Source organism: Anabrus simplex, chromosome 1, assembly GCF_040414725.1.
Source record: "Anabrus simplex isolate iqAnaSimp1 chromosome 1, ASM4041472v1, whole genome shotgun sequence".
Taxonomy (NCBI): domain Eukaryota; kingdom Metazoa; phylum Arthropoda; class Insecta; order Orthoptera; family Tettigoniidae; genus Anabrus; species Anabrus simplex.
Genome location: NC_090265.1, coordinates 77,183,531 through 77,255,619, shown reverse-complemented (window position 1 = coordinate 77,255,619; position 72,089 = coordinate 77,183,531). Strand labels below are relative to the sequence as shown.

Sequence of the window (72,089 nt, the reverse complement as noted above, 5' to 3'; positions counted from 1 at the left end):
TTATTGATTTCATTCAGGTATACTCTTATTTTTGCTTGTGGTTAGGTAGCCCTTGACAGTGGTATGGGAGAATAGTGATAGCGTTGAGACCAGAAAGCCGTAAATCTAACCTAAGCTCAACTGTCTCCTGGCCACAATTAATGGAAGGAAGGAACAAAGGTCATTACGTCGATAGACGTTTCAAGAGAAAATCCCTCATGAACCTGTGACTGTAGGGGATCTGGTGCTAGGTGTCTGGCCTATTGTATTATATTAAGAGATCTATCCGTTTCACTAGTTTGAGTGTAATGTACTGTAGTTAAATATTTACAGTACCTGCGGATATCCATTTGCGGAAGCGGATAACTATTCGCGGATGTGGATGCGGGTGCGGATGAAGGTGGTGCGGATGCGGAACTGATGCGGATATCACTTCGTATATCCGCGCAGGGCTCTATGTATAAGATCATTTATTTATTAGATACAGTCCATGGTGAGCCATTATACACTAACAATAGGGCCTATAACATTATACAGATAAGTATTAATAGCGTGACAATCAAACTAAACAACAGTATTATGTATCAACAGTACAGCTAACAGTCACAGAAATTTAGAGAACAGAAATTAAATGTACTTTTAGCCTTTGTTGGAAACGAATCACATCTACAGCTTGATTGTTCAGTTTCTGAACTGTTTCATTGGGAGGTTTGACACTCACACTTCTACTTATAAAATATTTAACTCTTCCATATGCACTCTATTTTATAACTTAACTGGGCAAGCAACATTGCAATGAACGTGAGGCTTCTTAAGGAAGGCATGCAGGCTCCTCGGTCTAGGGGTAGCAATGTTGCCTCTTACAGGGAAGATCCGGTTTCCATTTCTGGCCAGTTCAGGCGTTTTTGAATGGATCTGTGGGATGGTTCGAGGACCATTCAGTCTACTTGAGAAGAACCGAGGAGTCATTTGACGGCAAGATAGTGGTCGCGCACTAGAGCCAAGAATAACGGCCGAGAGGATTCTCCGATTTAACCAAGCCTTTCCCCATAATCTGTAGGCTTCCGGGGTGAGCAGTCGTTGCTTATTAGACCATAGGTTCCCTGGGGCCGATAGTGCCCGGGAGAAGTACTTCTTACATGCAGGCATGGGTATAAATTTTTTGCACCATTTCTACCAATTCATTGATAGTTGATACGTGAAATTTGGCAGAGAATGTGATCAATCAATCAATCAATCAATCAATCAATCAATCAATCAATCAATCAATCAATCAATCAATCAATCAATCAATCAATCAATCAATCAATCAATCAATCAATCAAACAATCAATCAATCAATCAATCAATCAATCAATCAATCAATCAATCAATCAATCAATCAATCAATCTTATTATTATTATTATTATTATTATTATTATTATTATTATTATTATTATTTCAGGAAAATCTCTTCAGCGCTTTTAATTCTTTACATATCTCAAAATAATAATAATAATAATAATAATAATAATAATAATAATAACAATAATAATAATAATAATAATAATAATAATAATAATAATAATACAATTATTGTTTTTACGTCCCACTAACTACTTTTACGGTTTTCGAAGACGCCGTGGTACCTGAATTTATTCCTGCAGGAGTTCTTTATGTGCCAGTAAATCTACCGACACAAGGCTGACGTATTTGAGCACCTTCAAATACCATCGGACTGAGCTATGATCGAACTTGCCAAGTTGGGGTCAGAAGGCCAGCGCCTCAACCGTCTTAGCTACTCAGCCCAGCTGTTTAGATATATGTATTCAGTTAGTATGTTCACATTTTCTATAATTGCATTTATAAATGATTGTTCTTTCTGACCTTTTCCAAGTTTATTGGATGTACATTTCGCCAGATTTTACGGACGTATTCACTTCCCAACGCCAATTTACATTGAGGGATGTATTCAGTATCGTGTGTTTCTGTAATACTACTGAGGTGTGTGGAACGTAAGTTATGAGAAGTTTATTTTGACGAACATGAAATGTCTGAGCAAGAGGAATTAACCATACGCAGTTCAAGACCTCGGCTCAGCCGATATTCATACCAGGGGCCCTGGACTACAATCAGGAGACATTGTAATAATGCATGGTTTGTACTGTTATCACTTATCAGTAATGGGATCGTAGATTTTCTTAGTAAATTATTCTGGTAAATGTCACAATTGAAGAAGGAATATTGGATTTATTTTATTATTCAATTTTTTTGTTGCATTCGAATAAAAAATTATTCCGTCCAGTTCCTAATGTTCAGCATACAGCATAGACCATAACCGCCACATGGAGAATAAAAATTTAAAGTTCTGAAATTAAATTCTTCTCGATTAATGATTCCGTAAGTTAAAAAATTTAATCTTTCCCTAAAATTTCATGCCCCCCCCCCCTATTTTATCAAACCTAGGAGGATATTGAGTCTCAATTACAGGAACACAGGACTCTCTGTTGATGTGGAATACGTTTATAGTTTTGGAGCCGTGCTTAGGATGGTGAGCGTTAGAAAGCATGAAAGTTTTAAAATAAGAATAATTTGTAGACGGCTCGTGTGACGGTATTGTTCAATATATCGTTGTAAAGAGGAAAGAGAATTTTGCCCCCTAACATTATGAGTTTCCCGGTATAAAGTCATTTGGTTGTCAATAGAACCACAATAGAGGTACTAAGGTCGACGTGCTGAGTGGTAAAAGTTAGTGTAGTTCCGGTCTCCGTCTTGCTAGCGCGTTATGTCATTGATTTGCCTCAGTGAAAATGCTGAAAAAAAAGTCCAATAGTGAGCATTCGAGAAAATTGTGCTGTTCGCAAAATGTCACGACGTATGGAAAATACATGGCTTCAAAATTGTCGAAAACGTATTCAAGAGGATGAGCGGCTTGAGAATCTCTAATGCCAAGCGTCAAATGGCTTATCGAGAGCGTCTCAAATTTAAGGAGGACGAGCGTCGTTACTGGAGCTCAGCAGAGCATTTATCTTGCCCCAAAGATGGGAATATTTAAAACCCGTCATCATCATACACTAGAGGCTAGGTCTTGCCGCTGCAACCATTCTTCTCTCAATCCTGCTGTTCTCTTCACTTCCTTCTAGTCTTTATGTCGTAAAGAAATAATATTGTCAAATCTTTCAAATATTTAGGGGTGACTCTACAAGTCACTGGCTTCATTTTCTCAAGGCACATTGAAGATAGGACAGAGGCTGGAATAACGGCTGCAATGGAGATTCGCAATCTCAAATCCCTTTCACTACGACAGCAATGTCATTATTCAGGCTGAAAGTTGCACAGGTACAATCGTATGCAATTTACCTTTCATACAGAAATCTGAAATCTTTGGACAGAACTAAAGCCAGATACATAAAAATAGCACTTTGGGTCTCAAAACATCTTCCGTCATAGCAGATTCGATGACAACACCAACCCCAGCTACCAAAAGGCTCTTGGACAAACGACTCCAGAAAACTGCAGAAATAGACCAAGAATTCTTTAATACTCCCACCACGAACAATGATGAATGGAAATCAGTTAATTTTGAGCTACGCCACCTTTATACGAGCGGAGTAATTCACGGCTTTCATCACCGTATTTGTAATAAGAAAGGAGTTCACTAGGTATCCGATGACTGTGTTTATGAAATCTGCGGGTCACATTGTTTACTATACCACCTGTTTGACTGCACACAAAGAACCCTCCCTTTCTCATTATTCTAAAGATTAAACCTTGTATTGACGGTGAATTTCTCTATTTTTAAAATCATATGTACACATTGTGTTTAATACTAAATACTATTATATCGCATCAAGTTTAACCCATCCTTGAAGTGTGTATTCCTTGGTCTTTCTCTTCTTTTCTTTCCTAGTGTTTTTCCTTCAAAGATGTTTATTAGGAATTCGTTACGTCTCAGGATATGACCTGCAAGTTTTAACTTCTTTCCTTCCATATCCTTTATCAGTCTCCGTTGCTCATTGATTTCCTTTAGAACATCTCGAATGGTCTATTATTGAGTCCAGCATGTCCTCGTAATTTTCCTGCGAAACCACATTTCAGTTTCTTCCAATGAATCTCTTTCCTTTCTTCCAATAGTCCAGCTCTCATAACCATAAAGTAGTACATTCCAGACAAAGGATTTTACAAAAACCTTTTGCAACGCGGCAGTTAATGACTGTCGTTATTTTTTATGAGTGTCACTCGTTCAATCAGTCGTCGCTCCCTGGCTAATCTAGCACTTTCTGTTAATTCGATTAGCGTTTCCTACTACTGTATCGGCCTTGATTCCGGCTAATAATTATTAGTAGAATGTAGTCGGCATCTCACTACGTCTAAGCGATTATCATTAGTTTTACTCATCCTTTAACTATTATTCATGTGAGCCGCCACTGAGTTTAACATTCTGCATCCCCTTAATATGTGAATACTGGAATTACAAGCACTTACAGTATATTCGCACACCACATTCGTTATTTTACAGCATAAGGTCTGATTGTTATACGTGCATTGGTCTCACACGGAACAGACTTCTGTCTAACATTTAAAAATGAAGAACACTCAATATTTTTCAGTAGCACTGAATAAAAATAACTGAGCACAGTGGATCACACTGACCGACGAAGTCTCACAACGAACAAGTAAAAACTGCGGTAGAATATATCAGACTGGATACTAGGGCTATTTTGAGGGTTTATTTTATAGTGAAACGGGCCTGCCAGCTGGAGAGGTGGCAGGCTCCGCCCACCAGTGAGAAATCGCTGCGCTAATAATGATTTCTCATAGTCGTGTGAATAGTCATTTTGTAGCTCCTGAATTTAACTTTACACTGATCTAATTTCATGCAGATCCGATCGCTGAATTTCTAGTAATCTCATAAGCTTCCTTTCATAAACTTGCGTGCCAGTTATAATACAAGGGGAACTCCCTCGCTCCCATCAGGCTACGGGCGCCCAACATCTGTTTCCTATTACGCACATCTGTATAAGGTGCATCATTACCAATATATTCATTAAGTGAGACATCTTCTAACATCAATGAATAGCAGAAATTACGCAGATTCCAACGAGTCCTTACTCGTAAATTTCACAAATTTGTATAAAAAATATCATTATCATTATTAACAAGTGAACATTATGAGTTGGTATCCATGAATATACAGGGAAATAGCTGACAATTTCCCATTCTTGGGTTAAAACACTGTAAATAGAGTCCGCCTTCTGAGCTAAATGTTCTCTGCGCTTGGCGTGGCTGTTTCTTTCTCTCTCGGCAAATAGAAAGCGTGATTTCAAGGTTCCGCTGTACTGAGCTGCCTTTCTTTCTGCACGCGTAACTAGACCTTCACCCTCTGATTTGGCGCAGCGCCGCTCGTATCCCGGACTGGGCAAAAGATGCCCATTACAACCAAATATATCGTAGAATGACGCGGAAAACGGCATATACGGTATGATTTGTTGGGCTCGTGACATGCGTATTAGCATGGTGGTGAACGGTTCCTCGTTTCTAAACTTATATGGGTATTTCTTAGAATGTCCGGCTCCATGGCTAAATGGTTAGCGTGCTGACCTTCTGTGCAGAGAGACCCGGCTTCGATTCCCTGCCGTTCGGGGATTTTACCCTTAATTGGCTTGGGGGCTGGGTGTGTATGCCGTGTTCAGCCCCGTTGTCAAAGACGCGCAGGTCGCCTATACGGCGTCAAATTTTAAAACCTGCACCAGGCCTTCCCGGAGGCCACAAGCCATTAAAATTAATTTGTTAAAATATTTCTTTCATTTTGAATGGCCTGATTAGAAAGGGCTATTCTTCTTTTAATATCCTTGGTATATCTGTAGTCTTCACTTATAATGCTTCCTAAGTAACAGAAATGTTGCACTTGTTCTACTTTACAGTTTCCTATTCTTATGTTTGTATTAGCTCCCCTGCCAGCTTTGCTCACATTTATCCTTATTCTTCTTATTCTTCAAAGTACCATATCAGGACACCCTGACGTTGATGATCACTGTGGAGGATGGTGTGCAATGTATTGGTAGATGGAAGAAAAATCTTTCAACACTGCGAATTCCAGTTCATTCTTTGATGTTTCCAAGCCATGATTTTTGCCTGCTTCCGACACCTCTTCAACCCTGTACTTTATATTCTAAACTCAGTTGTAAGTTTAGGAAAAGATAATTTCTGAGGATGTTGTCAAGGTAAGAAATCTTACGGCGCCTTATTTTTTGAATGAGTTCCAGACTTCTGAGTACTTTTTGGTTGGTAAGCTAGGGCAACCCACGAAATCTTGAGCATCCTCCGGTGGTTCCACATTACAAAGGATTCCAAGCGTTTCACTGATATTTTTTGAACGCCTATACTTCCATACCATGTAGCAAGAGTGACCATATATAATAACTGACCATCTTTCTTATAATTTTTAAATTTATGTACTCATTAAAAGAGAAAGATTCGATTTTTCTAAATATTCTTCGTGACATTGCTGTCTTCTGTTTCACTTCTTTCTCAGGATCAACTCGTACAGGCACCCAGATATTTGATAGTGGTTACTTTCTCAATCTGTCGACCTGTCGGTTGTTTAGTTGTAAGACTGCATCAACGTTGGTGTATTTGCTGAAGATCATGAACTTGATCTTTTTAAAAATTATTTTCAGCTCCATTTCCTCACTTCCTGTACTGATATAATTGACTAGGAGGTGGAAACCTTCAAAACTGACACACAGGATGACCGTACCATCACCATTACTTATGTTGTTAATTACGCCACAATTTACTTTTACTCCATCTTGGTGAATTTCTAAACCTCTTTTGAAACTTTTGCGTGAGTACGGGTTAAATAACAATGGAGATAAAACATAACCATGTCTAACGCCTTTGGATGGCTATCTCATTTGTAGTTTGATTTTCGATACGGACAACGTCCTTTTGTCTCCCGTAAAGATTTTCGATAATTCGGGTATACAATATAGGCCTATGTTGTCAACTCCCGTATACTTTAGGACTTCTACGTACTATCCAGATACTTTATTTCGACAATAAATACCGCATAGTACGTTTTTATGTCAAAAATTGCGGTCGTAACTCGAACACACATGAACACCGGTATTCGAACCACGTCCAGCTTGGTGAGAACGATATTACTCCCAGTTGTTAGAGAGTATATTTGAAGTTAAATCATAATAAAAATAGGTAGTCTACTGCGGGGTCTCGTACGTTAATTTAGGTTGCATAGAAAGTGTATCCTGTGCGTGCATCATGTCAGCTGATATATCGCTAGCAGTGCAAGACAAATGGCTGCGGATTGGTAGGCTTGGGCGTGCAGACCGCGGCTACGCGTCTGGTTAAAGTGAGAGTGGTGTGTGTGCAAGTCGGTGGTGGAGGAGATGGATAGCGGCCGTGGGAAGCAGGGAACATGCTGGGAAGTGGACTGGATGAAAACATGAGATGAAATATGTGGAAAATAAAAGCGGGATGCTGAGAAAAACAATAAAAGTAGGATGTATGAGAACATGAAGGCTTCCTCACACTTGTTTTCTCCGGAGAACGTCGTCGTGAAGTTCAGAATCATACCTATTGTATTCTTCTTACATTTCTTCTAAATCTGACTACAATTACAGATGATCACAAGGCCGCATAATAATACTACAGGTTGAGACATTAATAGCCTACAGTGATTATTACATTAATTATGAATAAATTATTCCAAATACAAATATAGGAAGTATTTATGATTTGCAGCATAGTGAGTGCCTTAGGATGAGGGTGAAAGTAAATAATGTCTCGAACCTTTGATCATTATTGTACTGTGAGGACAACGATATGATAGACATTTTTGTTGGGACATACCAAAGGTGTAGATTGTATTTAACTTGAACTACGGACATTTGGTAAATGAAGTACGATATGCGAGATGTTCTTGAGTTTATGGCATATATTAGTTTAATCCTGAGTGTATGTTCCTCATTCGAGTCCCGGTGTTACGTTATACGTATTTAGACACGTACATACGCCCCTAATGGGATGAGTTATCCCATATACCGCGTTCATGTCCCACGTAATAAAGGCCTTGAACACCTATATTCCATAATTCTGGACACGTTGAATAACATGTTGATGGAACCGAGGTCGTGAATTATCATGTATAAGCCACAAACAACCCAACTATAGGGTCATTTACCTGTGAGTATGTCGTGCGCCATTATGCCTGCAACACGTAAACGTCGTTTGGTTGCGAATAATGAGTTATAAAAGTGAAAAAAAACTTTAAGTGTTGAAATATAGTAATATTTATTTATATCGTGTCAGAAGCATACATAAGTTTAAAATTAAAGATAAGGAAAAAAATAAAACATAATATAAATACTCCAATGGCGAAGAGCCACATTAAACAATGTGAGCCACCGAGCTCGATAGCTGCAGTCGCTTAAGTGCGGCCAGTATCCAGTATTCGGGAGATAGTAGGTTCGAACCCCACTGTCGGCAGCCCTGAAAATGGTTTTCCGTGGTTTCCCATTTTCACACCAGGCTGTACCTTAATTAAGGCCACGGCCGCTTCCTTCCCACTCCTAGCCTTTTCCTGTCCCATCGTCGCCGTAAGACCTATCTGTGTCGGTGTGACGTAAAACAACTAGCAAAAAAAAAGAAAAAAAACAACAAAAAAAAAAAACAATGTGAGCCCAAAACCTTGCAATATCAAGTGCATTTGGCTTCGCTTTAACCAGGTCTTCTGTTGTGCAGCTGAATGGGCATGAACTGCATTGCAGCAAATGGGCTGTGGTCTGCTCTTCTCCACATACACACAAGGTACTGTCCACTTCGAAACCCCATTTCTTCTGGTTTACCCTGCACCGCGTAACACCAGAGCGCAGTCTGTTCAGTGCTCTAATATAGTAATTAACCAGGACCAAATCGTCCTTCGGATGAAGATTTCGTGATAGTGGGGCGATCAACAAAGAAAATTGATGAAGATGATCGACCTTTAAATACTTCAAATGATATCAAAGGTGCAGAAGAACAACCAAAACGACTGGATTGCAAAAACGAGAATTACATCGTATAAATAGTATATGGATACAAATTTCTTCTCGGTCAATTTATATGAATTCTTTCATGTGTGTGAACGTAAATGGTGGACGAATCAACTCCTAAAAGTGAGTCCTAGTAGTGTCGAGTGAAATTACCTGCCTAAAGTGGGTTATGACCTCCGAGTGTTGAATTTCAAAGTATGTACGACATGTGTGCACGAACTTCACGTTAAACGGACTTCTTATATGTCGACAGTGAACGGTTTCGTTTATCCTCAGGAGGTTTCGGAATTTTCAGTGTTCACTTGGTTGTCCAAAGGACTAGAAGTGTGTTTTTTTTTTCTGCTTGTTTAACGTCACACTAAAACTTCGAGAGTTTTCGGTGGCGAAGGGATGGGGAAGGGTTAGGACTAGGAAGGTAGCTGCCTTGACCTTAATTAAGGCACAGCCCCAGCATTTTCCTAGTGTTAAAACTGCACGGCCAACTCACTCGGTGCATATTCCTCTTTGTATACCAGGTCCCTCCTCCCTGCCTTGATCTCATCCATGAATTCCTGCCTTGGTCTTCCTCTCGTATTATGACCTTCCATTTTTCCCTCCACCAACCTATAATATCACAGTAGTAGACCAACCTTAAAATTTCTACATATATTAAGCAGCAACAAAATAAGTGTCGCAGGATGGCCGCCGTGCTGATTCCAAGGCGGAAGGAGCGAGATCGTTTGACTCCTCCTGCGAGTGATCCACATTACAACTGGGCTACTGGCCACTGCTTGCACGTTCACTTTGCGGTGGGATGTGCTGGTCTCTCTCTGACATTACAAGGAGGCCGTGGATCACTAGCCCAGAAGGCTCGCGACTGAGAGTGTTCTGGGTGGATCCACTCGCTAGAGTACTTTAGAGATTCTTCCCGGGAAACATTTCGAGGAGCCAGTTTGCCTATATAAGGCGGATTGGCAGTCAGTCATGGTGTTAAGCCGAGTTCAGTTCAGTCTTTCAGAGTCACTGGCAGAGTACCCAGAGACTGTCCCTGTGCAGTACTGAGTGCTGTAAGAGTACTGCCTTGGAGTACCGATTATTTTGTGTGTGTGTGTGTGTGTGTGTGTGTGTGTGTGTGTGTGTGTGAACCGGTCAAGTTCAGTTGTAGTAGTGTTCCACTTGAGTGTCTAACGTGAAGTTTTTCAGTCTATGTCTGCAGTCTGTGAGCGCAGTGACTGCGTAGGGGACCTGCGTGTGCAATCGAACCACAATATTGTTGAATGTACGCCCGAGAACGAGTACTGAGGCTCGTGGATGACAGCCAGTGCCAGGCGAGCATGACTGAAACTGTGTAGTCGGGCTGAGTGGCTCAGACGGCTGAGGCGCTGGCCTTCTGACGCCTACTTGACAGGTTCGATACCGGCTCAGTCCGATAGTATTTGAAGGTGCTCAAATAAGTCAGTCTCGTGTCGGTAGATTTACTGGCACGTAAAAAAACTCCTGCGGAACTAAATTCCGGCCCCTCGGCGTCTCCGAAAACCGTAAAAGTAGTTAGTGGGACGTAAAGCCAAAAAGATTATTATTCATTTGAAACTGTGTAGTGTGTAACTGTGTACTGGTGAAACTCTGTAAATGTGTAGTACTGGGGAGTGTCAAGTGAGAAACTCGTGTGACTGTTAGTGTGAGTAGAGAGTGCAAATTGTGGAACTAGTGTTGCCACGTGCACCGCTGTATAAGTAGGCTACAAGAGGAATAGTCAGTATTGTATGTTAGTGTAAACGTAATGTCAGTTAAACCAGTCTCTGAATAAAACGCTACCAGTTCTTTTATTTATTATTCCGTCAGCTCGTCACTTTGCAATAATAACAACGATCACCACCATTACCTTACATTCCACCAGGAGTAGACATTGCTTTGTGCTTCACAGTAGCGCTGAAAGTATAAAACGCAGTGGATTTTAAGAAAATGTTCAACTATAACTACAAATTATTCGAGGAATTCAATGTGTTAAATAATAACATTAACAAACAGGGAAGCATGTACAGGAATCATTTCATAAGTAATTGCAACTGTGTTATATCGTCCGATAACGCTTCAGCATGGGAAAATAGGATTTAGGTTGGAAGGCCAAGATAATAATGGCATTTTAATATTATCATGCAATGGAGTCCACTTAGAGGAGCGAACAGAAGATTGGCAATGGAAAGACATGGCCATAGGAGGCAGAATTGTAGAAATAGTCCTCAAGGGCATCAGCACAGTGTTGCTAACAACAGGAAAAGTGTTGATACCATCGATGGTGTTCGTTGCGTTGATGTGTACTGCCTATCGCCGATATACAATTACTATCGCCACATTATCCGCAAAGTGCCTGCCATGCAATAGTTTATTCAATTTAGCAATGCGATCAAAGTCGTGTAACCTGAGATATGGTGAACAGATAAGGTGTTCCAAGACTTCCCATGTGGATCGCTGTATAAGTACAAAAAGAGGAATGGTCACTTTCGTCAGTAGTGGCAGAGTGAGGCAGCTGTATGACAGTAGCGAGGAGATAGCGTGGCCCAATCTAAGAACCGCATTCACCAATGCGAGTAAAATCTTAGTTTAATGCTACGTAAACCGAGATAACAGTTAAGTTTGTTTTCACCAAGAACATTATCTCGGATAAAGGTTACTATCTCGGCTTAAAATTTTACCGGAGAAAGCTTAGGTGGTAAAATGGGAAATCTAAGATGGCTGCTCGTAGGCGGCTGGAGTAATTGCTACAGAAAATCACAGCGACGAGTAATATGATCAAGGTTATGCAATTAATAAACGACCAGGGTGGATAAAAGTACATGCGACATATTTCAAGGACTACGACGATATTGATTTCCAGACACATTTTGGGTTATCTAAAGCTTCGACTCTGCCAGTGTTATCCAACACATAGTAAGCCTAAGATGAATTATCGATTATAGCTTATATCTTGCACGGTACACGACTGGGTGACTTTTAAATGAAGAATTGAGGAATACTGCAATGTATTTTAGTGAAATATACAATGTGTAAGCTATAATCTCTTTTCTTACTTTTCTATGTTGTTAATGTTTTCTGCCACCAAATTCAATAACAATTCACTCTCGGGGAAATTCATGTTAGGCACCGTTCTTCGTTCCTGGTCCATAGCGGACATAATTTATGATAAATTATTTACAAATCCTAGTCATTTGTTTTCCGTGCGTTATAATGACAAAATTAGGGTTCAAAATTGAAACGAAAACTTAGTTCTGGTAAACGGAGATGATAAATCCTGTGGTGAATACAGAAGCGAGCGTTATCCGAGATAATGATATTATCCGAGCTTTGGAAATCGAAGATAACGGCAAAGGTAACAGTCGTTAGTGGATACGTGCCTAAGGCAGCGAGGCCAAGAAAGCTGTTGTCAGCGTCAATAAATATCCTTGAACAGAATATCCCAACGGACTAATTTCAGGCTGCTCTATCGAATGGGCACATAACATTACACTTTAAACAAATTTAGCTTGCAGTGAAAACCTAGATTACGTTTTTAATTGACAGTGGATCTCCTGTTGAGCAGTATTTGTATGGGATGACGCTACCTATGTATTACATAAACGAAACTGAAAATATATTCTGTAAACACTAGAGAAAAGGAATCTGACAACTCTTAAGTGAGGCAGCTGGTATATAATGCGCAATAAACCAAAATATGAGAAATAACGTATTTTACCTCTCCGAAGCCCTTGAGGCAATTGAAGGTATCAGTATGAAAGACTTGATTCTAGTACAATCTCTTCCCTACGGGTTATTATTTAAATTACATAGTGCTGAACTTCGTCTTTCAACTAAGCAATGAGTTTCACGTACCGTTAAGTACACGCGAGACGCCTATCGGTAGTGATGCAGTGTATTGCTGTTTGTTACAGTCCTGAAGATATGCTGGTGGCCGTCTGGTTCTGGATGACAATCGAGGGAAGGTAGACTATACGATATTGGGTTATGAGTTTCAAAGTTGGTCTTAACGTTCTCAGAGTATGTAACACTTTGTCCTGGAGGCTCTATCGCCCTATCTTCCCACTTTGGAAAAAGCTGTCTGGCTTACTACTAGTTGTGTTTTAGCAGCAAATTACGCCACTCGCTAACCTAGTAAGCCTACCAGTGGACGATAGTGAATATCTCAGAGGTGGAAAAGAAATAATTGGGGTACGTTCAGAACTTCATGTAAGTCTATATGTAATATGTCAGAAAATTTACATAAAACTATATTTTTTAAAGGAATTTAAAAGCTTTATGGAGCATTGTGCTGCAGTTTTCACCATGCAAATGAGCATCGACTTGTGGTAACGAATTCTGGTATGAATTGGTTAACACATTGCTTAAGTGCATGATAAATGGCATATTCATCGACAAATTTTGAATTTGCAATTAATTACTGACCATTCTACACAATCTCATTTTATACTCCCTTGTACATCGGATGAAGTGAAGACATTTTATTGAACAACAGGGATACATTTATTTCAGTCTAGTATCGTACAATACTACTTCCAAATATTCATATGGTTTACTACGAGCTTGGACGTAACAGGACGTCGAATTCGCAGATGAAGGGTAGATTGTCGCTGCAGGCTCTATCGCCCAATCCAACATTGCCCGCCCAAGTTGAAAGATGTATACAGTTTCTTGATGGTCCACCTACAGGAGAATGCCATTTTGCATATCCAGTGCTAGAAAGTGATTGACCTGAAATCAAGGAGTAGTTCCTCGTATCACAAAGTTCAAATTCACTTCAATCCTATTTATGAACGAAAGCTCTTGGTCGAAAATATAAAATATTGTGATGGTGTGCACCAGCTCACAGCAGGCCAGAAATGTAATGCGCTGGAAAAAAATTACAAAACCCAACATTATCTTGTTTCCATTTCTTCCTTCCCAAACTATAGAAAAATAACCAGGGATAATGAATTTCAAACCTGGTGACGACATATAGACAGATATGGCTAGAAATAACACTCCCTATCTCCCCTTTTTGGAGAAAGCTGTCTGGCTTACTACTACTTGTGTTTTAGCAGCAAATTACGCCGGTCGCTCCTAGTAAGTCTACCAGTGGACGATAGTGAATATCTCAAAGGTGGGAAAGAAAGCTACAAGTGTGCAAAATATTAATTTTATTGAAACTTACCTGTTTTCATCCCAAAGTCTTACATTTTTTAATGTGAAAAGCACGTGAAATTATAACTTTACAATATTTACATAGAGTTGTAAAAATATATCCAGCCATTCCTGCCTGCGTTTGGTCCGGTAATACAGAACTGTTCATATATTAAGGCTAATGTCTCAATACGCTTTCTTCACTCTTCGTAGAAAAATAACTCTATTTTGGTGCTCCACCGCGACCCGTAATAACACACCGTCAGCTGGGTGAAGTGTTGTGCTAAAGAAACATATTGGAAACGAGCTAGTTGATTGTGTATTATCAAAGAAGAACATTCCGGAATGCTGTTCCGATGTTTTACAGTATTTTAAATTGAGAGTGAGTGTTTTCAAATACCATTTCAAGAGCGATAGGAACGAAGTTATAGTACAAGAGGCAGGTGTTCAAGAAAAAGTATGATAATGCTTGTTGTGTAAAGGGGATTAATATCTGAGGTCATTGGCCCATAATGGCACGAGATGGACGACATGTGATGATAATTAAAATATTAAAATGTATCCACTGACTAGAGTTTAAAGTAAATGGTGATGAAAAATGAAAGAAGAAGTATAATTGGCTAGTGAATGATTTACTTATTTCTGAAGAAGCGCATACATCTGCTCTATTCAATCTTCACACGAAGATACGATTGTCAGAGTGCATTTCACACGTTGCATACAGGAGTGATAAGCTAAAGTGGCAAGCAAGAAAAACTGAAGGAAAACAATGGTTGGAGAGAAAAGCGCATAATACAACTGAGATTTCGATCCGAAATGGAGATGATCTTCAGAGTTGGAAGGTCTAGAAATATCTTCGAAGAAAGCGGATTGAGAACTAAAGGGAGAATTATGACCAAGGTGGAAGGCAAAATATGTAATATTTTGACAGCCGCTTCTTCGCCGGTTTGCAACATATGCGGCAGTACTCTAATAACAATGAATCATTAATGTCACGGACTGCAGTAGCTTTGAAACTATGAATGTTTTTTTTTTACTTTACCTTTTCGCATGCCTGGATTCGATTGTCAGAGTGCATTTCACACATTGCATACAGGAGTGATAACCGAAAGTAGCAAGCAAGGAAAACTGAAGGAAAACAATGGTTGGAGAGGAAAAGCGCATAGTAAAACTGAGATCTCGATCCGAAATGGAGATAATAACTGATGAACCAAGAGCAGGAGGCGTTGGGGCTTTTGAAGAAAGGACGTTTTTAATCTCTCACTATTAAGTTCTAATACTAACAGTGTAACTGCGCACAAAGGTGCAAGTACAGAGTTTAACATTAATACTGACACATTGATTTCACATTTCATTTGATGGAGATCGTTCTTTGCTGGTACAAAGTCATGTTGCACCTTTCACACACACAGTGGCACAGGCTGCACACACAAGTGTCGTCTGGCTCATGGAAGTGAGTCTCTGTACAAATCTGGTGGTGGTTACCGTGTAGACTGCTCACCTGGTCAGTACGTGATGGTCTTGTCTAGGTTCCGTAGCAAAAACTTCTGACGATATTTCTCGCCTTTTCTTCTCTCTCTCTCTCTCTCTCTCTCTCTCCCCTCCTTTACTTTCCTGGTCGCATCGGTGTATTCTAACTCCCAGTGTATGCTTAAGTCCTCTATAAAGAAAGTCCCTCTAGTCAGCTAATAGAAAAATCTTGAGAGGGTGAATATCGTGTATTGCTTTTACGTACATTTTTACCATACATTCCATAATTTATGTACTTCATATATTATTTTTAACTAGAGTATGGTTCCAGTGTATGGGACCCTCACCAGGATTACTTGATTCAAGAACTGGAAAAAAATCCAAAGTTAAGCAACTCGATTTGTTCTGGGCGATTTCCGACAAAAGAGTAGCGTTACAAAAATGTTGCAAATTTCGGGCTGGGAAGAACTGAGAGAAAGAAGACGAGCTGCTCGACTAAGTGGTATGTTCCGAGTTGTCAGCGGAGAGATGGCGTGGAATGACACTAGTAGACGAATAAGTTTGTGTGGCCTTTAAAAGTAGGAAAGATCACAATATCAGGATAAAGTTGGAATTCAAGAGGAAAAATTGGGGGAAATATTCATTTATAGGTAGGGGAGTTAGGGATTGGAATAACTTACCAAAGGAGATGTTCAATAAATTTCCAATTTCTTTGAAATCATTTAAGAAAAGGCCAGGAAAACAACAGAGAGGGAATCTGCCCCTGGGCGACTGCCCTAAATGCAGATCAGTACTAATTGATTGATTGATTTGCCTAGATTACCTATAGTAGCTTAAGGTGGATCTGCTGAGGATACAATCAGCCTTTCGGCTGAAGTCCTTATAAAACTTCACCTGGCTGAGTGGCTCAGACGGCTTTTTGAGCCCAAGTTGTCAGGTGTTTTTTTTTTTCCAGTTCAGTCCGGTGGTACTGGAATGTGCACAAATGAACCAGCGTCGTGCCGTTACATCTACCGTAATATTAAAGAATTCCTCGAGAAAAAATTCCAGTACCTCGTTGTCTCTATAAAATAAGTTTGTGGGACCTAAAACTAATATACTATGTAATATTGCAGTGAAATTGATCACAAATAACACTGACCATTGTTTGTTGTGTTTTTATTTGTCACTTATACTGCCACTCATTTCCGATAGATGGGATTACTGCTGCGAACCGAGTATAACAGCCTGCCTGAATATTGGCGGGAAACCTGGCGAGTTAGGTAACTTTCTTCTTTAGCATGCCATTTCTCTGGTTCATCTATTCTCTGATAATGCTGGTAGGTAACACAGTGGTTCGTCATAGTATTCCGGCTATTCGATCCTTACTCTGACGTGCTGATTGAAATGATCAGTGTGCACACTTAACGGAATAATGGCAGAGGCTCATTTATGACCTGGTCCAGAATTACTGCTTCTGCCTATTCCGAATTACAGCCACACAATTCAGTAATAACTCAAAATTCAACCCTGAAAAGAGCCGTTTCTTAAGAAAAGCTTCAGTTTCATTCAGTTCTGCAACCATTTTATTTCAAACTAGCAAATGTACCCGTGCTTCGCTACGGTATTCTGCATTGTATACGAATATTGAAGTAAATACTGTACATGCAGTAAATAAGATTGTTTTAAAATAGCATGTCTCTTAGCGTTATCCGAGATACAGCATGGAGAGGTCCCCATACGTTGTTTCCAATGTAAAGTGCTTGTTACGGATTTGGGATGATAACGACAGTCTCACTTGCCTACTGCCATTCACAATCAAGTTGGGAAGTTTACATTATGATTGCAGCCCCCATTGCCTACTGCACGGTCACAATCGATTTGGAGAGTTTCCGCTACAATGGCAGCCCCTCTTTTCTACTTCCAGACATATTACAAATTGAGGAGTTTTTACTATAATGGCAGGAAACTTCCCTACAACCAGTCAAATTTGAGTTGTGCAGTTATAATTATAATGACAGGCCCCGTTTCCAACTGACAGCCAGCTTACTGCCAGTCACACCAAGATGGTGAGTTTCCATCAAAATAGCAGGCCAGTATGCCTAATGCCAGTCACATTTTAGATGGGTACATCTGTTTATAACTACGGGAACGCTTGCCTACAGCCAAAGACAATCGGGTAAGGGGAGTTTTGAACAAAACTGAATGCTCCCTTGCCTTCTGCAAGTCAAACCGAGAAGTGAATTACTCATTACAATGGTAGGCCTGCCTTATTAATGCCAGTTACACAGGAATTGGAGAAGGACCCCATTCCTACTGCCAGTCAAAGTCAGTATGGGGAGTACTGATTACAATAGCAGACACACACACATACGAAAGGATGTGCTTGTTTACAATATTGCAGACCTTCATTTACAGATTAACTGCTGCTAAACGGTACATCATATCGAGAAAGGATTGTACAATTAGACTCCGGATTTAGCGGCCTAAACTGCTGGTCTTATGATATCTCATCTATTCATGGGTCAGATTGAGTTAGAAACGTGGGATAAGGTAAAATTTGTGTAAGATTATCTCACATTGCATTGCTTTTCGGATAATTAAGTGACAGCTACATACATAGCATTTGGCTCATATATGGCTACTGGGTGGACCAATTTTCGTGTAGAGTTTGATGATTCTATCTTTCCTATAAGTGATGGAAGATATGAATTATGCATGTGAAAATTCCAAATTGACTTAACATCGATTAATAGAGAAAAATCAAACGTAAAAGGGATATAAATACGACAAAAAGTCGTAAGACCAAGGTTGTAGATCACTCCAAATTGAAAGGGGATTGTGCCATCCGTTATGTGATAATACTTCCAGAACGTGTGCACCATCATTAAAATTGCCTGCATATTTCGATATTCTTCGGGATAAAAAGGAAAAAAAATTAAAGATCTTGGATGTTTTCCGTCCGTTACAGGCTAAAACGTATAATTTTGCCAAATTTCAATATCCTTCTTCGACTGGCAGATTATGCCGCAATCTGGGTTTTCGGTGAGGAGTGTAAAAATTAGGACATTCAAGAAACTAAACCAAGAAATATGCAGATAGTCATTATTACCCCTTCAACGTGTAGCTGTACGAAAATTTCGCCAAAATAGTCAATGTACAAGCACACAGTCGTTACGATTTTATTTACATATATAGATAAGGAACCTGCTCCACGTACAATACCTTTTGGGCTGTATGCGCTGGACTTAACCTGAAAAACGGACCGTTTATGATATCCCCCTTATTAATCCTCCTGTCGAAAAAATGCAAATGAAAAAAAGTTTTAGAGATGGAATTCCATCACGTTTGGTCGATTTCCAGTCAGGTTGGTCTTGTACTGTACTGTATATATTGTGTAAGAGTAAAACCACCATTTCGGCTCCCTATAAACCGCCAGTCCATTCCGGGAACATGAAATGTTATTGACGATTAACACCTACCGTTGGACAGGTGGATGTTAATGTAAAGTTTGACTCAAATATCTTCAGTAGTTTTCAAGTTGTAAAAAATACGCTTTACACGCACCCGCTCTTGAGTTAAGTCCGGTGGGACTTTTACCGGAAAACGGTCCGTTAATGATATCTCCCTTATTAATCCTCGTATTGAAATGATGCACATGAGGAAAAAGGCTTAGAAATTAATTTCCATTAAGGCAGGTTGTGTATATTTTGTGGGAATGCAAAATCACGGTATCGGTTTCGTATAATCCCCCAGTCAATTCAGGGATTTAGAAACAATATTTGCCGTAAATCCTACCAAAGGACAGGTGGATTCTAAATATCAAGTTTGGTGGAAATATACACGGTAGTTTCCAAGTTATAGACAAAAAGACAAACAAACAAACAAACAAACAAACAGACAGGCACCAAAACTGAATATATGCAGATGGTCATTATTACACCTGAAACGGATAACTGTACGGAAATTTAGCCAAAATTGTCAATGTACAGACACAATCTACAAGTGCAGACCTTTATGTTGTTAGTTACTGCTTTGAAACTGTATGACGTATCTACAAACAGACTTCACCATCAGACGCTCCTTTCAGTGCTCTACATGGTTGGTACTATGACATCTTCTCGTATCTTCTATATTTATCGGTTAGATTGAGTTATAGACATTGCATGGGGTGAAATTTTGTACAGTTTTCACATACTACTTCATATTTTCGATACTCATGTGACAGCTAGAATCATAAAATTTGGCTATAACATGGCCAATGATCATGTCAATGTGCATGCCGAATGTCATGATTCTACCTTTCCTATAAGTGTGCCAAATGATAACATATACGTGTAAAAGTACAAAATCAACTTGAAATCGAGAAATAAAGCTCTATTTAACGTATTAGGGATAGAAATACGATGAAAATTCATAGGACAAAAGTTGTAGATCTCTCCAAAATGAAACGCCATTTGCTTTCTGAGTTGTGATACGACTTAGTGATTAGCCACCAACTACCCCGAAACGAAGGTCTGCCCCGTCGTTAAAATTGCATCCATATTTCGGAATTTTCCTGGGCCAAAAGTTATACATTTGCATAGCTTAGAATGTTTCCTCAAAGAAAAGAGTGTCCAACATTCTAGATTAGCACTCGCATACATACGTGGTAATTTAGGAAGAAAATAATACAGTTTAGTAAGTTGAAATTAACAGAAAATGGATTATAACTGAGGACATCCGGATGACGACAAATATGTAAATACCAAGTGATTGTATTGGAAAATCAAATGCTCTTCAATAAATTATGCCGGTGTGAGTTATGGATATAAGAAAGCGGTAATCGGAGAGACATTTAGGCGCAGGGATTCTTAGGTAATCAGATAAGAAGATGAATATTTGTGTTATTACTTAAGCTATTCGAGAACGGTTATAACCTCCAATGATATTCCGCCAATATCCCGCAGAATGGCCGATTGACGATTCTCTTGCTTTCTACCCAAGGAACAACCACGAATTTAAAGGAATGATGAGGAAAATGGCAATACGTTACTTCCCTGGTGGCAAGCAGTCAGAGACGTTGCCGTGGTAACCCATATATTCGTTGTCGGTCTGTCGGTCACTCAATGCACAGCATGGTATCGACAAAAAGTAGTAAATTTCTCCGTCATTTGAAGAGTAAGGTATATTATGTGAACCATATTGGTCATTGCCCAAGAGTCATGATTTTAGCCGGAGAGATCGAGTACATTCGAGACCACCTGGATGATACTTGTTTACTAATTTATTGCCTGGGAGAGGTTGAGTGTGTGCAGTTCTCGTGGGAAAGGAGCAGCTGAATAATTAGGAAATTTCTGGAAGCTCATAAGATAAATTTATGACCCCAGCCAAGCACTTTAATTTAGACACAGGACGCTACACACTTCACAAAGGTGGCGTGCCAACAAAGGATTTGGAGCGAAAAGGAAATTAATTTATATTTTAGAATACAGAATAGATGCATTTAATCTGAGAGGAAAATTGCAACCTCCATAACTGGCACAAAATTTTGATATGCGACATGAGCTTAGTTACAGATGCATATTGGAGATAAGTACTAGGCGCGCGCAATGCATATCAACGGCGGGCGGGAAGAGCTCGCGGGTAAATCATTAGCTTGGGTACGCGAGCCGTATTATAAATAGGCGGCTGAAGAGCGCTGGAGATCCACTCTCTGACTGTCGAGCTGTTGCGACGGCGTGATACAACTCCAAGCGCACATCGAGATTAAGAACTGAGCGGCAAGCAGCTATCATCCAGCACAATCTATTGGGGAATGGAAGTAAGTAAATAACCGCATAATCAAGTTGAATCCTTCATACTACATGTGTTTGCCTGCCTGTCATGAACATGTACTGCCTATAACTCCACTGCCTCGCTAGTAGCTTCAAATCACTTTGAGGGCCAAGTATTAGAAACGAAGTTCGTAATCTTATGATAGCTCAGATTATTTCAGGAAGAACATCTCTGTGATAGAACGACTGGCTCTAGTCACCATATGTGAATCTGTGAACTATTGATGTAGTCGACTTAACTCTAATAGTGAACGGGGTTTTAAAACGTCTGAGAGGAACGTTAGTGGAGACAGGCATCGAATCAGAACTCTCGGTAACTTATGTCTCTTTACAGTTCCCCTCCACCGATCCAGCGAGAGCAACGTCGCAAAGAACGAGAAAGGAGGACGACAAGCTGTAGAAACGGAGCAGCCGTCAAGACATCGAGCATCGACGCGGGGACACCAGGAAGGCAAGCTCACCACGACACCGAAGAAGACACCTGACAACCTTCACGGAAGCTGCCGGAGCAGCCTTTACCAGCCAGCATGAATCCAGTAATCCATCTAACTTTGCGGTTAGCAGTGACAACCGTCAACATGAAATAAACTCCAGGGGTCCATAGAGAGCTGCCTCGCAATGTCTTCGGTACTTCCAGGTCAGACAGATCCAATTTATTCTAAGCATGGGATGGATCAAAATTAGAACTCAAGATGGCCGTCAGCCACGACAGTAGCTCTCCAATGTATATAAGGATTTGTATAATGTAAATATGCACAGACCTCGAACTCAGGGCAGTAGGGTAGATAGTAGATTGTATATTTTCCACTTGTATAAATTTTGGTTTCTTTTTCGTGGCATATTTTACGTCTTGATCATGTTAGCTAGATCTCTTAGTCAGTTACGGCCGTTTCGACAGCAGTGTAGATTTTCATTGGTGGTCGTACGTAATTTTTACAAACTGGAGACTTACTCCTTGACTTGCATGGGTTAGCGTGGCTGGGTGTGTGAGCCACCGCGCTGGAGATGTAGATGCGCTAAATATATAGCTTATTGCACGCCTTGACATTATGTGACTTTGCGCTGTTGAATGATGTATAATTAAGGTATGTTCATTACGCCTTATTGTAGCCAGGAAATTGTAGTGCCAGGGGATTGTACCCTTATGTAATGATGTAGAAGCCCTGTGGAGGCAGATCTGAGAGAATGATATTTACGTCTTAGCCATATGAAGGCAGATATGAGATGATGTTTATGTAATTTCGGCACTATGGATGTGAGATGTACGTAAGAGTAGACGGATACTTGATGTACGGGGCAGGAATTCCCTGTAGTCGAACAGCTGTGTGCATCAGATAGGGTGGCATGGCTAACACTCCCCTAGGTGATTTATGTGAGTCAAGGAAGTCAAGTTTGACGTCACAGGCAAGAATTTTGTATCTCGCTGTCTGCGTTTTTTTCTTAAGTGATCTGAAGGGGAGTCGCCCGTGGCCTTGGCTTTGTGAATGGCTGCCTGCTAAGATCGTATTCTGTCTGTATGGCCCTGTTCTTCTTAGATTTGCTACTTGTTCATTCTGCTACCAAATGTCGGAACTGTAATTTTGATGGTTTTATTTATGAGTTTATGTATCTTACGTATGCTGGACTATGAGCTTTCATCCAGTCCAGGCCTTGTACAGAGTAGTTTTGTTGTAAGTAGATCATGGGTTCGAGGTTCTGTGACACAACACTTTCCACGCATAGGAGATGGCTCCTTTGAGATGTTTTGCACAATTTGTTTGTCTCACTCTTTACTTTGACTTATTCCGTGATTCCGTGACTGTTTCAGCTTGGCTGTGCGTATGAATTGAGACATGGAAGTCAACTACGAACATCGCGTGACAATTAAATGAGATGTTAATTCCTTGTAATTTATGTGAGAGATGTGGTCTTTTTATTGAAATAAATTTTTGTCCTATTCACTGTGAATGCAGCGTTTTTCCCATTTTTTAAATTTTAATGTTGATTATTCTTACCTGCTAGTTCACATATCCTGTTGTCTTATCGTGTGTTGCCCAATGTTTTTCCCATTTATCCCTGAGACATGCTTTATTTGAGTGTAGCTGTGCAAGGATATGTACGCAGGTAAGACTATGTGCATGAGCCCGCGCTTGTGGGAGTTTGTCACTACAATGCTCTTGGTTCGAGACCGGCATTCGCCTGGCCGGAACCGAAGGGTGCTGTAGGGCACAAAGGAACATAACGAAAGTTGTTTATAATGAAGAGACCTTTCACATACGGTCCATAGAGTTTACATAAAATCAATAGTATAAGAGGGAGGAAAACCGTTGTGGTTTTCCTATAAAACCCCCGCCTTTTCAAAGATTTTAAAATGATATGCATATCGAAACCTTCCCCGGGATGAGTATACTCTAAATATGAAGTTTGGTTGAGATCTATCCGGCCGTTTCGACGTGATGGTGGAACAGACAAACAAACAGACAGACACGAAAAATAAAAACCACCGATTCGGTCTTGAGTTGATCCTAAAACGGATAAATATTTGAAAATTTTGCAAAACAAAAGGATTTACAGACAGAGGACCCCCTACAACTTTATTTATAAAATATCATCCTCAATAATAGAGAGAAGTTCATGAAGCTCTTCCTGATTTAGACGAAGTTCCTCGTCGCCAGATGTTTCATTCCAGGCTTGTATCTGTATAGTACACCTGTCAATGTCGTATGTTATGCAAACACGTTATGTGAACCGCTTAGTCTGATTGTTATGGTTTGGTGAGCTTCCGCTTTGAACGCTAGCGTTGTGCCACGTCCTGGGAGCCATCTGGTGGCGATTGAATGTGCCATTTCCACTTCTATTACAACGTCCAAATTCAAAAGTGTCATTGTTTAGAAAGCCTTTCTCGTGGACAGTCGAGATTTCTTCTGAAGACGCAGAGCGCAGTTCTCTGCGAAACGTTAAGAAATTCACCTTATTTTCTTGACACGGCATAAGCCCAAAAGCCTATACAGTATCATGTCTATGATTTTTTATTCTTCATTATTTCCACGCAAGGCTTGAATCAAATTATGGAGTTCACCATAAATCATTCTCTCTCCAATTTCATGTATACAGAAACTTCTCCTCTTTCTGCTTCATTCTCTTTATTCGTCTTCCACTACAGTGGCCAATAAAAAGAAAAGTCTCCTCTTCAATGAGTCTGCCATTTTAAACGGCTGACTAACATCATTTAGCTTAGATTTTCATTCTTGACATGGCACAACACAGCTTCGCATTGCTTAGCATAGCGTGGCTTAATGTAGCTTATCATAGCTTCCTGTGTGTCTCGGCCTTAAGGCAGCGCGACCAGAAAAACTGTACAGTCACCGTTAATAAGTATCCTTGAACAGAATATCCGAACGGACAAATATGATGCTGCTCTTTTGATCGGGCACATACAATTAGACTTTAAACAGCATTTAGTTTGTAGTGAAAACATAAATCACGTTTTCCATTGACATCGATTCTCGCTTGACGTACATGATGAACAGTCGTTGTTTGGGTTGACTCTACCTTTGCAACATAGAAACGAGATTGAAAAGGAATATGAAAGAAAAAGCAAAATATGAGAAATACCGTACTTTTCCTTTCCGAAGCCGTTGAGCAAGTTGGAGGTAGCAATATGGCTGACATCATTCTATTGCTGTCTCTGTTTATCTCCTTTCCCTATGGGTTATTACTGTATTTAATTAAATTAAATAGCGCTCATTTTCGTCACTCTACTTACTAAGCGATGAGTTGCGCGTACCGTAAAGTACACATGAGACATCTATCGGTAGAGATGTAGTGCATTTCTATTTGTCACAGTCCTGAAGATATGCTGGTGGTCGTCTGGTTTTAGAAGACCGTTTTGGGTAGGTAGGCTATACGATATCGGGTTATGAGCTTCAAAGTTAGTCTTAACGTTCTCAGAGTATGTGACACTTTGTCCTGAACAAATAATAATGGTACGTGCAGCGCTTCATGCAGGTCTATCGGTATTATATCAGAAACCTTTACATAAAAGCTGAGTGTATTTGGCTCTTAAAGGAATTTCAAAGAGCTTTATGAAGCATTGTGCTGCATTTTTCACCATTATCGACTTGTGGTAAGGAATTCTGGTCTCAATTGGTTAATACATACTTTAAGAACACAAACATACGGCATATTCATCGATGAAGTTTTAATTTGCAATTAATTAATGAACATTCTACACACTCTCGTAATCTGCTCATTTATTCGTCACAAGAAATTAAAAAAAATATTTAACAAGAGGGATACATTCATTACAGTCCAGTATCGTACAATAAAACGTGCTAATCTTCATATGGTTTACTGCGAGCTTGGACGCAGATGGACGTCAAATTCACAGATGAAGGGTAGCTTGTTGGCGCAGGCTGTATCGGCCAAGCCTACACTCCCTTCCCAAGTTGAAAGAAATACGCAGTTTCTTGATGGTCCACCTGCATGAGATGAATGCCGTTTTGGATACCCAGTGCTAGAAAGTGGTTGACCTAAAATCAAGGAGTATTTTGTCGTATTACAATGTTAAAATTCACTTCGATACTATTTATGAACGAAAGCACTTTGCTTGAAATTGATGTTGTGATGGTGTCCGCCAGCCCACAGTGGGTCAGAACGGCAATATAGCGGGACAAATTTACAAAATTCAACATTTCCTTGCATAAATTTCTTACTTGCCAAACTGCAGGCAAATAACCAGGGATAATGAATTTCAAACTGGGTGACGACATATAAGTAGATATGGCTAAAAATAACATTGCCTACCTCCTCTTTCTGGAATAGGCTCTTTGTCTTACTACTAGTTGTGTTTTAGCAACGAATTTCGCCGGTCGCTAACCTAGTAACAGTGAATATTGAATATCTGAAATATGGAAAAGAAAGCTACAAGTATGATGCACGTAGCGCGTGATGTTCTGACTTTACAACATTTACATAGAGTTATAAAGATGTATCCAGCCATTCCTGCCTGGGTTGTGGTACCATAATATAGAACAGTTAATGAATATTAAGACTAATGTCCCAGTACGTGCACTTTCTTGCACTCTTCGTACGAAAATAACTCTGCGTGCTCCACTGCGACTCGTAATAACACACCGTGAGCTGTCTGAAGTGTTGTGATACAAGAAACAGATTGGAAACGAGCTATTTGATTCTGTATTATCAAAGATGAATTTCCGGACTGCCCTTCGGATGTTTTACAGAACCTTAAATTGACAGTGATCGTACAAATTTGAAGAGCGATGATAATGGAGTTACAGTATGAATGACTGGCGTACAAGAAAAAATGTAATTGGCTAGCAAAGGGTATTATTTTCTGAAGAAGCGCATAAAGCGGCAAGATCTAATCTTCAAATGTTTCATTCCCATTCATATTCAGAGTTGGAAGACGTAGAAAACTCTTCGAAGATAGCGGATTGGGGACTAAACGGAGAAGGTTGGTTTCTTTAATAAATTATAATTTAATTATGACCAAGGTAGATGTAACATTTTGGCAGCCGCTTTTCAGCCGGTTTGCAACATATTCGGCAGTGCCCCGAATGCCATTAATGTGGCGGACTGCAGTAGCATTGACACTATGAATTTTTTTTGGACTTATCCTTTGCATGCCTGGATCCGACTATCTGAGTGCATTTCACACATTGCATACAGGAGTGATGTCCGAAAGTGGCAAGCAAGGAAAACTGAAGTAAAACAATGGTTGGAGATTAAAAGTATGTAACTTAACTGAGATTTGGGTCGGACCAAGAGCAGGAGGCATTCATTGTTTTTGGGGCACTGTCGAATATGTTGCAAAACGGCTAAAAAACGGCTGCCAAAATGTTACATCTACCTTGGTCATAATTAAATTATAATTATAATTACACTTCAAAAGACGGAAACACAGCTCGCCGAATTCCTCAAGGCAGTATTATTAGGCATTTATGTTTTCAGATATATATTGAACCCATGACCTTTGTGCCCTAAGAACATTATGCATAATGTAACAATTAAACTAAAAGTTGGATTCTTGATAGCATGGATTTGACACGTGACGAGGGGGTGATTACCTTCGGTCCCACGCTCTGGGGTACGTGACGTCAACCACACGTGTCGACGGCGGAAGAATCTCAAGTCATTTTTATGAACTATTTCAAAGCGCGTGTACATGGCGTGACCAAGCCAAGTCAAAAAAATATAGTGCCTATCAAAGGGGGTCAATCATCTCACAAATCGAACCCGTAAAATTTTTAAATGTCCATGAACACTACCGCCAGAAATGTAGCAAGCATGTAGTCACTTTCAAAACTCTTGAAATTACAGTTTAGGTAAGTCAGAAAATTTATAGAAATTTTCTTGGCGGCAAAGGGAGATATCCGAAGAGAGGGGGTAACTGCTATAAATATGAAGGGACGCCATGACGAACTGTCCTTCTCCTGCATTTGTGATACAAAGCGGACGAAAAATTGTTGAGCTGCTCTGCGAAATCAAACAACGAAAGTAGACTGAGTTCAACTGCAGATTTCAGCCAGTGTGGCTAAGTCTTGACTCCATGAGGAGATAGTTTTCTTGAGTGAAATAATTGTACCAGATAGGACGGTCAAAGTACTGAATAAATTCTAATGTGATTAATTAATTCGTGTGCGGAAACAATTATAGTCCATCGTGTGCGCTCAACAAACAAGTGAAGGGTATTTCCTTTTTTATGCTTTATTCCAGGAAACCTGAAGAAAATAATAATAAACTGTGAAGCCGTGAATGTAAAAATGGCTAAATAAAGTGCCAGGGTCGTAGGTGAGCCCTGTGACGAACACTGGCGTGACGACATGAGGTAGGTGACTTTCCATCTTACTACCTCTTATATCTTGTCTCGTGATCTCTAAACGTGTATTTGAATGGGGATATACGACGCAGTGGTCACCCCTACTAAGTTTTGTAAATGTGAGAGTACGACTAAAAGAGTCATTTGTTTTATTTTCCACTTGGATAAAATTTTGAAGTCTTGCGAGTGCCGTATAATGTTGTAAAAGTTATTGAATAGGGTTCCGAAGTGATATCACGTCCAATGTAGATCGTCATCCGTGTGAGGGTACTGCCTATATTTTGTGATGTCAAATTAAGATGTTCATTCGACGTAAAATTTTTCTGTCTGCAATTTGACGTTAATAATAATAATCCATGGTCACTCATTTTGAATCGAGTGGAAGCGCGCTGTCGGGTGAGAACCTAGGGTGATGAATTTGGTCACGGAGAGAAACGTTTTTCTATGCCCATTTTAAACTGTGTCTGACTGACAATAAAAAGATCTAGTAGAATGTTCAGTCATTTTGTTCATAAAAATCAAGTTATTAAATACGATCTCATTTATGCGAAGTTATTCATGAGTAATGCATTGTGCGATATTAGACGTCGGGATTTCTAGTGAGGATTTTATTCCAGTTCTTTGTCGATGATAATTGTGGAGCTGGAAAACAGAGGTTAGTTTGTTGATATGAGATTTGTGAATCAGGTTGGACCTGTCATTGAAGCCGGGACACGGAAGCCCGAGGAATGTTTTATATGAGTTGAGATGAGATGTGCGAATCAGGTTAGAGTCCTGTCATTTGAAGCCGGGACATGATAGCCCGAGGAATATTTTATAATGTTGAGAATGGAAAGAAATTCATAGAAATCCATAGCGGTATCAATTGGCGACGCGTATAATTAGTGTGGGCATCTTGAAGCATAATCTGGGCATTCTGTTGGTCAGAATATCGTATTTGTTTAATTATGTCGGCAGAGTTTAAAGGGAGCATTTTGAGAAGCCAGTCAACTGTGAATAAACCAGGTGTTTCGTGTAACTGCCAAGCGAACTCGGGGGATGAGAGACCTCAGCTATGATAACGGGACAGGCTTGATATTGAGATTGTACTGTATTCTCGGCCAGGGAAAACGTTAAAATGCTGGATTTAGTTGAAATTCATAGCCGGTAATGATCTGAGTATTGTGAAATACTGTAATTGGGGACGTAATGAACATTTGAAACCACAAACTTGGAGTATAAGGAACAGAGTAACCAAATTCAGGGTTGTCCAAAATATAGAGCGATGGTCGTGATGATCGGTTTGTCTGTGAGGGGTGTGCAAAATTCATAATGGTATGACGTGACATCGTAATTATATGGCGAGTTGTTTGGTTTGTACGTAGATTCATAGGATATCCAAGTTTTGATAATGGTTAGGAGGACTAGATTAGATTTTAAAGTGTGAAATCACGAGACAGGATATATAGCTGGACATGAATTATGTAACAAACTCTTTTCCAGCCAGATAAACATCGCAATATTGAATTCACATCACAGCTGCGTAGAAATTTGTGAAGAAACCAGAGTCCACGGAGATAAAATTTGTTGTTCGTTAACATTTCGTTAAATCATTTAAATTTATTTAATTATTAAATTCAGTGAAACCGCATTTTGAATAACTTTAATCAAGCGAATAACTTGGAGATGTATTCTGGAAATTTTAGTTTGTTTTTCTGGGGGAATATTAAAATATAAAGTAACGATTAAAGGGATATATCCGAAGGAAATGGATTTTACTGCCACAAAGTTTGTGAGCATTGCTATTGTTGTAATTATTGAACTTTGATTGATTGAGCAGTGAATGTGCTGGGGATAGTAAAGTGGAAACTTTGGTCATCAACCGATGTAACTTAATTGTGTTTAGCCTTCAGCCTAGAAACTTGGATGGTCAGGGGGTCATCAACCTCAGTGACTTAGATTAGGGGCATATGCCATTGTAGCCTCATTTCCTTGCGGTCATCATCCACAATGACTTTAAAGTAACTTAGAAGATTAGATGTCGGTCCATGACATAGACGCAGGTCACATCGATTCAATTAAGGGTCCATGCCGTAGAACCACTGTGTGGCACACACCGATTGGACGGCCTTAATTATATCCAGAGTCCAGAGTTCGTGTTACGAGGGCTGGACCATAACGAATCACTATGATGGTACATGTGGTCTCACATGGAAGCCGAATTTAAGGATTTCCAGACTTTCCTTTCTTAAATGATTAATAATTGAGACAAAGGTTTCTAGTAAGAATGCCCGTCAGGCAGTTACGTTAAAGTCTCACACCAGTGTTCTGACGTTTATGTAAAAATGATTGTGGTGTCCAGTGGACACAATTGACTTCTATGATACCATTGACATAGAATGTTTCAGAATTTTCCTGAATAAATAGGAATCTTTTAAATAGACCTTTCATTCCAGTAGATAGATTAGAATTACATAACCCTACCTTTACCTCAGCAAGTGACGAAGAACCCGATACGACCCAAGAGACAGATCTCATGAACTTTGCTGATAGGTAAGGAAGGTAGGTATCCCTCAATATGGACCAAATCGTTCAATATATATATATATAAATGATATGAGTAAAGAACTCGAATAAGAGATATGGCTTCTTGTGGATGATATTATTCTGTACTGAGTAATATATGTTACAATGTTGTGAGATGGACAGCAGACAATTTTATGATGAGAAACGTGGTTAAATTCAGGTTGTGAGTTTCACAAAGAGGAAAAGACCTCTCAATTGTAATTAAAGCGTTGATGGGGCGATAGTTCCTTTTGCGGATCATTGTAAGTACCTAGGTGTTAATATAACGAAAGGTCTTCATTGGGGAAATCACATAAATGGGATTGTAAATAAAGAGTACAGATCGCTGGACATGGTTATGAGGATATTTAGGGGTTGTAGTAAGGATGTAAAGAAGAAGTCTCGGGTAAGATCGCGACTAGAGTATGGTTCCAGTGTATGGGACACTCACCAGGATTACTTCACTCAATAACTGGAAAAATCAAAAAAAAAAAGCAGCTCGATTTTTTCTGGGTGATTTTCGAAAAAACAGTAGCGTCACAAAAATTTTGCCACGTTTGGGCTTGGAAGACTTGGGGGGAAGGAGACGAGCTTCTCGAATAAGTGGTACGTTCCAAATTATCGGCAAAGAGATGGCTTGGAATGACACCAGTAGATGAATGAGTTTGAGTGGTGTCTTTAAAAGTAGGAAATATCACAATATGAAGATAAAGTTGAATTTTAAGAGGAAAAATTGGGCCAAATATTTGTTTATACGAAGGGGAGTTAGGGATTGGAATAACTTACCTAGGGAGATGTTCAATTAATTTCGTATTTCTTTGCAATCATTTAAGAAAAAGCTAGGAAAACAACAGGCAGGGAATCTGCCACTCGGGCGATTACTCTAAATGCAGATCAGTAATGATTGAATGATTGATTGATTGATTGATTGATTGATTGATTGATTGATTGATTGATTGATTGATTGATTGATTGATTGATTGATTGATTGATTGATTGATTGATTGATTGATTGATTGATTGATTGATTGATTGATTGATTGATTGATTGATTGATTGATTGATTGATTGATTGATTGATTGATTGATTGCCTTTTCTTTTTTTAGAACTAAGCGTTATGGGCTGAAATTACAGGTATGAATGAATAACTTATCAAAAGTTTTCTCACAATATTACGGACCAGATCACGTGGCTACGGGGTAAATGTCCAATCTTTCAACAAGTACGCTCTGGAAATAGCAAAATTGTATTTAGATATGTATTCATGATTTTACATCCCTTCTTCTGTCCAAAGAATACTAATTATTGGTGCAAAAGTAATACGGGTGATCTTGGTGATTGAAATGCTATAACGGAAAGGCGTATAAGCAAGAAATAAGCACTTACGAAGGTACAAGTTGGAGCCTTGCGAGAAAGGATGTTTATAATCTCTTGCTATTAAGTTCTGTCCCCATAATTTCACAGCTAACTGCAGTATCAAGGAGCAAGAATAAGAGATCATTACCATTGGACGTCCGCTGTTTGCAGAAGGAACGAAGTGTAACTAGTGCCACATCTAAGCAGGAAGGTGACGTGCACAGCGACGGCGAATGTGACGTTAATGAAAGTGACTAGAACAGTGATGAAGAAGATGATCATCCTGCAAATTAATAATAAAATAGATGTCTAACAGAGTTCCAAATAGATATGTTCGGTTGCTTCTAAAATGTAACATTTAGGATGGCTGACCACAGGGCTCGGAGAAATGTGCTGCTTTTGTTTCTCTTTCCTGTGTGACTTTTATTTTAACTTGCCTGTTTTAAAATCACACAGCACAATATTAAAGCATTATAGTACCTATTCAAATTGAATTTTATGCTAAGTAATTTCGTCCCGCTAGAATTGCATTCTGGCCCACTGTGCAGCCGAGTGGAATGAGCTAGTCTGGCCCCGTATATAAGCGAGCGACGTCACAGCTGTAGTGATGGGTTGCGTCTGGAATCGCGAAGCGTCGATTCCATATGCTTGGGGAATCGGATACCCGATTCCGGAATCGATTCCGAGAAACTAGTAACACCATCTATGATGCAGATACTTAAACATGTGCAGCATGAATGTTTTCTGTAATGTGAGTTCGTTTTGTTTTATGACCAGGTCACTCAACGAGCCATATCTGCTCCCATCAGTGTCCTGGAGTTATATACTTTAATGCGACTGTAATTTAACCAGAATGTATGATTCTCTGTTTGAAACTAATCAAATTTTATGGATTGTCAATCAATAAAAACGTGTACAAGGATTATGACATAATATAACACTACTATTTCAACAAAATACAATTGTACTAAATAGACAACTTTAGCTAGTGTTAAGCAGTGACGAAAACAAAAACAAAAGTAATTCTATCCAAACCAAAGCCTATGGTGTAACATCCCCGAAGGGACATGGCCTACCAAGCAACCGCTGCTCAGCCCGAAGGCCTGAAGATTACGAGGTGTCATTTGGTCAGCACGACGAAACTGTTCGGCCGTTATTCTTAGCTTTATATACGGGGGCTGCCAACTCAGCGTCAGATAACTCCTCAATTGCAATCACGTACTGTAGGCTGAGTAGATCTCGAACAAGCCCTCAGATTCAGGTAAAATCCCTGACTTTGCCAGAAATCGAACTCGGGTTCTCCGAGTGAGAGGCAGACACGCTACCCCTACACCGCGGGGCCGGAAGTAATCCTAACAATGTCTCATAATAATATTTAGTATTAGTATGAAATGTTCATTGCAAATTAAATGCATGTGACTTAAATGCACAGATTTTATACGTTTATTATACTAGAGATATTTGAAACCCACACGAGAAGCAGAATTAAGTAACAGCATCAATAACGTCAATCGCTACACCCAGTGTCGAAATGTGTACTGTTATTTCCAGACTACCAGGTTAAATTTTTATTTCAATATTATGTGGCACAATTTATTCATAACAACCAATAAGACATTTCATTTAAATGTACTGTATACAAAAGAAATAGTAAAAATTTCACGTTCGAATTTGCCGCAATTGTACACGGAGGGCTCACTTTAGAAACTGAACCTAGCACACTCTGGTGACGTCTTCGAGGAACTGGTTCCTTTCATGCGACATTGAGTGCGGCATCGGAGTCGTAAGAACCGATTGTCGCGATTCCAGGCGTCATTCGCGCACATCACTACACAGCTGGGCTGCTGGCCTTTGGCCGTTGCTTGCTTTTCTACTCCAGGAAGTAAAAGCTTGTATTGGAATGTGCCGGTCTCCCTCTGGTCTGTCTCTGGGAATCACTAACGATGACCAGAACACTCGAGACAATTGCGGGCTGAGAGGCACTACGTCTGCTGCTACTACTACTACTAATGATAATAATAATAAATCGAAATTTTTTATAAGAAGTGAATAAATATGGCAAGAAAGGAAAACAATAGAAATAACTGAATTATCCTACTCACCGAATATAGTTTTATATTCTCCTTCCTTTTCCTCGTCAGTGATTCCAACCCACGTATCAAAGATGCCGGGAGGTCCGGGTAGCTTGGGTTTTCGGTCTCGGTACCTCTTAACAGACTGAGCTTCATCCTCTGAATTGATAATGAGCAGATTAGTTCCGTCATCTTCACAAAACTTCTTGGCTTCGTGCCAGGACATAGCGACGGCTGGGTATTTGTAGAAGTACAATTCATCAACCAATTCGTAGTCAGCCGGAGGCTTAAAAGCGTAGTTAGACACTGAAAAGACAACAATACAAAAGGATATGAATGTGTATATACCGTACGTTGTAGCAAAAAACAAAGCGCCTACGTCGTTGACAGTCTTGTGAAACCATCATTCTTTAATATATACACCGCGCTCGATAGCTGCAGTCTTTTAAGTGCGGCCAGTATCCAGTAATCGGGAGATAGTGGGTTTGAACCCCACTGTCGGCAGCCCTGAATATGGTTTTCCGTGGTTTTCTATTTTACACCAGGCAAAAGCTGGGGCTGTATCTTAATTAAGGCCACGGCCGCTTACATCCTATTCCTAGGCGCCTTTCCCATCCCTTCGTCGCCATAAGACATATCTGTGTTGGTGCGACGTAAAGCAAGTAGCAAAAACAATTATTTAATAATTATGTCGTCAGTACATGGTTTCGAAAGATACTTGAATTCAATTTCAGCTCTAAACAATGACTTGCCATAATTTTTCGTTTCGCCAGAAAACTTATCTCAGGAGAGTACTTAATCAACTAACCCTTTTTCTTTCCAACTAAGAAAGTAAATAAATTTCACCCGATCGGGCGAGTTCGCCTTGTGGTTACGGATGCGCAGCTGTGAGCTTCCATCCGGGAAATAGTGGGTTCGAATCCCACTGTGAATAGTCCAGTAAGTGGTTTTCCGTAGCTTCCCATTTTCACACCAGACAAATGCTGGGGCTCTACATTAATTAAGGCCACGGTCGCTTCCTTCACACTCCTAGACCTTCCCTGCCCCATCGTCGCCATAAGACCTATCGCTGTCGGCGCGACGTAAAGCCAATTGTAAAAAAAATCACCCGAAAGGTACCTAAATTATACTTTTGTTTATAAATCAAAAAATAATCTCCCACGAATTTTGAATCCAATTCTTTAAGATCATTCAATGAAAGCACAAAGACAATACATTATGAACTATGGAACCATTTAAATCTTAGGAAACTCACTTCTTCAACGTGAAATAGTAGAAGACGAATTAGGAGATATTCCATAAATTTCCAGTCTCTTTGGAAGCATTAAAAAAAGACTAGGAAAACAACTGATTTCGATTCTGTCAACTGTGTGACAGCCCTTATTGAAGAAAAGTTGTAAGTTAAAAAAATACTCAACACGTACCATACGCCTCCATTTACTTATGAAAGGTCCATACTTGGGTTCACTTTAGATTATACAATTTCTTACTTTTACTCTTCTATTCCTCCTCAAGCGAAGCAAGTTCATTTTTCTAAATATCAAACTGGCTTATCACACGCTGTGAAGTGGCCTTCATTCATACAACTTACGAAGATAAAAAGGTAGCATACTATGCAGATTACAGGAAATTTATGCAGTTATATTATGTGTACACAGTAAGCAAAGCAAAGTCATCTCCGTACAGGCCATGAAGGCCCTTGGAGGGGTGGAAGGTAAAGGCTTCCACTATCCGTAACCTCGGTACCTGATGGGGTAGAGTGGTTAGCTCTACGCCCGGCCGCCTTTGCCCCCAGGAATTAACGTGGTACTCATTTTTGGTGTAGGCTGAGTGAACCTCACGGCTATATGCACCTCTGGAAGTGGAAATCTCATTTCTTAAATTTATACGACTTCCTGACGGGGATTCGAACCCACGTCCTTCCGGACGAATCGAGCACGCCTTTACCGCCTCGGCCAGGCATCCCCTTTTTGTACATGGTGTGTTTAATAAATCCGCATGTACAACTTGGTCTAATATTTTAACATGAAATCAGTAACTTTGCAACATTCTTGCGGTGACATTAAAACTAACTGGGTAATTATATTGAAAGTTGAAATTATCTAGTTATCGAGTTCTAATTATTTTGAGTATCTAGAAAACTACATAATTAAGTAATTTATGATTAAAAGTGAATCAATGTAAATAAAGTAAAATAAAATAAAATAAAAAAGTTTTTAATTGACATGGTTTGGCTATTCAATAACACATCTTTCAGCACGGAAACATACTGTTTATTTTTTATTTAAACTCCTTGGGCTTCACTTATTTATTTATTTATTTATTTATTTATTTATTTATGTCTTCTTTTACTCGGCGCGGTAAAGCTATAACGCCTTCTCTTACACTGAATGAAGTTTAACTACAATGTAATAATCTATGATCCTTATGATTGTACGAAAGCAGTAATGACACCTATCAGTAATTCAGAAAATATGAAGAACAGCAACAAATATAGAGGTATTTCATTGAGTACTGTAACAGCGGAGGTTTTCACAGAAAATTTTGAGAATAAGGTGCGTTCAATGGTGGAGAGAAAGTTGGTTGTATACCGGTGTAGTTTGGGACCACCGAAGGGCTGCCAGGAGTAGATTTTCAATATATGTCACGCAATTTTAAAATCCTACAAGACGAATAAATAGTTAAGGATTTTACGTAGATCTATTGAAGGCTTAGTTTTTCCATAGTCCACGGGAAAGGATGTTGGCTGTAATGAGGGATAATAGGATAAATGCTTCTGGCTCGGAGACTGGTTATTTGTATTTGTCCCAACACTCTCCTCTTCATATTCAGACATCACACCATACTACCAACAACCATAGAAACACGCAATAGTAATAACTTTCCTCCACATAGGGTTGACGTTAGGAAGGGCATCCGGTCGTAAAACTGGAACAAATCCCCATATGTGTGACACACTTCGCACCCGCAACCCCACAGGTGTGATAAAAAACGATAGAAGAAAAAAAATATGAATGGCAAATTCCTATGGACACAGTCTATATCTTCGCTCAAGAACCAGTACCAAGTAAGGCTAAAATTCTCATGTTACAAAGAAGGAAAAAATCATGTAAAATTTAAAAAATGTTCCACAAGGCTTAGGACTTCATGTCTTAAAGTTGTTAAAACGTTGTACACGTATTCGTCCATGTTAGTTACGCCGTACTGAACTGCTGCTTTTGGCTGTATACCTCTTAGTCACGCAGTGTTGTTTTTTTGGTGATTGTATTCACGGGCAAGGTCAGTCTGTTATGAAATGTTTGGCTGAGTACGAATGAGGTCGAATGAAGTCTAAAGAAGTTTATGCAGGCCCCTCAGTCCAGACAACCAATATATGAACAAATCGTTGGATTCAAAGGTAAAATGAAGCATGAATGGAGCGACACAAGCGCATACAACCAATTTTCATCAACTCATATGCTAGTGTGCCAGGTTTTCAGCTAAATTGCCATAGTAGGCCGAAATGATAACGCATACGCTACTCTACGAACACAAGAATGGCTTCCACGAATGAAATAATGAATACTGATTCATCCAGACTAGAGGTGTGACAAACGGTTATCTTTGTGTAACAGTGAAAAGTAACAGTGAAAAGTAACGCCCAACCTTACTCATCTTTTATTAGTCACAGCCTGGTCACGGCTTCAAGCATGTCTTCTTACAGCTGTGTTGCGAAGTCCCATTCATTCACTCACACGCGCGCGCACGCATCAATACACTGTCGAAAGTTCGCGCAGCAAAACACGCATTCCTACTTGTTATAAAGTTAACGAGAGGCAGACAACGGATGAAATGAGAAGACTACACAACGTCTTTTCTGAAATCTTGAGGAGTGAGTTTGATAATGCCCCGATCAAGGATAGAAGGCAAAATATGATCTGTCTGCCAAACCTGGACACAAACCGAGGTACAAGAGGATCGATTAAGTAAAATGAAGCAATGCTACGTTACCTTTAATATGTAATCTATGCCTTTGATGGCGAGATGTAGTGTTTACAGTGCACTATGTCTTCTGGTATGGGCTATATCAAATTTGTCTTTGACAATATGAAAGTGACTCAGGTATGAGTGATGCTAGTAATACCATTCCTTATGCAGCTAGTCCCTGTTATGAATGGTGTGAAACTATCGCTCATAGGGTTGGTTGGTGCATGCATTTCGGTGGGCTTGACAGGCTGATATGTAATAGCAACTGCTGGCTCGGTGAGGAAAGCAACGGGAAACTACCTCACTTCTCATTTCCCTAGTATACCTCTTCAGTGACGCCTAGGCTATTTATGACAGCTGTTGGCGGAGCTGCAGAGGATCAAACCAGCCTTCGGGCTGAATATCCAACATACAACAACATACATACATGTAATCTATAATACCAATATGGAACGTTAGCATACTAATTTATTCATGGTACAAGAAAAAATATACGGGTGAAACTTATATTATAACCAGCAAGATACCCGTGCTTCGCTACGGTATTATACTGAAATTTAGAATTGAATGCTTATTGTTGAAATTCGCGATCTGACACGTTTGCTGAGAGAATCCGCCAAAATTCGCAATCTGACTCGTTTTCTAATAGATAACAGCAAGTTTCCTCCCATTTTTCAATATTTCTTTCCAGCAATCGATTTCGTACTTCCCGGCCTAAATCCAGGTATTTCACCCAGCCAGTTGGGTGCCTAAATCTTTGCCACCTTTCATATAAACATTTTTTATATGGATCAAATCCTTAAGGAAATCCAGCATGGTGTTGACTTGGGTGCCTTGGCGATACTGAACCCGCGGCCGGACTGCGTTCTTAGTCACCAGGACCCGTTTCCAGCGGGGTCCGCACATTTGACGACGGTCCAGAACATTATTATTATTATTATTATTATTATTATTATTATTATTATTATTATTATTATTATTATTATTATTATTATTATTATTATAGATGTTATGGACCCCACAGCAAGATGCAAGACCGCTACTTGGCGGTAAATTACATCTGCTGCCACAGTCATTGTTGACTATGTGACCAGCACCATTGTCGTGCGTAGGCAAGGGTGCGGGATTTCTGGCGATACGAATGACATACTTCCCTGCATTATTGACCTTATTATAGAGGTGAACAATTTGACGGTCAATCTCATTCCTATCGTTTATTTCAAATGTGTTTAAATTCTTATTTATATGCCAGGAGAAACTACTGTAATCTAAGAACGTTCTCCAAAGGAAAAGATGGCTCTTGAAAACGAACCCAGGAAAGATTACAAAATGATCGGTTTATGATCAGAATAAGTACATCGAAAATATACAGCCTGTTTCCAATCATTCAACAGGGTCAGGAATGGAATGAATAAAGCCCCATCTAGCGGCGACAATAGGAATTGTGCCGGCTGCCGAAACCTGTCGCACTTCTCTGGGGGCAATGATTAATGAATGACACTTGAAATGAAATTATATTGGACAGTGTTGCTGGAATGAATGATGACAGGGAAAACCGGAGTATCCGGAGAAAAACCTGTCCCGCCTCCGTTTGGTCCAGCACGAATGTCACATAGAGAGACCGGGATTTAAACCATGGCACCCAGCTGTGAGAGGCCGGCGCGCTGCCGCCTGAGCAACGGAGGCTCCTTATAAATATATTATGAACAGTAAAATCAATTGGTCTCACCTCTTTTTACACCCCACCGCCGTTAAGTTTATTTACCCCCCCTCCCCAAAAAAACTAAAAGAAGGACCTTCAGTTTTGAGTTAAAAATAAATCACTTTTTTCACTTTCACACTCCTCCCCGGCCCCCCTCCCCCCAAGTGAAATTTCCGGCAAAAAATACTTGTTTCTTTAATAGTAAAGGATCTTCTAAATACCAATTATCACGACTCTAACTTGTTCAGTTTTTGATTTATGTGTCCTCATGAAAGGAATTCAACTCCTTTTCACTCCCGCCCCCCAAGATGGTTCTCACCGCCAAAACGGGTTTTTCTTTGTTCTTAAAGGAGATCCAAATACCAAATTTCACGTCTGTAGGTCCTAACAACTTTAGTTTTTATTACATGTAAATACTCTCATACAATTAAGTCAATTATTTTTCAATTCTTTCACCTCACCCCCCCCCCCCCATTCATTGGTTTTTCCGAGAATACGTGTTTCTTGACTTTTAAAGCAGATTCCAAATATCAAATTTCACGTCTGTAATATCTTCATTTTTGAGATAACGGTAACCTATTTAAAAGAATTCAACACCCCCCCTATACCCAAGTGGTATTTCCGAAAACTAAAAATACACGTTTCTTTATTTTTAATAGAGATAAAAAAATATCGTTTTTCACTTCTATAACTTGTTAAGTTTTTTGAAATATACTGTATGAATTCTCATTTTAAAATTTCACCCCCTTTTTAGTTCCCTTTAAGAAGAGTTTCCAAAAACAAATCACCTATGTTTCTTTACTTTTACAGGAGATTCCAAATACCACTTTTTACTTCTGTAACATTCTACATTTCTCAGATATTCTGTAGATATAGTATTTCAAAAAAATCATCCCAATTTGTCACACCTGCTTAATCACCATTAATTGGATTTTCCAGAAACAAAAATTTACATGTTTCTTTATATTTAAGGGAGATCCCAAATACCAATTTTCAGGACTGTAACATCTTCAGTTTCTGAGATTTTAGTATCCTCATTAAAGGCATTCAACCCCTTTTTCACCCCGCCTATTGGGATTTTCCGAAAACAAAAAATACGTGTTCCTGTATTTTTAAAGGAGCTACTAAATACCAATTTTTACATCTGTAAACTTTAAAGTTTTAAGATGTAGACACACATATTTTAAAAATTCAGCCCCGTTTTCACCCCCATTATTGGATTTTCCAAAAATACGTATTTTTTTATTTTTAAAGGAGATCCCAAACACCAATTTTCAGGTCTGTAATGTCTTCAGTTTCTGAGATATAAGTATCCTCATTAAGGGCATTCAACCCCTTTTTCACCCATTTTCACCCCTCCTATTGGGATTTTCCGAAAACAAAAGGTACGTGTTTCTTTATTTTTAATGAAGATTCTAAATACCAATTTTTATATCTGTAAAGTTTGAAAGTTTTGTGATATATATACACTCATTTTAAAAATTCACCCCTCTTTCAACCTCCACTATTTGGATTTTCCAAAAACAAAAAGTACATGTTTCTTTATTTTTAAAGGAGATCCCAAATACTTTTTTTCAGGTCTGTAATATCTTCAGTTTCTGAGATATAAGTATCCTCATTAAAGGCATTCAACCCATTTTTCACTCCTTTTCACCCCTTCTATTGGGATTTTCCTAAAACAAAAGAATACGTGTTTCTTTATTTTGAAAGGAGATTCTAAATACCAATTTCTACGTCTGAAAACTTTTACAGTTTCGAGATATAGATACACTCATTTTAAAAATTCACCCCCCCTTTTCACCCCCATTATTTGGATTTTCCAAAAACAAAAAAATGCGGGTTTCTTTATTTTTAAAGGAGGTTCCAAATTTAAATTTTTATGACTATAACATCTTCAGTTTTTGAGATATAAGTCTCCTCATAAAAGGTGTTCAACACCTTTTCCCTCCCTTTTCACCCCCCTTCATGGGATTTTCCGAAAACAAAAATACGTGTTTCTTTATTTTTATAGGAGATACCAAATACCAATTTTTATTACTCTAAACCTTTAGGTTTTTGAAATATAGATATTCTCTTTTTAAAAATTACCCCCCTCTTCACCCCCTTAGCGACGGAATATCCAAAAATCCTCCCTTAGCGAGCACCTACATGTTAATATGAATGTATCCCCAAATTTTAATTTCTCTATGTCCAGTAGTTTCGGCTCGGCGATGATGAATCAGTCAGTCAGTCAGTCAGTCAGTCAGTCAGTCAGTCAGTCAGTCAGTCAGTCAGGACAAGTTATTTTATATAGAGAGATGTAGGTAGCTTTGCGCGATGTCTGCGTCAACGATTACCCCTGAGGAGTTGAATATGTTATAACAGTTTACACTTTAGTTACCAGATGACAGCAGCAACTTAAATAAATACGCTATAGAGTATATTATACACTACAGTGTATTTGACTTAAAGCAATATCCTACGAAAGAGCCCTCACTTGGAAGACATGCGTACTATCTGAACTCTGAAGGTCACATTCTGCTACTAGTGTCAGTTCCCACTTTCCAGTTACTGTTTTCACTAGTACGTTATTCTCTTGTCGTTACTTGGTAACCTGATATTTTTGTCCTCGTTACATTTGTAACAGTCACAGGCATGTAACTGCTACGTTATTTTTCATCCATCTCTAATCCAGACATAGCAACGATGGAACAGGAATCCGGAAATGAGTGAGGCAGACCTATAATTTGTCCCTTTTCCTTTCCAGTGTTTTATATAACTTGCTGTAAAGAAAATCAAGCACGAATTCGGAAGAGGAATCTCAATCCAAGGAGAAGAAATTAAACCCTGAGATTTGCCGGTAATATTGTTACTTTTTTGAGTCTGCAGAAGATTTGGGAGAAATTGTTCAATGGTATGGACACAATCTTGCGGAAGGAGTACAAGATGTAGAAAGTAAATCTCAAACAAAAGTAACGGAATTCAGTCGAATGAAGTCATGTGATGCAGTAAATATCAGATTAGGGAATGAAGTCTTAAAGGAAGTGGATTAATATTGTCGCTTAGGTAAAAGAACAACTAACGAAGGCAGAAGCATTTGTTATGACAAGAATTGTGCTTACTTTGATGTACAAAATTTGAAATATATATTCGAAAATTTTCATATCGAACATGGCATGGTATAGAAGTGGAAAACGGGCAATAACTATCTTACAAATAAGTAAAATAGAATAATTTGTGTTGTGGTGTTACAGAAAAATGTTGAAGGTGAGATTAGTATATAGAATCACGAGTGAAGAAATACTGAATCGAATTGATGGGAGGAGACCTCTTTGGCGAAATGTAACCAGAAGAGATATAATAATAGGACACATCTTAAGACACCCAGGACTTATTCAAAAGGTTGTTTAGGGAAGTGTAAGCGATAAGAACCGTAGGGTTAGACCGAGGTATGAATATGAAAACCAGATTAATGTAGGATGTATTAGTTAGGTAGATATTAAAAGTTTAACACAGGATAGATTAGCTTGGAATGCTGCATGAAACCAATTTATAGACTGATGACCCATACAACAACAAACTGATTTCAAAATTGCATACCTATAGCAGTACTCCGTAGTTTATAAGTGTCCTTTCCTTGGCAAGTGGAAGTCGTCTGCGTCACGTTCATACTTATTTCCTTTGTTGCCCCAGTGGGCTCAGTTCTTTCGGCTTCGAACTGGAACAATTAATTATAAGTTACATAAATTAATTTGAAATAAATTTTAGAAGATGGAGCCCAATAATTAATGCTGCAACATAAAGGAACACATTATCTAATTATCAAGCATTTTTATACCATTTTTTTACTGTAAGTCATTGGAAATAATTACTGATGTTGAGTTCCACTAGGCCACTCATTTATGAATTAGACAGAGAAATTTCACAAGGGATAGCTGCTCTAGAACAAGGGGTACCGTTCTATAACAGCATCAAATAGATAGTAATGTACGGTACTTAATGCCGTTCCACTTTCCACCCACTTTATCCCGAATAAAATGAGCTAATATATTTTTCAATTTTGAAATTCCCCTGTTGTACAATTATCCACAACGAGGAAAGCTTTATTTTTCTTTACATATAGCTTATAAATAATTTGTAAATGTAATTTTTGTCTCGTATTGGCATCAACTCAACTAAGGTTTAGCTTGAAGGAAGAATCCCATCTTCCAATACTTATTTGCTTTTTATGGCTAGTCTATGTAAAAACAAACATATTCCAGCTTAAAGTCTAGTTAAATTAGTCATTTAATAAATTATAATTTAACAAATTAGTCATTTAACTAGATTTTAAGCTGGTATGTGTTTGTGATCACATAGATTAGCCATAAAATTTAAATAAGTATTGGAAGGTGGGATTCATCTTTCAATCTAAACCTATACCGTATGAATGAAGATTGACACATAAAAGTTTTTCTTCCTCTTAATCTGCTTACCCTCCAGGGTTGGTTTTCCCCTCGGACTCAGCGAGGGATCACATCTCCACCGCTTCGAGGGCAGTGTCCTGGAACGTGAGAAATTGGGTCAGGGGATACAACTGGGGGAATGACCAGTACCTCGCCCAGGCGGCCTCACCTGCTATGCTGAACAGGGTCCTTGCGGGGGATGGGAAGTTTGGAAGGCATAGACAAGGAAGAGGGAAGGAAGCGGCCGTGGCCTTAAGTTAGGTACCATCCTGGCATTTGCCTGGAGAAGTGGGAAACCACGGAAAACCACTTCCAGAATGGCTGAGGTGGGAATCGAACCCAACTCTACTCAGTTGACCTCTCGAGATTGAGTGAACCCCGTTCCAGCCTCGTACCACTTTTAAAATTTCGTGGCAGAGCCGGGAATCGACCCCGGGCCTCCGGGGGTGGCAGCTAATCACACTAACCACTACACCACAGAGGCGGACCACATAGAAGTTATTGATTTAAATAATCTCGGGAAACCTCTCATATGAATACAAGCCTTCCCTCATCTCTTCCTTATTTCCGTTAACGTGAATAATTGTGTTGTCTAAAGTGGTTATTGAATATACTATATAATTCATGATGACTTCGGCAAATGGGAAAAAGGGTATTGGAGTCCGTGCTTTTTATAACACACCGATATTCACTTGGAGATTAATTCCATATCCCAGCCTTAAGTAAAAAGTATCGTAACTAAACTAAGTTCATTTTCAGTTACAGATAATATCATATACATCAATGACAATTCTAACTGCCTATGAAACTACTGTAACTCTAACTTGATTATTAACGAAATTAAATCAAAAACAACGGTTTTGTATTCCGTAAATGTTGCGTCTGTCTGTTAGGTCATCATCCCAGAGGCTGGTTGGATCCTCAAATAGCACCACCCAAGGTTATGCGGTTATAAGGAAAACCCAACAACCAATGGCAGCACCAAAATGAGGCGTACTAGGCAAGATGAGGAGTGAGGTAGTTTGCCATTGCTTTCCTCACTGGGTCTGAAAGTACTATTGCAGCACGACTGACCCTATGAGCAGCACCTTTCATAACACTCAGATGCACTAATCATGCTCCGAACGTCATTACTCAGCACTACCCGTACCCCAGCAACTTCCATATTGTCACAGCCATGGATGAGACTGGGACTTCGGTGGAAGCTACACTTTACTCTGGCCTGTGCCAAGAGATGGATGCAAAAATGTTGCGTACCAAAAAGTAAATACTGTAAGTACTTCGTCCACATGAATTACAGTAGTTTATTATCGTTTGCTCTGAGCAATTCAGACCAGAAAGATGTAATTCCTTAAGAGTTGTACCGAACCCAATCATGGGTATGTTTCACGTGCCGTTTATTTCGTGTTTCCTGGACTATTGCCACAACTTTCTTAAGGTGGAAATAGGACATTTCGAACAGACACTCCTCAAGTGTAGCATAAACCCCTACGCCTGCTTTGTCTCATAACAATGAAGTAGTAGTTGGATTTGGACTGATGTTTATGGAACAATTCCTGAATCCCCAATCCCAAGCGTATATTTTATAACTGCCATGGACATATCAGGTTGATCTCTGAAGGAAAAAAATGAGTTACAACAGTATTGTATTCAAACTGTGATATAAGTTGAACGAGAAGGGGTTCAAGAAAGGGTGCCTGAATTGTAAAACTCATTACAAGATCTAAATCGATGGATTACTCAAGTACCAACAAATACTGAATTATTATAGCATTAAAAATAGAAGCTCCCAGTCCTTTGTTTTTCATTCGAAACGAAAGAACTATCTTTTATTTAAGCTCAGATCTGATTCTTTACCTCGAATTTTACACCGAACTCGGATCACTTGGATATATTTTTCTATTTTGGCAAAATCACTTACATTAACCAGGAATTGAATTCCAGCTCACGTTATAAGGAAAACTCGAGCAAATATGATAACCTCAGCACGCAGTCACCGATGGTAAACTATACCGTGTGATTCAGCTGCCCCTTTCAATGTAGTTTTATGCAACCGGTAATATCAATTCCGACCTGAAAACAGTTGCACTCCCGGTATACTCAAACAACACAGCCTGATATCTTGGTATTTACCACCTGACCATGATAGGACGCAGTAATATTACACTTGTATTAAACCCTGGAAGGCATGCGTGTGCCTTCTAGACCATGTGAACCTGACACGCCGACGAAACGATAAATTGACATTGTGACCGCAGTAAAGCTAATATATGCTCTAAGCTGCACCGTACGCTGTACAAAACCGCAGCGCAGTTGATAAAGGCAAAGGGGCTTACGTGAGGGATGGTAGGTTCGACTCCGGGGCAAAGATTCCAATATTCTTGAAACCATTTTTTAATACGTACCGCACGTAATATAAGCTCAATTTCCGCTTTCATGAAAATTGCGTGTGAATGAATGTGTTTGTGGCCCTAAGAGGGACCGATTAGTTAGCAGGCCGGACTCATACGGACCGGAAATAATAGGAGCGCAACTGCCCTGACAATGTTTTATCGCAGCAAATGCTCGATGTGATGACCGTTTTGGTTTATGCACATTCGGACTCGATTTCCAAGAGATCATCTTGCGCGCTGAAGCATTCCAGGTGTAATTGGTCGGCAGGAGTCCGTGATAAGTTATTGGACCTGATCGGGATTTTCCAGCGCTTGAGTGTAAACGACATTCTTTATGTGCCCGCACAAGACGAAGTCTAACGGCGTTAAATCCGGTGATCTGGTAGGCCAAGAAACCGGGCCTTTTCATCCTATCTATCTCCTTTGAAGTTCCTCGTTCAGATCGTCACGAACGAAGTCGAATTTGGCGTAGCTCCATCCTGTTGCAACCACATCGTCAAACGATCGTACTAGAGCATATCCTCCAGCAGCAGTGGGATTTCCTGACGCAGAAAGTGCAGGTAGCGTGGGCCCGTCCAATGGCCCTCAAAGAAATAAGATGTCCAATCAGCGATCCCCCCAAATTACACGCCACACATTCACTCCCCATCGTACTTGATGGGCCACCTGCCGCACACAGTGAGGATTGTCCGGACTCCAGTAGTGCACGTTGTGGTGACTGGCGTTCCAACGAGAAAACGAGATGTGCGATACGAATTCTGCAACATTGTCCAGTCTGCCTAACAGCCACCGACATAACTCCATTCGAGCTTCGAAATCCCGCCCATGGAGCTCTTGGTGCAGCTCAAGATAGTATGGGTGAAATTTACGCTTATGCAGTATTCGCTAGACGGACGGTCGGCTGGTGTTCACCTGTTGTACAATCGCCCTTGTACTGACGTGTGGATTATTACGAGCTGCCTCCAGAACGGCCTCTTTTCTTTCACCCAATGTAACGGGCCTATCGCGGACAGCTGGCTGCTTGGAAATCAGGCCTGTTGTCCTTAGGGGTCTTTCAACATGGTGGAATGTCGAAGCAGCCGGGTGTCGCCTGTCGGGATACCGTTCCTGGTACAGATATAGTGCCTCACACGCGTGTTGTCTTGCTTTCTCATAAATGAGGAGTATGTCAACGTGTTCCTCTGTGGAAGACATGACGAATGACAGCAGAGATTACATTCAGGCCGTAACCAGCGGTGTATATGCAGGGCACAAGATGAATGACAGCGTCGTTCTATTGTTTGAATGTGTGAAACGTGGGCCCGTGTTTACGTACTCAAAGATCAACCCATTACATAATTATTTGAATGACGGAGGATTCGAACTGCCGATTGCTACGCTTAAACCCACCCATATCTGCTACGCTACACTGCTGGTAACATGCTGGTAGTATGATGGGAGTAGAGTACGTATGCCATACAGTTCGGTGTTTAAGACATTAATTACTGCACTGTTACCTAGTTTTATAAATTGATCCCCTCTTCGTTACACCCGGTTACGAGACACGACGCATTAACATAGTTATATGGTCAAAGGACGTCGTTACATGATTTCAAGGCGTCATGTTTTGTGAGCGGACGATATAACTTGCCGGTAGGGTTTAGAATCGTATGCAAAATGTGCTCACTGGACATGTGTACCATACAGTATACCTGCAAGGGAATAGCCACCTCATAACCATCTCGCATGTTAGTTGAGTTGCATAAAACTACATGGGAAGGGGAGGCAGAATCACACGGTATAACCAGTGAAAGATCATTACTCTCAAACGTAAATAAAAGGTCACGTTTGATAAACATTACAACAAAAGAAATGGTGTAGTTTTTCTTTCGTTTAATATTAAGGTAAAACTCTCCGTAATAAAGTATCTTTTAGGCTCGTCCTATATTGAGAAAAGATGGTACCGAATGTAAGGTATGGTGTGACTGAGGAAAGAAACTTTACCCCTATTCCCCCAGACTGAACAAAAAAAATTAAATGTTTACTTCCATTTTGAAGGTCAATTTGTTTTCAGGGTTCTTTTCAAAAATGTCTGACACTGGAAGTCTTCCTGTGAATCATGGAGTACCGAGCTCGATAGCTGCAGTCGCTGAAGGGCGGCCAGTATCCAGTATTCGGCAGCCCTGAAGATGGTTTTCCGTGGTTTCCCATTTTCACACCAGGCAAATGCTGGGGCTGTACCTTAATTAAGGCCATGGCCGCTTCCTTCCAAGTCCTAGCCCTTTCCTGTTCCATCGTCGCCATAAGACCTATCTGTGTCGGTGCGACGTAAAGCCAATAGCAAAAAAAAAAAGTCATGGAGTACTGAACAACATCACTTTGTGGTTTTACGGACAGTTTTACTTTTGAAAACTTAAAATGGGGGTTACGTGACAAATTATTAATTCTCATCGTCTTAGCTCCTTGTGTTATAATTATGAACGAATCACGATCGATTAGACCAAGATTGAATTCCCGTGATGAATCTCCGTTCAGAGGAACGACACACTTTCCCTATACGCGTCGGTGGCCTGAAATAATAATAATAATAATAATAATAATAATAATAATAATAATAATAATAATAATAATAATAATAATAATAATAATAATAATAATAATCCCATAATTATATTATATTATATTATATTATATTATATTATATTATATTATATTATATTATATTATATTATATTATATTATATTATATTATATTATATTATATTATATTATATTATATTATATTATATTATATTATATTATATTAAGGTTCATGGTATGGGTTACTGCGGTCAAATCCTAGTTCGTGAACCATGGTTAACGGCTGAGTGGCCTAGTATGTGGTCCTGAGAGTCGGGATACCAGTTACTATGGAATGGGAGTGGGCATCTCGGACGTACTGTTTTCTGAGTCATGGCCCGGTGGATTGTATAATCCTACCCGCCTGAGCACCCAACAGGGGCCCTGTGGGGGGATGGTAAGTTTGGAAGTGATAGCAAGGAAGAGGGAAGGAAGCGGTTGTGGTCTTAAGTTAGGTGCCATCCTGGCATTTGCCTGGACGAGAAGGGAGGAATCACGGAAAACCACTTCGAGGATGGATGAGGTGGGAATCGAACACTCCTCTACTCAGTTGACCTCCCGAGGCTGAGTGGACCCCGTTCCAGTCTTTGTATCATTTTTTCAAATCTCGTAGCAGAACCTGGAATCGAACTCGGGCCTCTACGGATGGCAGCTAATCAGGCTAACCACTACACCACAGAGGCGGACTATAGCCTTACTCATTGTCCAAATGCTCAGCTACGAGACTTTGGATTAGGAGGGTACTGGATTCGATTCCAGGCTGGATGAGGTATTTAGCGCAATAATTTTGCAGCAAGCGCTTGACTCTTTGGGGTATACACTCGCATTTTGTGTTAGATATGGAATTTGAAAAGTGTGGCACAAATATTCCTGCAAAATCCTATATTCTGGAAGATATACACAGAAGTAGCCTAATTCAAACCCAGGCCGAAAGCACGGTGTTTGTACTGTGGACTATGGCAACTGTAGTATATTAGGCGCACGCAGAGTTCTTGACCTTCCAAGCAGCCTGTACGTGTTCGACCTGGCAAGCATATGTCGCCAGTCTGAATCTCAGCTGTTATCATGGTGAGACCGTTATTATTTTCGTATGTAAAAAGTTCTGGTTTCATCTTAATGTTCGTGTGAACAGTTATAACTCTCGCCATTGGTGTGCCGAAAACCCTAATGGTTTTCATGAAATCCCTCATTATGATAGGAAGATTGGTGTGTGGTGTGCTGTTAGTGCAAGAAGAATAATTGGGCCTATTTTTTCGAGTCGACAATAAATGCAGAGAGGTACCTAGGTGATATTTTGACGCCATTTCTAACAATAGTGAACGGAAGAAGAAAAATCGGAAGTGTTCGCAGACAGAGTGATCAGTGCTGATCTATTACCCCCTCGTTGTCCAGATCTAACAGTGTGATTTTTTTCTTGTGTGGTCAACTGGAGGAAAATATGTACCGAAGAAATACTCGCCCATTTCAGGAACTGAAGGAAAACATTAGGAATGTAATCAGAAACATTATACTGGCAGAACTCACTCAGGGAGGACGATACTTCGAGAATCTTTTATCAGTTAAAATTGTACATAATATTGTATACAAGCTTAAAGCAGGGCAGCTACGTGCGAAATAAGCTCGGCCAAGGGAGCTGCCGTAGCGCAGAGTACAAACACCGTGCGATCGGTCAGGGTTTATAAGAGAGACCCTGTACAATGCAGGGCCTCTCAGAGTGCATGCACTGTGCACGGTGCAAAAGAAAACTTCGCTTGGTTGACCAGTGTGCAGACCCCCACTCCTCGATTTGGAGCAATAGCGCTGTCTCTCTCTTTCCTCACGCCTATCTCGCTCGCTCCGCCTGTCTCCCTCTACCCCACTTGCTCCGTAATGCTTCAAATCCGAGTAGCCCAGAGACGAAGCGTTGGTCCGAGGGGAGCCGAGCGGGAACGATGCACAGTGCACGGAGCCCTTGCGCTTTGATTTGCACGCGTGAGATTTTGGGCGTTTGAGAGGCCCTGATACATAATGACCAATACCTCGTTAAGTACGGTTAGGAGAATAGATGAATATTGGAGTATAAAACAAGAAAATATTAAATTAAAATGTAAAATAAGTAAACTGGGATGTTCCAGAAATGCGTACTTACCGACGTGATCCAATGACCCGTGAGATTTCGTCGGCTGGTGACAATGATGTTCAGTTCCGTATCTGAGCCACATTCTTCGGTGAGAACATATGATCTGTAGAGTATCACCATTAGAAGAACAGTGCACTGAGAGAAAACAAAAATAACGATTATGAATTTACTGCAACCACGCTTTAATTTTTTGCGAAATCGAAAATTCGTTACTTAAGAGGGTCATGCAATAAGTTACAATGACGTCACCAGAAATATTGAAAATCTTATTAGAGGTTACTACCTGTACACAAAATGTTAGACAGATTTTCATATTTATATGTACAACAACAAAAACCAAAATGGACTCAAAAAACCAAAAAAACATTGAAATCAGATCACGATACAGCGGACTTAGCACTTCTAGTATTACTTGGAGTGCGGACGCTGTAAGACTTGCACAGACCTCCTGAAAAAGTTAGAGTCCATGACCTTGAAACTTCAAAAATTTGCTTCTTTACGTCGAGTTTCCATCACTATTCCATAATATGATACAGGAATACAAATTAAATGACATATTATTCACTAAAATATGTACACTAAGAATAAAATAAAAAGGCATATTTAGATCCCTTATGAGTGATAACTGCAAACTGTCACAATTCAATGTCTAGAAGTTTGCATCCAATGCACAGCTCCGTTCCTGTCCAACATTGCCCACTTATATTTTTTAAGAGACGATATGAATAATGGTCTGAGTCACGTTACGACAGTCATGTCAAAGGTTCTCGGATAGCTTCCACTTAAGTTTCCTGTACTGGCACCACTTTGTTGCGTTTCAATTCGACTTAATGGTGTCTTCTTCTTTCTAGATAAGTTGAAACTAGATGGACTTTTAACTGGATCAGAGATGTAAAAAATGTCGGGAATAAACATGTGCCATTAATTGGAACATGCTCCATTCGTCTTAAATTGATCTCCAATAAGCCTATGGTCTAGTAACCAGGAGGGTTTTCTTGATTTTACCCGCAGATTTCGTGGTCTTGGTGTATTGGAAGGAAATGATTCTCACACAATTTTTGCCATTAGTTTTTGAGTGCCGGAGCAGTAGATGAAACAGACAGCGATTATAGATAATATTATGAGATTACACAAATCAACTTTTTGTTGCAATGAAAGTAGAATTTATATTCAAATGTTTTAATTACTTATCCCTTAGTAAGTTCAGGAACTGATGAAAGCTATCAATTGGTTTTTCGATTAATATTCACACGAAAAGTAAGTATAAAAATAGTCCCGTGCAATTAAATCATATGACTAAAACATTTCTTAATTTTGAACTTTATGTTATCCTAGGATACTATTCTTGAAGATGTGAAGAACTCAAGACACATATTTCATTGAAGTGTTTGGTCGGAATAGGTTAACGGAAGTTATGGATGTCAGTGTCATGTGTGAATCCTCGTGTGTCCTGTTTTGTCATTTCAACAATTTCCCAATGAAAGATTTGGGGTATTCAATGAATTTGATTTTGTAAACACCAGGTAATTTATATATTCTCACGTAAAAGTAGTTAATTATTATTCATGTACAGTATGACGGGTTGCGTATGTCTTTCCTAGGTTGAATTCTATGACATTCTTGTTCCGTACTGTAAATTTTGTATTTAAAAAGAATGTTCTGAATATTTTAGGACGATTGTGCTTCCTTGTGTGTGTGTGTGTGTGTGTGTGTATATCTGTCTGTGTGCATTTTAATAAGCTAGAATGGCACATACCTCCAAAACGAATACGTTCATGCTTAATAAAAATTTGCAAGGCACGTCTTGTCTTCGTGACAGCCTACAAATGCTGTAAGAAGAATTTAGGATAAAATAAATTATTATTATTATTACTGTTCGTATTTGTGTCATCAGTGCATAGACTGGTTTGATGCAGATCTTCATCTTGCTCTATCCCATTCTAAGCTTTTAACTACTACATCCTACCAGGTGTATGCATACGTCCTTTACGGTTTCACTAAGCGATAGTGCCAGCAAACAGTACGCAGCGTATGAATTTGACACATACGTCAATTTGTTCGTCTGACATTAACCTACCAACACACAAAAGTTGAGTCCGCCAAACACTAGCGTCTGTGTTGTATCGTTCAGTGATCATGTCGACGTTTGTGCCTGAAAAAGATCATTTGCTGCACGCATTGCTTTCATTATTTAATCAAAATAAAATGGCTGTGGAAAGTCATCATTTTCTGGTAGAAAATGACGGTGAGCATGCTCCATCGATTAGAACATGTGAGACATGATTTCGGCCATTTAAACGTGCTGATATCAATGTGAAAGACAGCGCGCTCTGGTAGACCACAAAAGTGCGACGTTGAGCAATTGCCCGGCGAAACCGTTAATGCACAACGCTACCGCCAACAAATGATTAATTTAAATCACGCATTGATCGAAAGACGACCGGAATGGGCCAGAAGACATGGCAAAGTGATTTTGTTACAGGACAATGCGCCTTCTAACATAGCAACACCAGTGAAAGACACCTTGAAATCGCTTGGATGGGACATCCTTCCGCACCCACCGTACTTCCCCGACCTGGCGCCATCTAACGATTACCTCTCCGCATCAATGGGGCACGCGCTCGCAGAGCAGCACTTCAGCAATTTCGAGAAAATTGCCGCAAAAGACAAGCAGTTTTTCTGGCATGGTATTCATAACTTACCTGAAAGTTGGGCGAAGTCTGTAGAAGGCGATAGCCAATATTTTGAATAATTCAAAAATTAATTTCCTTTGAAGATTACGCGCTTTCTTTACCACAAAACCGGCAAAAACTTATGCATACACCTGATACATCTGCTCTAATCCCCTTGTCATATTCATACCTTGGTCTACCCCTACCGTTCTTACCGCCTACGCTTCCCTCAGAAGCCAACTGTACAAGTCCTCGGTGTCTTAAGACGTGCCCTGTCTCTTCTTCTCGTCAAATCTCCTCTCGTCAGTTCGATTCAGTATATCTTCATTCGTGATTTGATCTGCCCATTTCATCTTCAGCGTTCATCTGTATCACCACACTTCAAAAGCTTCTATTCTATTTCTTTCTGAGCTAGGTATCGTCCATGTTTCACTTCCATACAGTGGCACGCTCCAGGCGATAGTCTTCAAAAACATATTTCTAATTCCTATACCAATATTCGAGGCGAACACATTTCTTTCCTTAAGAAAGGCCTTCCTTGCATACTATGTCCTCCTTTACCTTCGTTAGTTATTTTACAACCCAAGTAAAAATACTCATCTACTTTCTTTACTACTTCATTTCCTAATCTAATATTTCCTGCATCACCTGACGTTCTTCGACTGTACTCCGTTACACTTGTTTTGGCCTTACTTATTTTCATCTTTTCCCAATACTCTGTTCATACCATTCAGCAATTTTGCCAGATATTTTGCAGTCAGATAAAATAACAATATGATCAGCAAATCTCATGGTTTTGATTTCCTCTCCTTGTATTGTGATTCCCTGTACAAATTAATCTTTAATTTCTTTTATCGCATGCTCTATATAAACATTGAAAAGAGGAACATTATTATTATTATTGTTATTGTAGCTACTACCCGCACAAAAGGAGAGGAGTTATCTTATTCTCTGAAGTACCATAGGCCAACTCGTGGTGGTGAACTGCATTGGTCTTTCATCCTCGAAATGGAGGGACATGCTGAAAATGTCCCCAGTGCGCACTCAATCTGGACATTTCAAGATCACATACTACTGCAGACACTGCAGTGAGTATGAAACCCTACCAAATGTGCTCGGGAGCTGCCCTCAGGGAACGTCACTTTGCTTTAAGCGTCGTAACATTATAAAATCTTTATTAACGAGTAGTTTCAAAGAAAAAAAAGGCCTTCAGGTTCATGAGTAAGTCTACTGTTTAGCAGAAGGTGGTAGCAGTCGCCGTACTGATATGATTTCCATCAAGCGGAAGAAAAGTGAAGCAGAAATCAATCACCCTATGATATGGCTTGAAGACTATCTGTCCCAGTCAGATGAAGTAGATAAACGAAACAATACCCTAGTTCCACAGACCCAACAATGTCATCAACATTCGAGTAAGAGGACTGCTTCAAGGTTCTAGAGGGACCATCCCCAGAAATGTTGTCAAATGACGGCAAACGTTCAAACTGGATAGAAACCTTCAAGATCAAATCGTCACTATATTATAACATTCTCGGTGGAAACAATTCGGAACCATTTTTACTCGTATGGAAAGCACAATACTTAATTTCCTTCAGACAACATTCTGTCAAACATTAAAAATGTTCATTTTCTTAAGTTCATTGATACATTTTATGAAACGTCTAAGTCAATTATTTTAAAAGAATTTGCGAGCGATATTGCGTCCTTTGGAAAACACATATTGATGTCAGAATAAATTTATTATTATTATTATTATTGTACCGGGCGGTACACCTCCACTCCGCTAATTTAAAATGTGCGCCAGTTGAAACTCCTCTGCTGGAGGAAGTCTGAACTTTATCTACGCTATTAATTCTCTACTTTCTCAGAAGATGTCACCACGTGGAAAATTTTGAGTTTTTGAACTGTGTCATTTTTTATGTGTTTTTGTTTCGCTTGAAGTAAGAAGTGTGAACTTTCTCTTCTAGAGGACACTACTGAAGATCTACAATAGTGCAACCTAGTGCGGAGTCAAAGAACTATTTTTTTGGAGAAAATTTAATTTCAAGAGTTTGTTCTTTGTTAAATTTCTTTCTGTCATTGTTTAAGTTGGCAATATTTACCCATTTCTTCCCCTTGTTATGAATGTATCCAATCCCGAAATTCTTCTATTAATTTCTGACCAATCTGGTGTATCTTCCCCCAACTTGTATCGGTTGCGGGGACCTAGCCAATAAAATATTTGTGGGAGGGTGTTTTCTTTCCCCTAACGCCTAGAACCTTCCACGAGAGGATATAAACTGCTGATTTTTGGGTCTCTGCGCCACTTCTGTTCCATCTTTCAGTGCGTAAGGTACACAGCAGGGGGCGGGAAGCGCCTCTTTCTTCTCCAGCCGTTCAACACCAGGTAATGGCCTATTAATAACTTCTTTTCTTACTAGGTCGGCAGTTTAACTCTCGCGGCGGGTTCGAAGCGTTTCCATCATGTAACCTTTTCCTAAAATGTAATTACTCTTTTCATCTATATTCTGTTAAAGCTACATATTGGGATAGAGAGTGCTAACCCTCTCGAGCTCCCACTCACATTGTTTTGAGGTGAACTTATTTTTCCCAACCTATTCTTCGTTAACGTAATGTAAATTGTTTCTTTTTAAGTCACCTCTTTAGTATGGGATTAGCCCTTGTATTAACGGCCTAGTGCCAAGTAGGTCTTAAACAAGTGTATTAGGAGTGCAAGTTCGCCTCCTCTCAAATTGTATTTTAGAGGTCATGTATTAACCTTCTTGTCATTTAACAGACCTCAGTAGGTTGGGTATTTTACCCCTGTGTATACGTCCTTGGAGGACAGCTTAAAAGTGGAGTTCGGAGTGGCCTATGATAGGCTTGTATTTTAGGGGGAAGTTGCCCTTTCTTGAAAATTGTGTTTCTGCCTCAAGGAGGCGTTTTGGGTGTAATTGGAAGCAAATGTTTCTGGCATGTTTGGGGGTTTTCGGCCCCTTTGTTGTATGGTGTTCATTGTAAGGTTGGGCTCATTGCTCAAGAATTATGTTTCTGACTTTTGAAGCCCCAAATGGGGTACCTATGTAAATGTATTTTTCAATCGTGTTTCGGCTACTAAGTACCTGTTCTATTTGTTGTTACCTAATTTTGAAAAGAAAATATAACCTTGTTAAATTTTAAAATTAATTTCACTTTAGTAGCTTGAGACCTATTCACCACCCAGCACCTTCTTTCATGCATAACTACCACAAAAACACGGTAACAAGTGGTAGCAGAGCGTGGTTGAATGGGTCTCAATTTAGCCCCTTTTGACGGCTACACATTGTTTTGATCCGAACTCTAACCATTTTCTCAGTTGCTGGAATTTTTTGACTTTTTCAAAATTGTTCTATCATCATGCCAGGCCCTCGCGATGTTCTCCATCTTAACTATTTGCGCAAGGAGGAGTTGATATATGAATTAACTATTAGAAATGTACAATCTGGAGGCACGGTTGCAGTAGACACTAACAAGCTTAGAGAGTCCCTAGATTTGCCCATTTCCATCCCCAATTTGGGAGAGAAAGAAATTGACGACTCTCTTTCCACGATCACGGAGAATATTACTGGGCTAGCTTCTGTAGTTAGTTTTTTTGATGAAAATGATCCGTCTCCGAATCAAATTAAGCGTGTGCAAGGCAGGCTATATCATTTTTCGAATAGGGTTAACGATCTGTTGTCTCTAAAACTGAATGACGTTCAGAGGAAGGAAGCTAGTACGCTCCTGGAAAATATTTCCGAATTATCTAGTAAGGTCACTCTATTGTTGACTGGGGAAGTTCCTCCCAAATCTGATCAACCCACCATAGTGAATGCAGGTAGTGATGAAGCGCCTCCCAAGGGAGAAGTTAATAGGATAACCGTTGCTGCTCAAACTATCCCTGCCCCATTGGACAACGAATCTGAACGTCGTGCATCATTGAGTAACATCCGTTCTGAATTAACTTCCTTGCCATTGAAACCTTTACCTACTATGTCACCCGGGTTTAGTAGCTTGCCTCATCCATTGGCAATGTTGCTCAGAGGTATTTCTAAGTTTTCCGTTAATACCACCAGTGATGTAATTTCATTTTTAAGATTTCTAGTTGAATTTCAGGATCATGCCCTTGTGTTTTCTCTGTCTCCATGTCAAATTTTGCAAATTATCTATCCGTATGCTATTGGTATTCTCTCAGATAAAATTGTAAGAGCCATTGCCGAGCAATCATCTATTGAGGATTTCCATGCCCATTTGCTAGCTAACTTCATCCCGGCTAGGGCTAGGTCCTCCCTTATTCAGAAGTACTATTATCGTGTACAGCGCTTGGATGAAAACTTGGCTGATTTCATACAGGACATTAAGTTTTATACTAGGGTGTTTGCCCTTCATTTTCCTGAAGATCAGATTGTACAGGCTATTGTAGAGGGAATTTCACCTCCCTATAGGTCATATTTGTGTTTCGCGGCGTGCCCGCAAACCTTCTCTGAACTTGAAGCATTGGCCGTCTCAGCGGAAGGAGTTAGATACGCCGATTCTTTGCGTGTCGCGAAAGAACCCCCGCCTTCCTTTAGTAACACTCGGTCTCCACCTCGCCGACCAGTCAATCCCCGTAAATGTTATGCTTGCCGGTCGCCTGACCATCTGCGCAACAAGTGTCCGCTGATCAAGTCAAGTGGGACAAGGAATGGAGCCGGGTCATCGCAAGGCTGTTTTAAATGTGGGGCTTTCTCACATATCGCCAAGAATTGCCCAAACTCAAATAGCACCCCCTCCTGCTCAACAAGTGGTGCAAATTCTACCTATGCCAATAATAAAAAGTGACTAGTGGCTTCGGCTGAGTCAACTAATGCATCTTCCCGAGACTCAGCCCCTGGTAAACAGGTTGTAAATTTAGAGAACGAGCAATTTTCAAATTTATCTTTCGAAGGTCCCAAAGAGTGTCTTAGGATTGCGGCGGATTCCCCCGCACCAGTTCCTTTTCTTAAGATTGAGTTAAATAACGAGCCTATTACAGCTCTCTTAGATTCAGGCAGTGTTTGTTCGATTATTTCGGCTGAATGGTATTCTAAATTGAAATCGGTTTGTAAACTTCCCGACTATGTCTCTTCTTCTGTTCAATACGTTTCGGCTAATTCATCTCCATTATAAATTCTAGGTTCCTTACTGGTCAAGATTCGTATTTTTAAGTTTACATGGAAAATTAAATTGTTGGTGGCCAAGCTCTTGTCTTGCCCCATTATATTGGGAGCGGACTTTATTTCTCACACTGGTCTTGTGCTCGATCTTCAGAGTAGGTCTTGCACTTTCAAATTTGCCTCTAATTGTAGCATTCCTCTATTAAAGTGTAAATCTGCATCATGTTCTTCTATTTCGCCTACCCAGGATGAGATGTTGTTAGACCTTAGACATCTACCTGAGGAGCAGGCTGGTAGTATTCGCAAACTGTGTCAGTCATTTCCCGAGGTGTTCTCTGATACTCTTGGTGTTACTGACCTTATTGAATACAAAATTGAGGTCACGGATTCGATTCCTGTCCGTTTTCCACCTTATAGGCTATCTCCACCTAAAATGAAGGCTCTGAAAGAAATCATCGATCAGATGTTGAAGGATGGCATTATTAGGCCCTCTAAGTCAGCGTATTCATCGCCTATTTTTCTAGTCCCGAAACCCCAAGGAGGCTTCAGGCCTGTCATTGATTACAGGGCTCTCAATCGGAAGGTGGTGTTGCAATCTGTGCCCCTTCCTGACCTTCATTCTTGTTTTTCATGGTTTCGTAAGGCCAAGTTCTTCACCATCTTGGACTTGAATCAGGCCTATAATCAAATTCCCCTTGCCGAAGAGTCTAAACACCTTACAGCGTTTGCCACGGACTGGAATTTATATGAATACAACCGCGTACCTTTCGGGCTCCCCACGGGAGCAGCTGTACTCACTAGGCTACTAGATAGGGTCTTCTCCGACATCAAATTTGAATACTTATATCACTACTTGGATGATGTCGTCGTATTTTCAGAGACTTTTGAAGAACATCTAGGTCATCTGCGAGAAGTTCTCGATCGCCTTCGTAAGGCTGGGTTAACTGTTAAGTTGTCCAAGGTTGCCTTTGCTAAGCCCTCTATATCATTCCTAGGGCATATTGTGTCACCTGATGGCGTAGCAGTCGATCATTCTAGAACACAGGCCATCCGTGATTTTAAACCTCCCAAGGACATTAAAGGTATCGCCAGGTTCATTGGTATGGTGAATTTCTTCAGGAAGTTTATTCCTAACTTCGCTAATAGAGCGGCGCCCTTAAACCTTCTTCGTAGGAAAGGCATCAAATTCGAGTGGGGACCTACTCAACAAGCCGCTTTTGAAGACCTTAAATTAGCTCTTTGTAATGCCCCTGTACTTGCTATGCCTGATTTCTCGAAGAAATTCATTGTCCAAACCGACGCATCGTCGTCAGCAGTAGCTGCAGTCCTTCTTCAAGAGACTGAACTAGGGAGGCGACCCATCGCCTATGCATCTAGGACTTTGTCGGCTCAAGAAGCCAAGTATTCCATCTATGAGCTCGAAGGTTTGGCAGTCTTATTCGCCTTAGAGAAGTTCCGTCTCTATCTGGAACATGTTAAATTCGACCGGGAGACAGATAATCAAGCCTTAAGCTGGGTCTTAGGTAGGCCGCGTCGTACTGGTCGTATAGCCCGTTGGGCCATCCGTATTTCTGCCTTCCAATTCGATGTCAGGCATATCAGAGGTACCGAAAATGTTGTGGCTGATGGACTCAGCCGTATGTTTTCTAACGACGTCGAAACCCAGGAACCAGTCGACAGTTCATCACCTTCCGAGTCCATACTATCCGAGGTTAATGCCATCCTAACCGATTCTCCCATGCTTTTTAGGGATATCGAGAAATACCAACATGAAGATCCGACGCTGGCTCCGATAATGGAAACCCTTTCTTCTGGGGAACATGTTGTCCCTTATGTTCTGAGGAATGGTGTTTTATGTTGCCCTTCGAGGCATGACAAGATGATGAAGGTTGTCGTTCCAGCTGTTCTTGTGCCTATGATCTTCAAGTACTATCATGAGACCCCATTAGGGGGGCATCTTGGAATCTTTAAAACTCGTGAAAAGATTCGTGAAATGTTCATCTGGAAAGGTATGGACGGTGAAATCCGTGAACTAGTAAAGGCTTGTAAATCCTGTTTGATTAGTAAACCAACCATGTCCACCAAGGTAGGCCTCTTGTCTTCGCATCAAGCATCGCGCCCCATGGAACGCCTGTATATTGATTATGTAGGACCCTTCCCCCAGTCGAAGGGAAATGCCAACAAATTCATCTTTGTATGTGTAGATGGTTTTACCAGATTTTCCTGGTTATTTCCGACTAAGCTGGCTACCGCTCAGTCCACCATTACTTGCCTAAATTCTATTTTTGCTTCTTTTGGTCCGTGCCAATATATTGTATCTGATAATGCTAAGGCTTTTACATCTAATTTATTTCGTAAATTCTGTTTTGACTTATCCATCTCTCATGTAACTACTTCTGCTTATTACCCTCAACCATCTCTGGCTGAACGGGTTAATCGTAATCTCAGGTCCGCACTGATTGCCTATCATCATGATGATCATGCCAGGTGGGACACGTCCCTGCATTGGTTAGCTTTTGCTTTGAATTCAGCGGTTCATGAATCACATAAATTCACTCCAGCTTCTTTGATGTTCAAGTTTGTTCCCAACTCGCCGCTCTCTAACCTCTGGTCTCTGAGTGACATTCTACCCGAGACAATAGATCCGGATAATATTAAAGATCTTTGGAAGAAGGCTAAAGCCAATCTTAAAGTGTCTCACGAAAAGGTCAGGGAAAGGTATGATCGTAGACGGAGACCCACCACTTTGAATGTAGGTGACCAGGTAATGGTCAAGAATTTTGTTCCCGCGGGCAAGCTTGCCCCCAGATTTCATGGGCCATGCATCATTCTCGATTTTCTTACGCCAGTTACGTTGTTAGTAAGCAATCCAGCCACCGAGAGGATATTTAGGGTTCACCTGTCACAGGTGAAACCAGTGTAAATTTTGTGTCAACTTGCTTCATATAATTTGAAAAAAATATGAAGGTTATATTTTTTTTTTTTTGAGTTCAACTTTTAAGGCTTTCTGCCCCTTCTATAATATTTTGGTTATATGTAAGCCTCTTGTACAACCTTCCCCGATCCGTTAAACTGCCATTCTGTCCTTGCCTCGGCCATTACCACGCTCCCGTCTCCTGCTTCAATACACACTGTGGCTTGATTTGAGTAAATGCCATGGATATCTGCACTCCGCTGACCCCTCAACCTCCTCACCAAGTCTGTGCCCTTAAAAAAAAAAAGATGATGGTCCAACACAATTCTGCCGCCAAGCTTTAATGTTTCAGTGCCCCCGCAGCCGCGCGGCGCCGTGCAGCAACTGGAGCAGAGGATGGGCCCCCTCGGCCCCAGCGAGGACGACGTGTGCACGGCGAGCCGGAGCTCTCCTCCCGGCCAAGGCTGATGTGCGGCGCACGACCTTCTACTTGCCCGCAGCCTGTATATGTTCACCGCGGGCGCGGCGTGCTTCAACACCTCTGCTCCCCTCATAGTGCGGGCGAGCGGTATCTCAGGGTACTTGAGGGGTCCGAGCGGCCTCCTTTGGACGCAAGCTGCAACGGCCGGTCTGGCCATCCAACTTCATTAACCTCAACTACATGAACAGTTACTATAAGCAATGACTACACTTGGGAATTCAACAGCAATATTTGGTGGACATTACAAAATTTTTCATCACTTTTAAGTATTAAAAGGTTATCTTCAGAATTCTACTTCTACAAACTTAAAAACTATTCTTCATCTGCAACAACAAAATTTTGAAACTAAAGCAAACCAAATTAAGAAAACCTTATAAATTTTTTTGGCAATTAATCTCCATATCTACATCAAAACTTGGACCATGTTTGCAAACAATTTCATGTGTCACCCCGGGAGGAACTTTTGGGGGGGGGAGGTCTGTATCGGGCGGTACACCTCCACTCCGCTAATTTAAAATGTGCGCCAGTTGAAACTCCTCTGCTGGAGGAAGTCTGAACTTTATCTACGCTATTAATTCTCTACTTTCTCAGAAGATGTCACCACGTGGAAAATTTTGAGTTTTTGAACTGTGTCATTTTTTATGTGTTTTTGTTTCGCTTGAAGTAAGAAGTGTGAACTTTCTCTTCTAGAGGACACTACTGAAGATCTACAATAGTGCAACCTAGTGCGGAGTCAAAGAACTATTTTTTTGGAGAAAATTTAATTTCAAGAGTTTGTTCTTTGTTAAATTTCTTTCTGTCATTGTTTAAGTTGGCAATATTTACCCATTTCTTCCCCTTGTTATGAATGTATCCAATCCCGAAATTCTTCTATTAATTTCTGACCAATCTGGTGTATCTTCCCCCAACTTGTATCGGTTGCGGGGACCTAGCCAATAAAATATTTGTGGGAGGGTGTTTTCTTTCCCCTAACGCCTAGAACCTTCCACGAGAGGATATAAACTGCTGATTTTTGGGTCTCTGCGCCACTTCTGTTCCATCTTTCAGTGCGTAAGGTACACAGCAGGGGGCGGGAAGCGCCTCTTTCTTCTCCAGCCGTTCAACACCAGGTAATGGCCTATTAATAACTTCTTTTCTTACTAGGTCGGCAGTTTAACTCTCGCGGCGGGTTCGAAGCGTTTCCATCATGTAACCTTTTCCTAAAATGTAATTACTCTTTTCATCTATATTCTGTTAAAGCTACATATTGGGATAGAGAGTGCTAACCCTCTCGAGCTCCCACTCACATTGTTTTGAGGTGAACTTATTTTTCCCAACCTATTCTTCGTTAACGTAATGTAAATTGTTTCTTTTTAAGTCACCTCTTTAGTATGGGATTAGCCCTTGTATTAACGGCCTAGTGCCAAGTAGGTCTTAAACAAGTGTATTAGGAGTGCAAGTTCGCCTCCTCTCAAATTGTATTTTAGAGGTCATGTATTAACCTTCTTGTCATTTAACAGACCTCAGTAGGTTGGGTATTTTACCCCTGTGTATACGTCCTTGGAGGACAGCTTAAAAGTGGAGTTCGGAGTGGCCTATGATAGGCTTGTATTTTAGGGGGAAGTTGCCCTTTCTTGAAAATTGTGTTTCTGCCTCAAGGAGGCTTTTTGGGTGTAATTGGAAGCAAATGTTTCTGGCATGTTTGGGGGTTTTCGGCCCCTTTGTTGTATGGTGTTCATTGTAAGGTTGGGCTCATTGCTCAAGAATTATGTTTCTGACTTTTGAAGCCCCAAATGGGGTACCTATGTAAATGTATTTTTCAATCGTGTTTCGGCTACTAAGTACCTGTTCTATTTGTTGTTACCTAATTTTGAAAAGAAAATATAACCTTGTTAAATTTTAAAATTAATTTCACTTTAGTAGCTTGAGACCTATTCACCACCCAGCACCTTCTTTCATGCATAACTACCACAAAAACACGGTAACGATTATTATTATTATTATTATTATTATTATTATTAGGTAAATACTGTATATCTTGCACAAAATAATGTAGATTACAATACTGCAAAATAAATAGAGGGAAATGAAGACGAACCTACGACTTACCGATATTTGCTTCATTTTAACGGCGCTATGTTAGGCCAGTGAGTATAGCCCCGTATTTATATCATGTAAGAAAGACTGGGGAATTAGTAGTTGCCGTATCTCAAAAGAGTACATTATGTTTATCTGCTGCTCAGACCGACTCACTGAAGATAACCTCATAACCTTCTTAAAATCATTAATGCTATCTTTATGTGCGCCAACTTATCTGACCAGTTCAAGAAGATTTAGTAAATTTATGCAATATTGGCCACGTTTATTTTGCATTTGGGCAACAGGGTCAATAGAACCCTGTACTTAAATTGTGTATGAAAACTAATGTCTTGTGTGAATACAGTGTCTCTAACAACTGGCCTTGTCCTTCACATCCAACATTAGTCTGGCGATGATCCGTTCTAGCCTCACAGATTAGTCCTTTCTCGGTTATTCATTTTATATTTCACTAACATTGACAGGATTTCGGCAGCTGAAAACAGGAGAAGAGGTGGCCCTGGGTTTTAGTAGTAGCGAGCCTGGCACTTACCCAGTGGCCCCATGTTCGATTCCTGACCAGTTGAACGATTTTTACTAGTATCTGCTATTTGTTTTATGTTGCACCGACACAGATAGGTCTTATGGCGACGATGGGACAGGAAAGGCCTAGGAGTTGGGAGGAAGCGGCCGTGGCCTTAATTAAGGTTCATCCCCAGCATTTGCTTGGTGTGAAAATGGGGAAACCACGTAAAACCATCTTGAGGGCTGCCGACATTGGGATTCGAAGCCACTATCTTCCGGATGCAAGTTCACAGCCGCGCGCCCCTAACCGCATGGCCAACTCACCCGGTACTAGTATCTAAGACCTAGCCCAATGTCCACTCACCCTACGTGAAAACAATTGAGAGGCTATCGTACTATGAGATTGGGCCTCGATTTAGAACGCTAAGAATAATAGCCGAGCGTATTCGGCGCGCTGACCACGCACAACCTCACAATCTGCAGGGCTTCAGGCTGAGGAAATGTTTTACGGTAGGCCACGGTTCATCAGGGCTGTAACGCCAGGTCGTATGGTTTATGTCTAATGAATTTGCCAGCTGCATAAATAGGAAAATACTGATAAACCTTCTTCAGGAGTGTCAAAGGTGGGATCCAAACCAACCAACTTGCGAATTCAAGGTTTATTGTACAAGGGTCTTGTGTAGTAAATACAGAAATTGAATTCCGATATATGTGTGAATAGAATTTTCTAAACCCTATGTTAGTTCAAACCCTCAAGTGAAAACGCTCATTTAAGATCAAACTAGCAATTTACTTTACCGAGTTCACTCACATCAGCTCCATCTGAGAAGGACACCTTGTAAAGGTGTTCCTATACATTTGATCCGTCTTCAATATCAGTGCAGGTGACGCGAGAACTATCAACAATTAAAATTCGAAGAGAAAACTCCCATCCAATTTGTAAAAAGAAAAAATGGAATTTGAATTATCCGAGATGGCTTCAAAAGAACAGTACTCCCACAACGCACACGCAGTGCAATGAGGAAGCTCTCCGCTTCACACCCAAGTGATTTACAGGTCGAATCTCCCCTCACCGGTGTTTTTTCCACAATGCCTTGTGATGAATGATTTGAAAACTCCCTGAGGATTCGGAAACATTACCTTTGTTTGGCGTGCTATATTCCGTATAAATCAGTGCTTCTCTTGTTTTACTGGTTCATGCACAAATTTGCAATCGTAAAAACTATTACAGCGTAATCAACTAAGAGATGTAAAGAAAAGATTTTGTGAATGCTTGAGTCATTATGACCTATCCAAAATATAAAAAACGCCTCTCAAATGCTGAGTATTCCCTTGTGACATCAAACTTGTAACCATTAGTTATAACGCTACCTACAAAGTTTTCGAAACAGTTAACCGTGACAAGGTACTCTTATGTCGGCGCTGCTATGCTAAAACCTATCCATTTTCTTTTCCTTAAGACTGGTCACGGCTCCCAGCCACATATGGATATGCAGTCCATCGGAACGATGTTCTTTGGTTCATTTCCTATGATGACGTGTAAAGTAAAATGAACCTTAAATATAATGTACTCTAGGAGTGCGTAAATAGGTCGTGCAAATATACATTGAATGGCGGGAAGTCACGAGAAAGGGTGTCCCATTAAAAAACCTGCCGTGTATGACCCCTGAGAGTCGCGGCTAACTGCGGCGTAGCTGAGCAGTCTGTCACAGACCCCAGTGTCGTGAAGACGGCAACACGTCGCGAGTTAACCGACTTTGAAGGTGGGATGATCATCGGCTCACGGCGCATGGGTCATAGCATGGCGGAGATTACAAGCGAATTCGGGTTTCTAAGGTTAACAGTGTCGAGGATGGATCCTTAATATTGCAGAGAGAATGTTACCACCCGCGTAAACTGCCGCACGGGAAGACCACAGGTGTTTAAGGAACGGACATCACGTCGCCTCCGCAGAACAATACTGGGCGCTCGAGGAGCTACTGTGAGTCAGATCATCGCCCAGTTGAATGCTCGGAGTCAGGAACCCACTTCTACCATGATTGTAAGGAGGCAACTGCACCACATAGGCTTCACCAGCCGACGACCAACTCGTGTCCCTTTACTGACACGTCGACACAGAGCTCAACTGCGTGCATTGGACCGCTAACATCGTCAATGGACCATGAAACAGTGACGGCGTGTGGCATGGTCCGATGAATCCCGGTTCCAGTTGTATCGAGTTGATGGATGCATGAGAGTGTGGCGTACGCCCCATGAAACTATGGATACTGCGTGTCAACAAGGTTGTGTCCAGGTGGGAGGTGGCTCAGTTCTACTCTGGGCGGCGTTCTCATGGTTGCAATTAGAACCAATTTTCCGGCTGCAGGGAGCGCTGACAGATGTACGCTATATGGACATTCATTCAGACCATCTGCATCTCTTTCTGGGCCTAGAGTACCGTGATCGAGATGCCTTGTTTTAACAGGACATTGCGCCATGTCAGCGCTCGTTTATGGCACGCAGGTGGTTGGAGGAGCACTCCAGTGATGTTACGACAATTTGTGGGTCCTTCAGAACCACCGATCTTAATCCAATCGAACATTTATGGGATGCTGTCGAAGCTGGTGTACACTCCACTACACAAGACCAATTGTGGGAAACAGTTCAAGATGAGTTGATCCAGATTCCTCCCGAATGATTCCAACACCTTGTAGGGACGATGCCTCGCTGTACTGCTGCCGTTTTGAGGGTTCGCGGAGGAGGAGCAACTCGCTATTAAAATCACATTCAGTGTCTTCGCACGACTTTTGGCCATTTAGTGCACATTCCCATAGCGCGGTTTTCCTTTACGGTTAACCATAGGAAAATGAACACAACACAACGAAGTTATGATGGACTACATATCCATATGTGGCTGGCAGGTGTAAGTAGTCTTAAGGAAAATAGTGGCTAGAGAGAGCATCGGGAGATACTAGGTTTTGTCTCTTAACCCCCGATATGTAAGTAATGTACTGTATTTGGGATGTGTATTCTCCCATCATCACCATCATCATCATCATTTCTTCGTTCCAGCAAGCCGCGTGCGGTTGTGTACGAGCCTCCTCCAGTTTGTTCTATCCATCAACAGATGCTGCTCATATATTTGACGCCAGTTCACATCTCTTATTTCAAGGTCCTTCATTGTCTGTTTTCCCCAAACATCACGAGGTCTTCCTATTGTTCTCTTCCCAGGAGCATTGTGGTCAAAGTATGTTCGAGGAGTCCTATGAGGTTTCATTCTTTTCATGTGACCATACCATTGCATTATCTTCACTTCTAGAGTCTCCAGCAAGCTTCTTTCCAATCCAAGCTGTTGTCGAATATCCACATTTCTTATTTTATTCATTTTTGTTTTTTGTAGACAAGTACGGAGGAACTTCATTTCTGTTGCCTGAAGACGACTCTTCGTTGGTCCAGTAAATGTTGCTGCTTCCAGGCCATACGTCAATATAGGTACTAGATATGTTTTGTACAAGCTGATCCTGGAAACTAACGGAAATGTTTCATCCCAAAGTATTTGACGTACAGCGTGATAGAATTTGGAAGCTTTCTGTATTCTGTTACTAATCTCTTGATGTATGGTATTGCCTGATGACAGAACACTACCTAAATGCTGGAAGTTGTCTACAATATCCATCTCCTGTTCTCCAATTCTTAGATGAACAGTTGGAGAATTTCTACTCATCACCAATCCAACTGTCTTCGTTTTGCTGATTTTGAGACCTAAGGTTGTAAAAACTTCGTGCCAGTGATCTAGTCTAATTTGTACTTCTGCTTCTGTCTCACCCCACACCATCACATCATCAGCAAAAACCAGGGCATTAGTTGTTGGATCCTTTCTCTTAACCGATTTTAAAACTTCATCCATTATGATTATGAAGAGAAGTGATGAAAGACAATTTCCTTGCAGGACTCCCATGATGGTAGTATATTAAATTAAATTGAATCAAGGTGCAACATTATTAATAAACTTAAATCCCACTTATATGAACGGTATTCTATAAGAAGGAAGTCAGATTTTGGACGAAATTATCTTTTTCACACCATTTTTGCTGTACGGGTATGAGCACAGTGTATCTTATTCATACGTAGAAAGTTAGAGACATGAAAGCAGCGAGAATGATTGCTGGTACAAACAGACGGGAAGAAGGGCAACAAGGCATTTGAAATGAGGACATGAAGGCTCAGTTAACAATCAACTCAAAGAATAAAAGCTGCACGCATAAACCGACTTCAGTATTGGGGTCAGTGAGGTAAATTGAGGAGGATAGGCTACCGAGGAGAATAATGAATGGAGAGTAAGAGAAGTAGAGGGTGACCAAAACCGACGATGGGTAACTCAATTTTTAATGATTCCAAGGGGAGAAGCGTGGATTTCAACCAGTCTACTTGCAGATGGAGGATTGTGGTGGGAATTAGTTAATTCACATACACTTGCAGACTGAAATCTGAAAATAATAACATACCACTGCCACAAACTCTTGCTCACGTCCTCCGTTATTGCTCGCAAGGAGAAGCTCAACGAAATATTAGGCTCTATAAAATACGATCTGCCATTGCTGAAGCGTTAAGGGACTCAGGCTTTACAGTTTTCGAGGAGGTTCACGGTCTCTCTCTATTACAGACAGAACCTGTCAAATTGACATGGCAGCCTTCAAAGGCCCCCGAAAGTGCTTTATAATAGATCCGACGATCAGATTCGAGACATCCGAAGCGCAGTTCAATGAGGTACATGAGTAAAAGAAGAAAACATATGAACCAACCATCCTATTCTATCAACACTAATACCTGCTTGATGATATCGAACTTATAGAATTAATGGTTGGCGCTAGAGGAACGATTCCTCTCTTTTTCGCCCAGTTCTGAAAATTATTTAACCTCAATCAGGCATTAATGAAAGAAATTACAGTGACTGCCTTGAAATATTGCGTCCAAATCCTGAAGAACCATATCTCATAAACGTCGTAATGCAACAGCGTACAGCATGTCAAATGTGTTAACCAACTCACAATTATTTTTAATATTCACATTGTCGTTTTGTATCCTTTGTCCTCAGGGGCATTCTCCACTTGGGTGAAGTCGAAATAAATAAAACAATGTTATTTTTTAATTTTTTTTTTCAGAGAGACGCTGGATGGATAAGAATGGATCCGGTTATTGGTGTGGAATTTATTGCTGTGGTAAAAGTAAATTTCTTTACATCTCAAGTTATAGGAAGCTTAGTTCTGAAGGAGGAAAAAATGTACGCTACATGTATTTATTTCTAGGGGCTGCCTGGTCGAGGCAGTAAAGGCGTGTTAGGTTCGCCCGGAAGGACTTGGGTTCGAATCCCAGTCAGGAAGTCGCCAAATTTAAGAAATGAGATTTCCACTTCCGGAGGTGCACATAGCTCTGAGGTTCACTCAGCCTACACCAAAAATGAGTACCAGGTTAATTCCTGGGGGAAAAGGCTGCCGGGCGTAAAGCTAACCACTCTACCCCCATCAAGTGCCGAGGTTGCGGATAGTGGAAGCATTTACCTTCCACCCCTCCAACGGCCTTCGTGGCCTGTACGGAGATGGCTTTGCTTTAGCTTTTTACATGTGTTAATTATTTTATTTATATATTTTTATATTTTAGGAATAAACCGCAAGCAAAGAAACGGTACACGAATAATCGACACTTTACTGTTTTATACTCAGTAGATGAACAATGCCTTTTGGAATTGCCGAAATGACATGAAGTTAATGCAGCTCATGAAATACACAGTATGCTTTCAGAACAACAATGGAACTCATTCTCTATCTAGTGTGCAATCTCGTCATTCGCAGGACGAAACTCTGTTGGAAGTTCTGCTTCAGATACAGCGCACAGAACTGATATGCCATTCCATTTGAAAAAGAGTAATAATGGTTTAAACGAAGCGCAATTACCCGCACATCACTTCCATTGGTGCATCAAATACAACGCCCGGTCATTGTGTGTGAATAAGTACGATTGAAGTACTTTGGATTCAGAAACATAGATCATTTATTCATATTGTGGCAAACAGTTTTAAGAATCGTTTGAGTAAGTGGTGGATAATTTTCCCCTCAGTGTGAAATAGAGCTCCATGTGGCAAGATCCTCAACCAGGATTGGTAAAAATCTCCCGCAAAGTTTTCCATAAAATTTGGAATTGAAATCGATTATCAAGTCTGTTACTAAATATCATTTAAACGTGCCCATATTTTCAACGGTATTCATATTATTTTAAAATAACAATGCAATTATCAAAGGATAGGTTACCTATGAGAGTAATGAATGGAAGGAAAGAGAAGTAGAGGGAGTGCAAGACGGTGGTGTGTGTACTTGGTCCTTGATTATTATATGATAAAAGGTGTGGCCGGATTGGGCGGGTAGTCAAACCTGAACTTTCGACATTCACAGTGAGTCTTCTTAAATTATTTTACAAAATCGGAAAACATAATTTCTACTGAACTCTCTTTCATCTTGAACCACTCTCATTTCGATATACTACAGTTATCCTCAACATATCTCACAGTTTTAATTAACCCTGTAGTTGGCAGATCTGGGTTGAAGCTAAACTATCAAATTAATCATGTAGAAATTTTTTGAAGACCTTGTAATGTTTAAAGTATTTATCTTTATCAAATCATCCCAACTAGGTTGAGTTTTAAACCATTTGAGTTCTAACCAAGAGGACGGAAGTTTTATTTAATTTTTTCTCTGTCCTTATTTTATATTTTCTTGCTTCATTCTTGTTCTTTTGGTGTACTATTATGGGTTTTCTCCTTCCTTGTTCGGGCTACTGTTTCCGTGGTACCTTTGTTTATGCTTGGTACATGGCGTTTGTGCGTTACTATAACGACGGGTGATTATTGGGATTGTTGATATAAATAAAGTGAAGGA

At 40.2% G+C, this 72,089-nt stretch overlaps 1 protein-coding gene across 1 annotated transcript; it reads right to left on the bottom strand.

Moving 5' to 3' along the window:
- Window positions 1–25,621: 25,621 nt before the first annotated feature.
- Window positions 25,622–51,532, bottom strand: LOC136861507 (hemolymph lipopolysaccharide-binding protein). Its single transcript, XM_067138826.2, has 4 exons — window positions 51,412–51,532; window positions 43,448–43,565; window positions 34,231–34,506; window positions 25,622–25,918 (listed from the first exon to the last, which is right to left on the bottom strand). Exons 1-4 carry the CDS (start codon window positions 51,520–51,522, stop codon window positions 25,737–25,739), a joined length of 687 nt encoding a protein of 228 aa, XP_066994927.2. The 5' UTR covers window positions 51,523–51,532; the 3' UTR covers window positions 25,622–25,736.
- Between the last annotated feature and the right edge of the window lie 20,557 nt (window positions 51,533–72,089).

Bases quoted from the DNA above. Each gene is read 5' to 3' on its own strand.
- LOC136861507 (XM_067138826.2), bottom strand. From the start codon at position 51,522: ATGGTGATACTCTACAGATCATATGTTCTCACCGAAGAATGTGGCTCA. The intron at 34,507-43,447 runs GTATGCAATTTT...TTGTCTTTTCAG, and splicing joins ACTACGGAGTACTGCTATAG to TGTCTAACTACGCTTTTAAG. The intron at 25,919-34,230 runs GTGAGTAGGATA...CCTTGATTTTAG, and splicing joins AGAATATAAAACTATATTCG to GTCAACCACTTTCTAGCACT.